Source organism: Apaloderma vittatum, unplaced genomic scaffold, assembly GCF_000703405.1.
Source record: "Apaloderma vittatum isolate BGI_N311 unplaced genomic scaffold, ASM70340v1 scaffold11868, whole genome shotgun sequence".
NCBI lineage: Eukaryota > Metazoa > Chordata > Aves > Trogoniformes > Trogonidae > Apaloderma > Apaloderma vittatum.
The window spans coordinates 1-52,204 of NW_009731248.1; the positions used below are offsets into that span (position 1 = coordinate 1).

The following is a 52,204-nucleotide window of genomic DNA, read 5'->3' on the forward strand; positions in this document are numbered from 1 at the left end:
ATAATATATATATAAATAAAATCACCTTAAGCAGAGCCAAGCCAGGATGCTTACCTATAGCATCTTGTACTATGACTGTAACTTCATAGATTATTCTGTTGCATTCAAATTTAAGAATCTGAGGTGAAGACATGACTTAGACCCATGCACCCCATGTAAACCTGGCATTTGTATAGAAGTTCTTTTGAAGAGCAGCAGCATATCGCACAGAAGAACAACATGTAATGTTAATTTCCTAGATCAACATTAATGCAAGACTTCTCAGAAGTGGGAATATCTTACCAGATGCTAGTCTTACTTTGTTACAAACCTTTCCAAGAATCTATATGGTAATCTACACATTTATACACGAAACAGATGCTTGTTTATATGTATTTTAAACAACATATGGGACTGTAAGCCAAGCAAAAAGCAAGCACTACAAAATGTGCATTAGTTAAAGATTGATGTCATTGTGTGAAAGGTGAGCTCAAAGTTCAGATATTTAGACAAAACTTCACTGATTTGGGATATTTCATTTCTTTTTTTAATTAAATCAAATCTATCAGAATTTGATATGATAGAGGAAGGTTTTTCTACTTTCACTGCAAGTGCATATTCAATATGTAATTTTGGAAAAGACACTTCTACTAAAAATCAGTTCTCCGTGTTTTAAGAGCTGTCAAACTGGGTGGGTATCCATTTTCATCTTACCATGTGGAGTGATTGTCTGGAATGGTTTGGTAGGAGATTTTACATTCCATATGGTCAAGGTACCGTCCGAGTGACTACAAATAAATTGTTTTCCTTCATGATGCCAAGCCACAGAGTGGATAGCCTATGCAAGAAAACACAGAACAGTATAAGCTGAGCATCTTAGTATCATTTTATCCTTACTCCTTCCTCAGTGACATTAGACAGCAAAAGAAAATTAGAGAAAGTACTAATTAGTGCTCTTGGCTTTCCATTAAAAAAGTATTTTTCAGATGTATTTTGTAGATCAAAAATATCATCACCATCCCTGGAGGTGTTTAAGGAAAGGCTGGATGTGGCACTTAGTGCCATGGTCTGGCTGTTGTGATGCTGTTGAGCCATAGGCTGGACTTGATGATCTCAGAGGTCTTTTCCAGCCTCAACAATTCTGTGATTCTGTGATTATAAGACAAGCTTTCGTAAATGTTGAAAATTTGTTTTTCTTTACCAATGCAAGGCTGCATTTCAAAAAGCTCTTTTTACTAATAAATTCTCTATGCTATAGAATCACAGAATGATTTGGGTTGGAAGGGATCTCAAAGATCATCTAGTGCCAACCGCCCTGCCATGGCAAGGACATCTCCCACTAGATCAGGTTGCTCAAGGCTCCATCCAGCCTGGCCTTGAACACTTCCAGGGATGGAGCATCCACAACCTCTCTGGGCAACGTCTTCCAGTGCCTTACCAAACTCAGAGTAAAGAACTTCTTTATATCTAGTCTAAATCTTTCTGCTTCCACCCATTACTCCTTGTCCTGTCGCCACAGGCCCCTGTAAAAAGCCCCTCCCCAGCCTTCTTGTAGGCCCCCTTCAGGTACTGGAAGGCCACTATAAAGGTCTCCCTGAAGTCTACTCTTGTCCAGGCTGAACAACTCCAATTTCCTCAGCGTGTCCTTGTAGGAGAGGCGCTCCAGCCCTCTGACCATCTTGGTAGACCTCGTCTGGACTCACTCCAACAGCCCCACGTCTTTCTTGTGTTGGGGGTTCTAGAGCTGGATGCAGTATTCCAGGTGGGGTCTCACAAGGGCAGAGCAGAGGGACAGAATCATAAGGATATTTTAAATACTCTCCCATGTGGAAGCTGGAAGCTAACCCTAACAACAGTAGGCAGCCCATAACCTAAATGGAGCAGGTTTTGCATTTATTACATTTATGCAGAAATACGTCTTAAGAACCAGTAAGAAAGTAAGCTTTATACAGAAAGATAAAAATGAGAAATGAACACTTTTTCCTTTTTACTCAAACAACATCAAGAGGAAGTGAACACAACAACTCATTACTGTTGAAACTCATTACTGTTGAAATGGCATTAATGCTTAAGAACATGAAAAGATCTGATAAACACAGCACCAAGAAGAAGACTGCTATGCACGACTGCAAGGAACCCGATGGGATGGAAAAAACATTGAAAGAGAATAATGAGGTATTTGGCTGTACGACTATTTATTGTCTAGTATTTTAGAGCGTCTGCGTACATTATTTTCCATGGTTAATACTAGTGCTGGCACTTGAAGGAAAGCATAGCATTAAAGATAGAAAAAGCAGGCAGAAACCACTGAGGCTTCAAATCTATACAGAGTTTCTTAAACACTAAAAAGCTCCCAAGACTAACATTTTTTTTCCAGTATTTTCATCGTAATTCTCACTTTGATTTAAAGCCTCACCTGATATCCTCCTGGTACCATAACACAGCAGTATGCTTAAATTAGCTATTGCTGATTCAACTGTCTCATATTTTTGTGGAATTTCTCTCTGCTCATATGGATCCCAAACACAGAGTAATTTATGACAAAATCATCACTAGTACTACATGGGTCTATTGCTATATTTAAGAGGCTGTCTGCAGAAGTTGCCCAAGTCCTGACCTCACTAACATTCTGAATCCTTCAATTTACAAACATCCACTGAATTCAAGAAGTCTTTACAGAAACTTACACAGGGAATGCTCTCTCCTAAAAAAGAAAAAAACCAACAAAACAGAAATGATGTTTAAAGTTTACTTAATTATTACTTAAGGTTTCATATTACAAGCTTTCCTACTACCCCCTTCCTTTTGATTTAAAGTTAATGTAGCTGTTCTGGATTATATGGAACATTTGTTTCAAAATTTGAGACAGTTACGAGTTTTCTAGAGGGAAAAATAATAATTAAATCTTACTTCGTTTTGAACAACAAACCTAGCATGACTGACCATGCTGTCCTATACAGGCCATAATTTAACCTGAAATGCAGAAACTAGCTATCCTAAAGTATTAAGGGGGACATGTTGGGCATAAAGCAAACCTCACTTTCAACAACTGTTGCAGAAGGATTCTCCCACGGGGAAAAATGACTCCTATGTTGCCTGCAAAGAAGGTAAACCTGTCTGTGATTTTCAGAAGGAAACATTCTGCAAGAGTCAACTGACATGTATTCTATGCTCCTGCACTACAAGATATATGACAAAATTGATTGACACTTTGAGGTGAAGACAAATATAAACAGTTTCTCTGTTTCCAAGAGGTTTAAAATCCTTTTTTTTTTTTTTAATACAGAAATATCACGGTTAAACTACCACAAATCCAGGTGCTACAACTCAGGGGGAAAAAAAAGTAGGTAAACAGGCTCAGTTTAATTTTTTTCTAGAAAACAACCAAAAACCATGCACCTCCTTCCTTGCTTTTCAAGTATAACACAATCTTTGGCAAAATGTTTCTGCATACTTTCCCACAGAAACACACCAGAATCACAGAGAATTCTTTGGATTTGTCCATGATCCTTTACTCTTTTGTGCCATTAACTGAGCTTGAAATACACTGTGTGTGACTGGTAAGGTCCATGACGAGTTAGTTTTACAGTAATCCTCCACTTTCGTGGACAATATTTTCTGGCAAACTTCAACAGATGATAACACTGACTCCTTTTCTACAGGTTTACCAGAATATTCAAAACAAACAGAATAATTAAAGGACTACCTACGCTACTTCTCTCGTCAGTAGCCTAAAAAAGGAAATGAGAATGTAGCTACTGAGACTTAAATGGCAATACATCATGAAGATTGTTTCGATGCAATGAAATGTGCAAGGACCTAATGACTGCATTGACGCGCTTTGGTTTCTGGCAAGTCACGTATCGGAGTCATTTTTTTTTCCCCCCTCCTCTTAATATCACAAGCTACTCTGACATGTTTTTAATGCTGTAAAATAATCTCTTACACTCAGCCATGTATCAGAATATTGAGCCTAAAATATTATCTATAATACATTTGCCAAGTTAATACTATCAAAGCTTACTTTCAGTCAGAACAAACAAAATGCTACTTGAAAAACAGATGTTACTGAAAATCTAGTTTTAATTTTCCTGAGTTGCACTTCAATTTTTCTAGAAACAAAACTAATAGTTGAAAAATTTGTTTTATTTCTTTCATGGCTGGAAATACAATATGGGAAATGTTTGCAGTATAAACTACATTCTGCATAAGAAATGTGTAACTTTATCCTTTTTGAAACTCAAATATCTGAATGCAAAAAGCTTAAGAATGATGCAAAAAGCATTTACAGTCTTATTTTTCCATTGAGTCTGCCCAAGACAAAAAAAAAATGTTTCAAAAAAATGGGTTTCAAAGAAGCTTTTTATAAAGAAAATTTCATTCACAACTGCAGTTCCATTATGTCAAAACATAATCTTCCACAAATTCTCTGAAAAAGAATGTCACATTATGGGTAAGATGTTGTGCTGAGGGACATGGTTTAGTGGTGTTGACAGGGCTAGGACAAAGGTTGGACTTGAGCTTGAAAGTCTCTTCCAACCCAAACTGTTCTATGATTCTATGATTTGTGCACACTTCTAACAAATTCTAAAGGTGGATGTGGTGGTGTTGCCCACCCTACAAGCACTAGTGGTAGTGGGATGAGCACTCCTAGTGTTCTCGTGCTGCAACTACCAGAACAGGGTGCTGGGCAGGAACTAAGCACAGATGGTGTTCCACTGACCTACCTTGCAGGCAAAAAATGAGACTGCTCCATCACAACACAGCAGCTTGCATCAAGAAAAGTAAGTAAGAAAGAAAGCAAGCGGGAAGCTGCAAGAGGATCTAACAGGATTCAGCTGCTTCCCCAAGGGAATCGCACAAGTACCTTCCCATAAACCTCTGATCACACAGGAAGATTCACCCTCATTGCTCCTTAGCAGAGGAAGATCATTAAAGGATGACCTTTGTATCCCCCCTTCACAGAGTTGAAGTTTTGAGTCAAAAAGAGCTGCATCAAGTGATGGTGGAACACTGCACAGCCCCTCAAGTTACATGTTTCTTAGACCAACATCAACCACAAAATTAAGAGAGAGGAGGAGACTAATGTAATGATAAAGTTTCTAGCATGGTGTCAATTTGCCTGGCCATCCTGTTGACGATGCTAGATGAGGCCTAGTCACAGAACCACAGAATTGTTGAGGCTGGAAAAGACCTCTGAGATCATCAAGTCCAGCCTATGGCCCAACACCATCACATCAGCCAGACCAGGGCACTAAGTGCCACATCCACCCTCTCCTTAAACACCTCCAGGTACGGTAACTCCATCACTGCCCTGGGCAGTGCATCCCAGTGCCTGAGCACCCTCTCTGTGATGCAGCCACAACTAATTATGTAAAGATCTTGCTGAGGTGGTCAGGGTAGGACTGCCTTTTTAGGCAGCAACAATGTTAGATTAGACTAAGCTAGTCAAAGGACTTGGCAAGACATTACAATACTTGAATAATTATGATACACTACGCTAATTATTCATTATTGAGGGTTGAGGGGAGAAGGAGATAAATAAGGAATTAATATGGTCACCATTTTTTTAGGTTTGTTTATTATAATGGGAGCAGATGTCTTAGTGCTCCAGTCAAGGAGGAAAGATATTCCAGAAAATCATCCAGGAGTAACCTTAACCCTTGAAATTGTGAATCGTGTCATATCCCAGCTACAATATCCTTGTAAGAATACTTTGGTTACTTCTATTACATATCTTCGAAATCAGCATCTTCTTGACCAAAGATTTTCAACTCTGAAGTCAGTATTGCAAGTTAAGAGAACAAAACTATTAACAGTCTTAAACTTGGCAATGGGAGGGAATCAAGGTATATTAGTCAAATTTAGAACAGACACACAATAAATTATTTCTGCCTAGAACTGTCTATTAGATACTCTTCTGTTCCGCAAAAACTTTGGTTAGCTGTACCCTCTCTGTGTCCTGCTCAATCCAGTCAATTTGCCTGGCTTCTGATTTTACATTCTATTTTAAAATTTACACAATTCTACTAGCCTGCCACTGAAAAGAATTATTTACTTACTAGACATATATGGACATTTCCTTTTTGGCTAGGCATTTGAATTGCTAAGTTATTAAATTAGAATGAATACGTTACCTTATTACTAGAATTCCAACAATGTCAGTTCACATTTTTCACAGTACTGGTTATGGTGTTACCATTTTTCCACAGTAAACTCTTTCAGCATTAAGCAAGTGAGAATGCTTTTCTTTTTTTTTTTCTACTAAGGAAGATGGTCATAAAAACTAACAAAGTTTTTATTATTCAGCAATACTATTTTATTTGTGCAAAATGTAATAAAGTCTTTTCTTCTACTTCTCTCAATGTTTACATTCACTTACTTGAAATCGTGCTAGCTGAAAATCAGCAAGAACAGTGTATTTATATAGGACACTAGTTACTCAGCAATGACCATCCTATGATTAGAAAGATAACATTAGGGAGTTGAATATTCCTTTCACTGACAAATCAAGCAGCTAAACACAAAATAGAGAGGCACTGAAACATGAAGTGAAAGAAAGATACAGGAGAAGTCCCATCTCACCTGACTCGCACTAGAAAAAGGACAGATATATACACACACACATACACACACATATATATCTATATCTCAAACATAAAATCATTCACTTTCTGCTCATTATCTTTCCTGTATCTGAACACATCTTCTCTCAAGGCCATCAGTTCAGAAACAACTGCACTCTCTCCACTGGCACCCTTCAAGAAACATATTAAATTTCAATTCTGTTAAAATGAATAATTTTATTTGTATGCTATTCAGGCCACAATCCAGAAGAACTTAAAACTGCCTAGCTGTATCAAATCCAAATTCAAAAAATGGACATTATTTTATTCTGCCTACCTCCTTAGAGGATTAGACGTAAATAACTTGTCCACTGAAGGAGCAGCTCCTTGTCATACAAGTTTAAATGGATGAGAACCAACAAATTATTACTGCATGTAGTAATTCTTTTTCTAGAGAGATATTTTTCTTAAAGGGTAAACTGAACTCACAGAAAAACAATACTTCAACTTTTAAGACTTGAATGGCCAAGTTTTTATTAAGCAGCCTTACGTATGTTGATTCTTGCTTAGAGAACAGTGTAATTTATCAAGTTCACTCCCTAGATCTTCATTTTTTCCTTTACCCTTCCTATCCATTCCCAACTTACAATAATGCACGTTTCTTAACCAAAGGATCTGACCCGAGGTACTTCATTATGTCTTCTGCTATCGACAATAACCAGATGCATCCACTTATAAACCCTAGAAGGAACCAAAGATGAAACAACCAAACTGTTCACTGCTGTCTGTGATCTCTCAAATCAGGTCTGGTTCACAAAAATGACAAGTATGGAATCAATCTCTCAACAAATGGGCCAAAAAAATCCAAAGAAAAAACAAAATAAGCAGCATAGTGAGTACCCTGCGTGAGCTTCAAGAAGCTGTAGCAAAATATGGACAAGTATAATATACCAGGTAAGAGAAGTCAACATGCTTTTTCTAAAAGGAAATCATATCCAACAAAACTCAAAAAATGTTATCAAGCACATGGCTAATGGAAACACCAATTAAACTGCCTACACAATTTTGAAAGTCTTTCAACATCTCTCAAAGGAAACTAAAAACAGACTGGAGATCCTTAAACAGATGAATAATTGGTTAAGGTATCAGGAAGTAAAGCAAGCTAGAATAAAGACAGGGTGGCAGTAATTGATTAGTTCATGATTGAAGGTAAATGGCAGAGATCCTGAGGGATCTGTGCTGCTGAGTTTATTCATAAATAACTCAGAAAATTAGAACAACCATATTAAGGTGTTAAGTCTGCTGATAGTACCAAAGCGCATTCAAGGCAGAAATCGGGATTCCAGTGAAGAACTGCAGAAAGACTTCAAAATTGTTATTGCGCAACTATGTAAATGTGAAGCTATGCATAAACGCAATGGACTGTGAGCTGACAATTAGCACTGAAAAATGAGACTCTAGTTTTATAGCCGGTTGCTTCAAGGAAGTATTTGCTTAATACCTGCAGCATCAAAAGGCTAATCATCCAGTATCAAGATCACAAGAGAATGCAAACAAAACCAAACAGTTATTCCACATCATAAATCCAGAATTCTCATATCTTGAATACCCTATGTTGTTGTTCCTCTTTTGTGAAAGAGTAAGAAAAAAAATGGTGAAAAAAAGTTAGAGAAAAACCCATAAGAGGTATAGGAAAACCTTGATTAAGACCAGAAAAATATGATGGAGATGGAAATAAGTTTACAAAACAAAGGGACAGAGACAATTAATTAGGTGCACGCAATGAAACTAGAAGGTAGAAAATTGTTCTTCACATTATATAATTTGAGGCTTATACAGACATTTCTGAACACACAAAGAAACCTCATTCAGCTCTGACATTTTAGTACAATTCTGATGATCTAAGGCTTAGAGCACTTCAGAGACTCACCTTTCAAAGAAACTCTTAATTGGCAGAACACACGCAAGCACAAGTACTGAGCTAAAACTACCATAAAAAAACAACAAATCCTGTCTTGTGAGAAAATCCAGCACAGAGCTAAGGAAATACACCTGCTGTGATACAAGAAAAAAAGCTTAGCTACTACTCAACAATTATACATTTTACTATCACTGAAATGTAATTGAGACTAATTATATGTTATTTTAAGTAAAATACATCAACTGGTATATCACAATGAGTGGTTTTCCTTCACAGAATCACAGAATTTGCAATTTCAGAGAGACCTATTTATTGATCCACTAGTTGACAGAAGCAGAAGTGAAAATAAAAATCACTATTAGAATAGCAAATCATATCAAAGTAAGCAATGAACATGTTACCTCATCATGTGTGTATCTGTAATCTGCCTTCTTTGACTTCAGATCCCATAATACCACTGTTCCAGACTCAAAGCCAATCAGAAGCTGCAATAATAAGTAGATGTATTAAATCTTTGTAAGTATAAAGAAAAATATCATTTGTGACATCTGTAGTTCTTGTCCCAGAGATGCAGCATAATACTGCAAGAAGTTATAAAGGCAAAAATTAGTGAGAAGCAGTGAAGACCTCAATGTTAGAAAGGTTTACTTTGTACTTCTTTTCATTCTCTTAAACTCCCAGCTAACACAACTGACATTCGTACAAAATTAGGAAAAAAAATAAAAATAAAAGCGCATTCTCCTGAGGAGTCCTTGGAAATCCCTTTGAGTTTCAGAAAGATCAGCATTAAACTTTCCTAAACGCATTCCTTCCCGAGTGAAAATGAGGGGGGTGGAAGGTGGAAATGAACTTTTTATTGTGTATCTTCCTCACTAGAATTTCTTCTGCTTAGATGCGCTGGAAGAACACACTATCCCTTCTGAAGTTCCACGTAACAGGTCATTGCCTATAAAGAAACTGTGCAATATACAAGCTTTCTCCAAGTGTTAATCACAATTGAGATAACTAGCTAAAGGAACTCCAAAAATATGAGTGGTAAATAAGAAAGGAAATTAAACAAAATAATTTTCTAAATAATCTTTCAGCTAGAAGCAAGATTAAATTATTTCTGCAGGTAGTAAAGATTCAAATTGCTCATAATTATTGGTTTAACACATTGAGTTTTGCTCTCCAATCTTCAGTGACACTTCTCTTAACAAGAAAACAAGGCCAACATAAGGCAGTAGTAACAGTCTTGGCACTTGTTACATAGGGGAAGGCAAAGCAACTTCATCTTTCATAGTTGCTGGATTTACTGTGAGATCTTTCGTTCGAGCAATGTTGCTACAGAAGGAGCAGCTCCTAACAAAGTAGCACACCTTCACTTCCAATTCTTTTTCCCAGCACGGCCATAGGAAAAAATAAAAAATAAAAAAAGAAGATGACTAGAGCTAGGATTTACTCACTGCTGAAACTCTATTTCCTGTGAGCAAACAGAAGTGCCCTGAGGAGTGTCCTTTGCTTTATAAGTTAGAAAACACTGCCTTCACACATATGCTGTTGTATCTCTCGAGAAATGTCGGAAACAATATGGTCTGTTGCCATACCCAGAGGTTTTGACTGGACAGTCTCTTCAGCATGTTAAAATTTTCAAGGCCTACAGTTATTTCTAGTATGAACAACAGAGGACCGCCTACCAGCTTACAGATAAAATACTTGAAAAATTTCAGTGCTTTACAGCACTGAAATACTCTAAAAATATTAGACACATTTGACACATTTTCCTTACAACAGTGTCATATATACTACTGTTCTAAAGCCATATATCATAAGTCACTATCATAAGCCATATTTTGTATTTATTCTATTTAAACTTTAAATACTAGAAAAAAATCACAGTGATCAGAAAACTTAACAGTGTGAAAAAAATTTCAAAGTGAGTACATGGCAGGTTCTTGCAACTGCACAGGCTTTTTTCAGCAATACATTTCTTATGGTAGAGGACTAAGTTCTGATTCTAAAACACTAATTGATAGTCTAATTGATAAAAACAGTAATTCTTAAACTTTAATTGACAATATTTAAGTGTGGGGTGGAATACACCAGAGCAGATAGGTTTTTTTCCCCTTTTCTTTGCCTCCATTGCATTCATATTGTAGGGTCCATGATTCTGGAATATGATTCAAAATAATTCTACAGATAAACCCTTTAGTTGTGCACCTACTGCAGTGAGCTTCATCCCAACAAAAAAAACCCTCTACTCATGAAATTCTCCTTGTTGGACTGAAACCTCAGTTGTCTAGAAATACAGGCTTATAACTAGCATGATATTAAAACATTCAAAACATTGCCGAGACAACAGCATCATTCCCTCTCTCCAGTTTTATCCACTACATGTGACATGAAAAGTAGGCAAAGAAAAAAATAAGATTGGTCCTTTCTTTTTGTGTAACACATCTCTCCTTGAAGATTCTTCATAAATGGGAGTTCAAAATGCTAGAATATTTCTGAGACATTACACTGGTAATAATAATAATGAAGAATAATTCATCAGTCTAATAATTAATCAGTCCCTTAGAACTGATTAGTCTAGAGTGGAGTCATTAATGAAAATCTGTTTATAGTGGCCTCAAGGTGTCTCTGGCTAAGTTATAAACATACTTTTTTGAGGGGTCTACACACTTTGGAAAAGACACATGTAAGACTGCTGTTTTCAAACCCTTCTCTCATATTTTGGGGCACACAAGCAAAAAAGGCTGAAGATCCCTCATGGTGAGTCATGATCCCATCCCAAGTCTCGTGGAACAGGCCTGTTACCTGAAGCACGTAAGTCCTGGATGCAAGACCAAGTAACTGGGGAATGTACGATTTGGTACAGTAGTAACTGCTGTCACCTAGAGTGACCACTACACCCAGAGCAATTGCAATTAACAGTTTAACTCCTTGCTTTCTCTTTTAATTCACAGTCATCACTGTGAACTGAAGCCATGCATTCTACAGTTTTTGCAGGAGCCTCATAACAGATGTCCCAAACCAAAGGGTAATACCTGTAGAATTACTTCAATGATACAGAAGAAAAACATGACCATTGAGATCATAGTTCAAGTTCTTCACGGCTGCTATGTTACAAGGCAAAAGTTGTCATGCAATGGCATCAAGAATGCATACTGTAGAACTTTTTGCCAAGATAAAGACAATTATGTTAGTACTAACTCAAAAGCAAGAAAAGACAAATCTAATAGATAGCTTTCATACGTTTTAGTTGAGTTGACTTTCCTGAAGTATCAAGTTGTACTACAGGCCAGTAAGGTTTTAAGCAATTTAATATAATTGCTCGATGCTGTCTGTTAAATGAGAGTACGCCAGTTAGACCTCAAATCCCCAAAACACTTCTACCTTGGTTTAGTTAAAGACAAAATACACAGTATTCTACATAAACATGCACTATAAATAAGCATTTTTAAGTTGTGAAACAGCAACACCCAAGAGCATTAAAAAGTTTCTTTCATTTCCTTCCTACTATTTCTGCTCTCTGGTTTTGACCAAGTTCTTTTGGTAGCATCTTGATTATTACAACCAGAAGTAAAGTTCTCTGTGTTTGTTCTCAAGAATTTGTGCAGTTAAGCACTTTCATTTGTGTCTTCAATGATTACAAGATGCATTCCATTCAGTAACATGTCCTATAGTCACGTCTGTACCTTGCTATATACTGTTTTCAGAGCCCTAAAGCCTTAATTCAGCCTTCTTTTATGCTTTCAACACTGTCCTTATTTAATTAATCCTTCCTTAAAAAGCAGTGGTATCTATATCTTAAAAAAAAAAAAAGTGTTGCTTGAAAAATAACACACTGAGACATCTTTAAACATGTCCTACCTTTCCTTCATCCATTGGATTGTCACTAATGTGGACAATAGGTCCTGGGTGAGATTTGGATGACCTAAACAAGAAATACCTCCATTTAATTACAAAACCACATCTCAAAAAGATTGCAAGTAATACAGATTCTTCAGATATAGACTCTACATAAGCAAACTCTCGACATTTCAGCATGGAGAAATTTCTACTTTTATCTTCAAGTCCATAAATACTTTGTGGGTTTTTAAGAACTTAGTTTTTGTGTTTTTATAAGAAGGAAAGATTTATATACTGCTTATTCACAAAACAAACAAAAAATTGCCATTAGATCTACCTTTTTATTTTAACATTTGTTGTTACGAAATTGACACAGTTGCATAGAATGTTTATTTTTATGCCGCAAAACAAGACTTGCCACAATAGTGAGTTAAGACTTTATGTTGACTTCTTGCTCTTTAATATGAATTAATAAAGAGCTGTGTTTGCTCCAACAGCCTTTGAAAAGCAATGGAATTCAGTGTTTTGAAGACAGACATAATATTCTGGGAACAAAACACCAGCACAGGACAGCAAGTATAAATTTTCACCCACAAAACATCATATATGCATACAGAAATTTATTATTAAAAAATGAGAAGCCATGTCAATAGCATTAAAAAAATACTTCGCTCTTGGAACAGGCTTACTTCAACTTTCAGTCAGGAATTTTACACTCAACATGCATCAGCTGTCTTACAATGATTATCTTTTATGCTTTTGAGCTTTAACCCCAAAAAACTAGAAGTAACATGACTGCCCAAGTACCAGCCACATCATATTTTAACATCTTTATCACCACAGATAACTATTTTTATGTCCATCTTACTTCTTCTATTTTGTCTATTTTTATGTCTAATCTAAGCACCATGATAAAACAGTATCATAGGCAGAAACATACATTAATACTTCACATTGATGAGAATAAAATGTATTTACATGACTATTTATGTACTTTGATTGTGTATTTGGTGTATTGAGACTAATATAGACATCGTTCTACGTAACAATGACATTTCTGATGCTTCTGTTCCTTCCTCTCAACAGACAATACTTGGTTAAACTCACAGTTCAATGGCTTTATTCCACATGATGACATAGCCTGAGAGAGTAAATGATTCCACATTGACAATGTGAATGTTTCCTCTTTCGGTGCCCACATATAGCCATTTACTTTGGAAAGGGAGATGACAAAAAGTTATCCTGGAAAAGAAAGCCACCAAAAAGATGAATTAGAGTCTTTTAGATAACCTACACCTCAAGGTAGTTGTTTCCAACAGGCAGAAGAAAGGCAATAGCAAACAAGAAATAAGGCAAGTTACAGGTAGAGAAAAGAAGTAGAGCCAGTACATGACAGAAGAGATGCACACACAATTTAAGAACTTAAACAAAAATAAAAACTGAGGTATTCCAAAACTATTTAATAATTCAGACAAAAAAAAATAATCACAAATCTACCTTTGAAAATTATATTGAATGTTTTTGCTCAAGATTGCTGTAATTTTAAACTTGAAATACAATACTCAATGTTATAACCCGCAAGTCTCCCTTTGAAATCTAATTTCAAGTATCCAAAACCAAAATATTTTTTTAAGTAGTCTTATGAATCTTAATGTTTCAAGGAGACCATGGCAGAAAATAAAGTTTACATATAACCCAAAAAATCCCCTAAAGAGTAAACCTAAAACCAATCCTCAACATTTATAAGAAAGGAGTTTAAGTTTTGGGCTATTATTTTACTTAAACCACCTTTTAGTTTTCTGCCGTATAGTTTCCTCTCCTGCTAGAAGAAAGTATCTGAACAAGACACCCAGAAGTTAATGACTACACCAGCAGAGAACTATTCCTTGATTGTGGCGCTCCAGTGCAAATACCAGTGTTTGAAAACTTACTTCTGTCCTCTTGGGTCCTGACTGTTGTTTATCATTTCTTTAAAATCAGTAAAGAAATAACGTCTGTAGGAACTGAAGCTTCTAAAGTATCTAATTTTTCTATACAACAGAAAAACTAATTTGAAATCAGAGTTTAGAAACTTTCTGGAAACTGTAAATGCTGAAGCATTTTATCTGACAGGGTCTAATACTGAAAGAAACTGCCTCACTAGTTGGACTATCAACCTTGGGCTTTCAGAAACATTTCTGTGATAAGGTAAAATAATTACTCAATGGAAATTTGTTCTGTCAGTACTAATTCTAGCTTTACAGATTTTTGTTCTTGTTTTCTCCCAGTTGGGCTCCCTTCTTGCCAAATCCATGTGTCACTTCACAAGCCTGTTAATTATTTATGCAAAACCAGATTTAGATCCTTTGCGTTAGATGCTGTACATACACACTTAAACTTCAAAGGCTAAGAGCAGCAATGAAAAACCACCACCTGCTAACAGTAGAAGAGATGTTAACAAGTTTCAAAAGTTAAGGCTTCTGTAGTAATACTACTTGGATCAGAAGTATACCACTTTTTGTACCACCAATTTCACTCTAGTTAGAGAATGCAGTTTGCTCAATTTAACTTATCCATCTTCTAACCTGCCATTGACTTTCTGCAGAAAAAGACCTACATACAAGATTTAAAACACTCTTCCAACTTGCTGAGCTTAGAGAGCTTGTAACATTTTTACTGAGCACAATAATCTGTAGAGAGCAGAGTCTAAAGATTTGAGTTTCCCCAATGCCCTTGAAAAAAAGGTATTTTATTGGAAGCTAAACCACTTATATCTGTACACACACTCCCTAAGCAGGACCCAAAAGCTTACTGCCCAGTAACAGAACTCTCCCACTACAAGCAGGTCACAGAGAAGGGTAAAACATGAAAATGTTTATGAAAACAAGCTCTCAGCACTCTGCAACACCACAGCTTTTTGTGCCAGAAGCAGCTGGCAGCAGCTCAGCTGGATCTAAACACATGGCCTAGCAGCCAGAAATAATAAAGGAATGTGGGCCTATCTGTCCTGATCTGTGAGTTAATATTGTCAATTATAGTTGTCCAACACTTTCATTACTAAAAATATTTTCATGTCACTTAAAGGTGAGCAAAAATACAAGCTGGGGCTCCAGCTCTGACTCCTGTAGCACATGGGCAACACTTAAGTGTCCAGCTTCTCGAAACTCTTGACACTCTTCTTGAATATTCAGCCATATTCAATTTACTGTCTCCTCTGTGAAGTGAAATCGTGTTAAGAGTTAGCAAGCAGTGAAATTATTCCACACCAAGTAAATTTGAGTCAGAAGTAACTGCACCAAATATTTACAAACTATCAAATACAGGAGATTGAAAAGACTCCAGAATTGTTACATACAGGCACATAAAGAGCAGAGGTTTCATTATTCAAAATGTGCTTTTGACAACCTTCTACAACCAAAAAAACCCGCTCCTCTTGTATGATTTTTATATTACCTTAAAAATACTACAGATTTTTTGTTTCACTGATGACTAGTTAAATCAAAAAGGTATTTTGTCATGCTGATCCTGCTATAATGAAAGAAACACCATTTCACCTTGAATGTGGCAAACGTTCCTCCATTTGCAAGTAAAATTTTATTTGCTATTTCTTTATTTTCTTAATAGAAAAGGTATTTCATATCTTTCAACTTCCAGGAATCCAGGTACCACTTTGTTTAAAAGTGCTACATTTTAGAAAATGGCATTTACTTCAGTAATGCACAGAGTAACATTTCCAATATTGAAGTCCAAGGACTGAGCTTCTCTCTCGGCAGTGACTAAGGCTTCACTTTAAACTATGTTACAGCCCTCTTAAAAACTGAAATTCAGTGAAGCTACAACCATCTAAAGGACCAGTGATGACATATTACCTTGTCAACATGCAGGCTACATTTGGTGGCCTCATTTGCTCCATTGAAAATTGGACTGAGGATTAAAAGGACTCAAACTTGCTTTGTAGGATGGAGACAAAGGGTCACGGTCATCTTAGCAGTGAGTCAACACTTGCTTATCTAACACTTGGTCAATGACAATTTATATTTTTTTTTCTGGAAAATACAGATTTTTTTTCAGAAACTTGTCTTTCTGTCAACACAAGACTAGAATAATATACTCGAAGTGTAACATTTTAAGATCAAGAGAAGTGGAAGTTGCCATATAATGCTCTGGCCATTTCTACATTTCAAGCATTCTTACCCTTCTCTCCCTATCCACAAATGGATCTGTACATAAACCCAGAAAATACAATCAATTGTTGGGAACAGATTGAAAAGGCTACAGACAGATAAGTTTTTTCATTTGGGTTGAGTGTAAGTCTTCTTTGCATACAAACCCCCAGCTGCCTGAGAACAATGTATCAGTCAAAAGTGGAGTACCATACTCTGCTCCTGCATAAAGCCATTCCGGCCAAAAATGCTGGAACAGAAGCATCTATGAAACACACTTCTGTGCATCTAAAGCAACAGCCTAGGACTGTCTGAGTTAGTGATCACAGAAAGCAGAATTTTGCAGGCAGCTCTTTCACAGTGTTACAGATTGCTCACACTATCACCAAGGAAATTTCAGCTACCTCAGTGCATCTTGTGAAGCTGATTAAGCTTTTAGCACAATACAGGTATTGTGCACAGCACTCTAGTCCAAATATTTCACTTCCCCACACCTGTAGAAAGAAAAAAATCCCTTTATAGAAAAAAAGCAATGCTTTAAAGGGATTTTTTTTTTTTAAATCTGAAATCTACAGTATGATTTTAATACATGCCAACGTCACTGCTTAAATGAGGAACTGTTATGCAATCCCAAAACATTCAGGGTAATTCTAAACTCTACTGTAGCTGTACTTTTCCCTAAGCACAAAATCTTCCTTCTCATTGCATACATATTTACAAAGCTACTCCTTCCTCTGTTGTTCCCTTAAAAAAAAAAAAATAAATGAAGAACCCCCCCTCAAAACAACGAAACAACCAAAAAAAACCCACCACAATAGATTTCACTTTCCCATGAAATCAATTTACAGGAATTAATCAACAGTTTAAGAAAACAAAATTATATATAGAAAACCTAGTGGTACACCAGCAGTGAATAACATTGATAAAAAGCCCTCAGAAAATATTTCTTGTTGGTACTGTACTTAAAATATATTTTTGCTTATAGGAGAGTATTAGCAGTGACAGGAGAGTCTTTAAGAAGCCATTTGTGAAACTACTGAAAGGATTTCTTTTCTTAACTGCAGGCCATGTGTCTTTTCTGATGATCTGCCAAAGTTAGTTAAGAAAAATCTTAATTGTGGTTGTTTCACAACATGTATTAAAACAGTTGGAGTAATAGTATTCCCTAGAGCAATTTAATTACAGAAATATATACTAATTTAATAAATTGTATTCTTTGAGAATTAGGCTTTTAAGGGAAATACTAAGTAAAAGTGACACACTTATATTGAGCATATTATTATGACAACAGAAATCCTTCTAAATTAATCTTTAGCTTTTCTTAGTCTACTGCATTATGAAGTATTATATGTTCTTCAGAATTTTCCACTGCTTTAACAAAGCACACTGACAAATACTTTGACGAATGACAAACACTGATAACAGGTTTTATTTTTAAGCCATTAAAACTATTCCTAGAACGTCAGGCTATCCTTACAGGTCTGCAGTTACTGTAATTACGCAAGCTGCTCAGATCATTATTGTATATGCAAAATAAAAAATTTCTACGAGGAAAAGTGTTCAGCTACCACAGTTGTATTATGCAAACCTCTACCTTCAATCTTTCATGCATGAGATGGGCACCATGTAAAATTCAGAAGCTGAGAAGTTTTATTTTTATGTTAGCCTAGACATCGTGTCCATAGTCTCAAGTTTTCAACAGGCATAAAAAGTCAGTGGCAGAACAACAAACTGATGGAAGCAAGCAGTGGCTGGGATTTTGCCAGATATCTGTGACTGCAATAGGCTTAAAATACTTACCTGTAATGAAGTTAGGCCTGAATCACAGAGTTGTTAAAGCTGAAAAATACCTCTAAGATCAAGTCCAACCATCAACCCACACTACTATGACTTCTAAGCCGTGTCCTGAAGTGCCACATCTAGACATTTTTTGAATGTCTCCAGGGATGGTGACTCCACCACTTCCCTGGGCAGCCTGTTCCAATGCTTCAGCACTTTCAATAAAGAATTTTTTCCTAATATCCAACTTAAACCTCCCCTGGTGCAACTTGAGCCCATTTCCTCTCATCCTATTGGTTGGTACACAGGAGAAGAGATTGACCCCCCACCTCTCTACAACTGCCTTTCAGGTAGCTGTAGAGAGCAATGAGGTCTGTTCTCCACCTCCTCTTCTCCAGACTAAACAACCCAGTTCCTTCAACTGCTCCTCATAACACTTGTGCTCAAGACACTTCACCAGCTTTGTTGACCTCTGGACCCTCTCCAGCACCTAAATGTCTTGCTTATACTGTGGTGCCCCGAAGTCTGAACAAGCAGAAGGCACATGGAGAAAAAGAATTCCTCTTTAATGCATTCCAAAACTCCCCAACCCCTCAAAAGACCATGTGGACAAACGCAGTATATCATGGAAACTGGACCAGGTATTTCAACTCCGTAACAGCTCTCTAAATAATGCTTCTCCTGATATGGTCACTTGAAGGGCTGTCTCTAAAGGCAGCTGAGAAGTACCTATGTTCAGTATCCAAGTTGTGGTTTACACTAGTGGTGTCAAGATGGAGTAATGAGGAAACAAAAGCCAAGAACAAAATTTTCAACACTAATGGGATCAGTACTAGGGCCATTTAAATAATTTTCCAGAAGAAGGCTAAATTTTAGAGGTTTTTTAGGTTGCAGCAGGTATTACTATTTTTAGGACATAGTGTTCCTAATACATTTCATGGCTAACATGTTCTTTCCTCTACGGAGTCAAATTTTACCTCTGCTTTAAGATGGCTTTTCAAGCTTCAATTGTATTTCATGCAGAAACAGTCTCCTTGGTTTTACTTGTACATAAAAATAAAAAATGCTGGTTCACTGCTTGTAATGCTTACAGGATAACAATGCACACCTGCCTTTCGAAGCAACTGGTTTGAAAACTTAGAAAATTTGTCAATATTGAAGGAATTCACACCGAATACCCTAAAGATGTGAGGATCTCTTACCTTTCTGCACTACACATTTATCAGCTATCTGACATGACTCAAAGTAACCGGATCTTTGGCATCAGAAGGCACTTGGGTAGCTTGCTCTAACACACATGGTTCAGGCTGAGCGTTTAATCTCAGAAGGCACACGTTACCACTTAAAAAAATGACCATGTCAGAGATGTAGCTTTTCCATAGGAGACAGAAGAATTATGCCTGTCACTGATGGAGAGAAGTCTGTCGCAGGCAGGGCTTCAAGACTAAAGGTCTGCCCAACATCATGGCAGGTGTATCATGTGAAAGTCAGTGTGCACAGAAAATGGCTAACAGGACAATGAAGACTGTGTGGGCTTTTTTTAAAAAAACAAACCAAAAACTACTTGTTAGAAACCCGAAATCTGAGTAATAGGACTCAGCATTTTAGCTCTGTCTCAGTACAAAAGGCAGCAGAAAGCAACTGATGCAACTGCAGTTCCATCAACCTCACTTACACGTGGGAGTCCGCATGGCCTCAAGAAAACATTTTTCAAAGGACTGTAATCTTGCATGAAAGAGACATTCACATCTGCAGCAAATCCAGATAACCAAGAAGCTCATTTTCTCCTGCTAACTTCTTGTTTCAAGATAAAACTTAATTACATCACATAGTGGATCATCATTAATATTTTTTAGCCTACAAGGTACAAAAAGGCTTTTTATGACATCATGAAGGTAGACCCAGTGATCATTTCCTTTCTTCTCCAGCAGAAAGACAGTTTAAAAAGCATAAAAACTTAGTTATGCATGAAAAACTTAGTTGTGTCATATATTGAACTTGTCCCTGGGATATCACTAACTCTGCAAAGACACCAAATACTTAAATTTAACTTCTCAGAAGTATTGTTTGGGTATATATCACAGAATGGTAAGGGTTGGAAGGGACCTTAAATCTAGCCACATCCCCTCCTCCTTTTCTACTATCATCCTGCCACAAAACACATATAGGGCAAAGGAGAAAAAAGCCAGTCCTCAAGCAACATCTGGAAGTGAAACAGTGATACTGATAGACATAAAGAGGAAGAAAACAAACACAACTAAAAACCTACAAAAAATGTCTATTATCACTTATTCTCATAGGCAAGAAAACTCGTATGTCCTTCTGCCATCCACAAAGTGGCAGAATCGGTCCATTCGTAAATTCAGTGAAATGGAAGGAAAAATTCCCACATAATGAAAGTTCAAAGTCACAATAAAGTTAAATCTTGTTTATTAATAAACAGTAAATACAAGTGGGATTTTTCACTCACTCACTGTAAATAGAGTTTGTTTTTTAAAGGTAATGCTAAAGTTGCTGTTTACAGCAAGATACAAAACCAGCAATATATAAAGCATAATTTTGTAATCCAATTGTGCAGTTTCATGCTGAGGAAAATTATTTAAATACCACCACACAAAAGCTGACATTAAAAAATAAACTGCTATTAATGCATTCAGGGATCGATATGCAAAGCACTCACACACTAAGCACTCAGTTCTATTTTTATGCTACAATTCTGGTTCATGTCCCTATGCTAAGTCACAAAGCAAATAAACTATTTCTTTTGGCATTAGAACAGGGAATCTCAGCTCAGGAAGGATGTAAGTCCTAGTTAACTCAACAAATTTTTCATACTTGCAGGTAAAGCTGATTAGTTTGGAGCAAAGGAGACTGAAGTTTGTCACAGGACTTTTCCCTATTATTTTTTTAATCAAGTTAGTCTATCACTTCATCCTTTCTTAAACTGATTCTTTGCAATGCCCTGGCTCATTAGTGGTGTGTGTTTGACCTTTCACACCTTAAATCAGTCCAGCATTTAATTGTTCCTGCATGGCAAGACCAAAGCCAGACTGGATACCTCTCTCACAATATGCTTTCAATACTTACACTAATAAAAAGTGTTATTATGCTTATTTCAGAGCTAATCTAGCCTATTACTAAAAATTGCTATCAAAACAATTTTGCTGTGAAACTTGTATGACACGGGAACACACAACAATTTTACTATGTGTGGGGTATTCATACAGGTATGCGGATGACCCACTACCTCATGATTAAACCTTAGAGAAGTACAAGACCCAGGATATTTAATAAGTTCACACACCAAATTCCGAATTTTGCAAAGAGGTACTACTTACACGTTTAAGTCCATGGCAAGTCATGCAAGCAACCCCCCACATAAGCATCATTATGCATTTTCTTCCTCACTCCTACACACCGCTTCCCACAGCCAAGGAAGAGCGAACAAGCTTAGTATGACAATGGTTTAATATTTTCTAACTTGTGTTCGGTAGCTAGAACACAAAGCAGCTGCAAGCTCCACACAAATGCAGCAGGAACAAAAGCCTAGAAAACTTGCAAAACTGGCTAGTTTTGCACTGTGCTTCGGACACCTGCCAGGAATTTCAGCTAATGTACTTCTTATACATCAACATCAAACATCAGTTCAGAAGACTTTCTTCAAATTCCTAACCATCGCTAGTACAAAAGGCAGCCAACAGCTATGAATTTATTAAATGGCCAGTTTCTTACCTACATATACTCAACTTCAAGATTCAAATCTAAAAAGCTGCAAGTTACTCAACAAAGACCTTTTCCACAGCTCAGAAGGAAGTCTGTAACTAGTGCAGAATGATTTTAGAAGAAAAAGCAACTCTTTCAACACTCCCTGTTTTTAAAATTCATCAGTAGAAAAGCAAGATTTCACAACACATTCCAGTCATATACCAGAGTCTGCATTCTGACTTAATTTACAGGTAGTTTAATACTCCAATTTTAAGTATATGAAATATTTAACACAACAAGCATTTATAAGCAATTTATTCCTTATTTGAAAGATTTTCAAAACAGGCCTGAAAGCAAGCTAGCCAAACTAGATTACCAACAGGAAAAACAAATATGAAATCTAGAAACTAAAAACACTGGGCAGTAAGTCTTCTGTATGGCTAAAAGCAGGGAAGTAGCCAGAGCTGGTAAAAGGCTGTGCCAGAAGAAGACAGAATTCACTAAAAAGTCATAGCTTTATTTTTTTTAAATTTCTTTTTTTAAAAAACATAGTCTGAGAATAGTTTTCAAGACCAGAATATCCTTTAATCTGTGTAGCTAACTCCCACAACTAGCTTTCTATGCTACAAACAACCTTGTAGTTCACATCTAATCCCAACACATTAAACTCTGATTTGGAAAGAAAAATCTCAAGAATTGGCCTGTGACATGCTGAGCTCAACTTGCAACATTTAATAGTACTTTGTCCTGTTTAGGACACAAATACTGCTCTTCCACAATGTCAATACACCCAATCAGGTATATTATTTGAAACCTTAGCATCTACAGAGTCCTACAGGAAATACTAATATAATTAGAGTAGTCATGTAGTATGATTTCGCTGTTTTCCCTCCAAAGACATTTTTTCTAGTTTAAGTTATTCTTTTATCCAAACTAATTTCCAAGATAGTTTCCTTCACAAGCTAGGAAAAAAGTATTATTAAAGAGGAAATTGCTAAAAGGCTTTGTTGTAGTATTTAATATTTGAAATAGTTCCTGTTTGAGAAGTTATCCCACATCAAATTTTTATTTTACTAATGAAGTATCTAACAACTTAGTGTTTGTGAATTGAGAGGCATCAGTTTTACTTACGAAGACTCTTCTCAATAAACTTAGTTGTTAACACATATCATAAAACTGAACTAAGCAAAGCCCAATTACTTCAACTTCACATAACATGAATGATTTATATGTAACAGGTTTAATAAGAGCTCTTAGTGTTAGAGACACCTATTTAGCATTATTCAGTGGTGAATCTGTGCAATTCTCTGAAGTCCAAAAATCAAAATTATTCCTTAGTCATGAGACTACAGTATTTTATGAAGCTTTATTTTATAAACTATTCAAAAGAAAACAGAATATCTGAAAACAGTTAACAGCCATCTAGCATGACTTAAGTGCCTGTGACGATGTATTCTTGCAGAATCTTAAGTGTTCTGGTTAATCTTGTATGCCATTATAATGGATACTTTCCCTTGTCTCAAACTACACCTTCATCATTCTTGGTAACTATGGGACCCTGGGATATCGCATTATCAATTTTAGCAAGGAGCAGGTTTTCCTGAAAAAAATCAGTACTCTTTCCAAAATTATAACAAATACAACCAGTGAAGTGATATCAGTGGCTCCTTTCCACCCCTGCCGCTCTTTCAGGTACACACAGCTCAGCTCCCTGTAACAGGCTTTGCCAGTGAGAACACCACATGTGAAAGAAAATGATGTTTTAAAACTTCCACTCTGTTTAACCAAAGATATCCATATATCTACGAGTCTAAGCCAGCTTCCAACAGATTGACACACAATGTCTTAGGCTGGAAGAGACTTCAAAGATCATCTGGTACACACAGCTCAGCTCCCTGTAACAGGCTTTGCCAGTGAGAACACCACATGTGAAAGAAAATGATGTTTTAAAACTTCCACTCTGTTTAACCAAAGATATCCATATATCTACGAGTCTAAGCCAGCTTCCAACAGATTGACACACAATGTCTTAGGCTGGAAGAGACTTCAAAGATCATCTTGTTCCAAGCCCCCTGCCATGGGCACTGATGCCTCCCACTACAGCGGGTTGATCAAAGCCCCATCCAGCCTGGCCTTGGACACTTCCAGGGAAGGGGCATCCACAGCTGCTCTGGGCAACCTGTTCCAGTGCCTCACCACCCTCACAGAAAACAATTTCTTCCTTCCAGCTAATTGAAATCTACCCACTTTCAGTTTGAAACCATTATTCCTTGTCCTATCCCTACAGGCCCTAGTAAAAAGTGTAAGCACACTGATCATAGAAACAACCTCAAAAGGGACTTAGAATCACTTAATCCTTTAACCCCAAAACCCCTCAGTAATCTGCATTTGTTATTCCTGAGAGATTTGTCTTTAAAACCACAAGGTTACTCCATAACCCACCCAACAGCCTGTTTAGCACTTTTCATGACATAAATATTTATGTAAAACATTCTAATGTAAGCTTAGCTCTTTTTATTGCTACCTATTATTTATGGTTATTCCTTCCTGCCCTATTCAACAGAAATTCAAGTCACATATTGTCTTTGTTCTTGCTAGTATCCTCTAAGCCCACCCAGCAGCCTCTCTCTGAAGCACACTGCTCAGTAGACACAGCATTCCAGTTAAGACTTTACCCAAACTGGAAAAGGAGGGCTACTTCACAACAGGGAAGGACTACTCATTATTAAAAAAATGACACACTTTTTGCAATCAACTGACTTTTCTAGAAATTTCAATTAAAATGCTTACAACATTGTTACTTTAGTCTCAAAATTCTTAATCAAAATGTTGTTCTCATCTTCTGCAATACATATGTGGAGCTCTAAGACTCCAAAACTCTGATCTGTCATCAAGGGGAAAAAAAGCTTCTAAATAAAAAAAACTGATTTAGTTTTCCTTATGGTGTACACATACACATTTTCTTTTTCTCCAAAATTTCTTTGGGAGACATACATTTTCAAGATGGGAAAAGTCATGTTCAGTAATTCAATATGCAAAGTGCTAGAAGTCATCTCAGTTTAGGTCACAAGTACTTTGGTCCCAACAGTCGACAATTCAAATCCAAAGTTAACTTGTAAATCCAGTTTCAGTTGTTTAAGTATTGGACTGCGCTAATAAATCTGAACTCAAAATAGCACACAGTGAGATGGTAAGGGGCAAAGCAACAGTAATCCAATCCCTACCGTTCTCGGTTAAATTTGAGTGAATGAAGTATAGCAGGTCTCTTCTGACGTAAATTCCACAGATGTAAAGTATCATCAGCCAAGGCACTCACAAGAGCTCCCTATGAGAAATAAAAAGTTTTAGTCAACTTATTTTCAGAACCCTAGAATCAGTATATAATCATCATAGTGGAAATAAATTGCGTATCTGCTACCAGGATGAAAAAAAAAAAGATCAACTTACAAGCATGTGCATCAACACCATAGCACAGGTAAGTTCTAAGACAATTAATGTGATCATATGTCATTCAGCCTACTCACATTTATCTACTGAGGGGTAAATGGGGAAGGAGAACCTTTTTGCCCCATGTGTGCACCTTAGTTCTCTCACATCCACCTCTGTAGAAAATTTAAGCAACGAACTCAACTACTAAAATTTATGTGCTGACAAAGCTAGTGAGGTTTGACTTCACCATTACCCTGAGCTGAAAGCCCCTCCACAAATCTGGCCCAAGCTAGGTCAAGAACAGCACTGCTGTCAGATCTCAGCTGCTACACACCACTGAAACAAATACATGAAATTTCTCAGGCAATCGGATTAAGGATCACTGCACAGTTCATGTCTAAAACTCTATCAAAGTAAAATTAGCTACCTACTGAAACTGCCAGTACTATTGAAAACAAGGTCCTGCATCTGGATTGGGCAATTCCAAGAACAAGTACAGGCTGAATGACGAGTGCATTGAGGGTAACTACGCATAGGTGAAATTGCAGATATTCACGTATGAAAAACTGAGCACAAGCCAGCAATGTGCGCTCACAGCCCAGAGAGACAAACCACATCCTGGGCTGCATCAAAATAAGCATGGCCAGCAAATCAGGAGGTGATTCTGGCCCTCTGCTCTGGTGAGACCTCACCTGCAGTACTGGGACCCCCAAAATAAAAAGAACATGAACCTGATGGAGCAGGTCCAGAACAGCCACAAAAATAATCAGAAGCCTGGAATACCTCTCCTAAAAAGATAGGCTGAGAGAGTTGCAGTTGTTCAGCCTAGAGAACAGAAAGCTTATAGCAGCCTTCCAGTACCTGAAGGGGGCTACAGGAAAGAATAGAGTGACTATTTATCCAGGAGTGCAGCAATAGGACAAGGGGTAACAGTTCTACACTCAATGTAGAGCGAGGTGACCCTGCCCACTGCAGGGGGGATTGGGAAATAGGTGATATTTAAGGTTCCTTCCAAACTCAAACGTTCTGATTCTATACTTACTCCTTCAAAAGATAAACTTCCAATGTTCAATTACATGAACAAATATTCCTAGGAAAAAAGCTCTTGTTTATAGCAGAAAGTACTCTAGAGACAAAAATATTTTCAGCAGTTAGTCAAGCACTTTCTAAAATTGAAACAGTTAATTTATTTATAATTGTTATTACTGTTTGCCACTCATGCTAAGAGTCACTTGTGTTAGCTGATTTTGATGCTCGCTTAATGAGAAATTGAAGAAAATTTGCTCTGTATTATCTCCAAATTATGGAATATGTACATCATTTTACTAACCTCATTAATCAGGAACTGAAGCTGGATTACTGCAGCTCCACTCTCATGTTGGCAGTAGCATTCAACTCCTGGCCGACCAAAGCTGGAATTCGTACCGTTAAGGAATAATTTTTGTATGTAACAGGAAAAAAAATAAACATTGTGATCAACATTGTCACTGTCACTAATACCATCTTCAAACAGGTTAATATCCTGCTTCTAGCTAGTGCACTCAACATTTAAACATGTAGATCTGAGCAACTGAAAAAAAATATATCATTTATAAACAACACAAAGAAAAGTTAAATTTATCTCCATAGGATATAAAAATTATGTATAACTGCGTAACTTTGTTATCAAAGGGATTCTTCGTCAATGAAAGCATAATGGAGAATAATGAAGCAGTTATTTCGGCAGTGTTAAATATCAAGACTAGTATACAAAGAAGTTAATCTAAATAAGCACAATAATCAAATGATTGTATTTTCCAAATGCTAAAGGAGCTTCATCTCTTTTTTAAACACTACTTACCGATGAAAGAAGAGCTGAATAATGTGAGGCATGTTTAAAAAAAAAAAAAATGCTGTGACAGAGGTAAAAAAATACATAGCGAAAAAAGAAGGAGCCAAAAATGAAGGAGTCAACGGGAAATCATGTGTAATGGAAATTTTCAGGATCTCGGTATCAAAATTCCCCAGACTCACACCGGCTATGAGATAATAAAAGCTTGTTCTTTTTCCCCTCTCACATATAAATCTCTTCTATACTTCCATACTGAATATCAAACAGAAGCAGCAGCAACACAAATACTTTCTCTTCTACATATTTGTCTCATTTATTGGTTGCAAAAATTCTGTTTCAAATGTGGTTATCCCCTTCTGATATTGAAATTATGGAAATTCTTCAACTTCTAGCAGAGCAGAAATAGGAGATGAATTATGCAAAGCAGTCAATATTTCATCATCATGGTATTTCAGGGTTTCTGGGCTATTATTTATCGAAGAGCTGAATCCCTTCCTTTTTTTTTTTAAATAAGCACATATGCTTGCAGAAGAAAGGAAATAATTCTGAAGACGCATGCAAAACATGGAACATAATATACAATTTGTTCTATCAGCATACACCAAAAATTAAGAAAAGTACAATTTCATCCATTCTGCAAGTCTTCAATTTCCTGAGAAATTGTTGATCAAAACCAAAGTAGATACAAATATTCTTAAAAATATTTGCACTGACACTAGAGACCGCTGAAAAGCTGAAGAGACTATTAAGCTGGATGCAAGTCATAAACTCACACACATCCATTCAACCTCTAAGCTGGTAAGACAAAATTAAGTAGAACTAGAACAGGAATAAGTCTGCTTCAGCACACCTCGATATTTTTACTTAACTTCAATCACATTCTTCTGCTAGACTAATAAATCTGCATAACATCAAGCTAAACAACGAGAGATATACTAAACAGATGTTGAATAATCCAGCACACTTAATACCAGTTTCCTTCCCCAAACAGAATTAGCAACTTAATTTTGTTCTGGCATGGAAGGGCTTAAAGAATCAGCTTGCCTCACCTGTTTTTTCCTTTGTATTTTAAATTCTTATCAATACGAATCCTGTACAAAGAAGTCATCTGTATTCCACTGACAGTGTACTGCTCTTAAAAAAAAAGACAAGAGCTTACAGCTTGGGAGGTCCCATAAGCGACACCTTCCTACACAAACTCCAAATACTTTTAATTTAAAACCATTGGTTTTGCATTAACTATGAACTGACTACATGAATTGCCTTGCTCATGCTGTTGCACTCACTTGAATTAATAATTATTTACAGAAATATACAAAAAAGTAAGTTCTGAAAGCAAAATTTAGATGTTTACAGGAACTAAATTTTAAAATTTAGTTATTTCTGCACTAACACAGGTAGTTTTATAACAAAACATTTCCCCATCCTCTCCCCTGAACATCAGCTTCTAACATGATTAAATAACCCTTGTTTGTTCACCCACCTAGAGTTTAGCTGGCATTGAGGCTTTACAGCCACCTTGCCTCAAAACAAGTGGAGCATGACCCAGAGAGAAGAGAACACAAAAAAAAAATTTTTAAAAAAAGCAGAAGCCCATGGATTCCTCCTTACTACAACTTTTGAATTTTATGCCTCTAATGTTTTCTTTGGGCACTTCTGCTGCAAACATTTCTAGAAACACTGTTAAAACTAGTAAGTAAAAATTTCACTATAAGAAATACTTGAACATTTCTTCACAGAGAATCCTTCTGAGTGTTCCAGGACACCTGCAGCCATTTGCTCTCCAGAAATCGGTAAATATGCAGCACTCAGAGTAAGTTTACACAAGCTTTAAACACTCAGAGCAAGTTTCTTCTCTGTGACAATTAGTGGAAGCCTCATATGCAGATCTGAAAATAGAGTTTGGCCTCTTTCATAGTGCTTGCAGTTATAAGAAAAAAAATAAATTATTCCTTGCAGCTAGTCCTATTTAGTTACTTTACCCAAGGATTATGTCATCTTCACTTTTTCACCTAGTAGCTAAAATTATTCTTCTCATCTCAAATTAATATCATCCTCCTAACCAGCATTAATCTTCTTTTCTAAAGCAATGCAAAGCCTTTCAGTTTTGCAGGGTATGCTGAGTTGAAAAAGCACGTCACTTAAATACTGACTATAGCAGGATAATAATACATGCGCATTTCAGAGTATGTTAAGCATTTCTCAAACATACAAACCAGAGGCAGCATCCCAGGGAAGGCAGTTTGTCCAAACCCTTTATCCTTCTGTACGTGGCGCTTAAGGCAAGAAAGCTCACTGTACCAAGTAGCGACCATCTACCACATAGGAGTTCTCAAACAGGCAAAAACTGTAACAACTAATGACAAGATGGGCAAAGCATTTTAATTTCGCAGACAGAAAAAACTTTCTGCCCAAAAGCAGGGGTAGCTCTAGAGGAAATAATGTGCTCTGAGCAGTTTTCTGATCAAAAGACGCATCCTTCCTCCTTCACTTGCAAGCATTATGTTCTACTACTCTTCATTCCCTGTCTCAAATCTAAAAAGATAAGATAATTAATAGCTTCTCAGAGATATCTTTGAATATTGCACTGCCACTAGGAGATTAATCCTGGAGAACACTAGCATTTCATTGTCTTCACTGCATGTTTTTTGAAAAAGCAAGTAAGAGGAAAGAAATGCTGTGGCTGACAGAGGGAAGAGATAATGCACTCACATTCTAACACCACTGTCAATTTTTATAACTGCTAGAAGCACATGTTGTAAATAAAAGCACAGTATCACACTAATTAATATCACATGACACTGATTTTACTTTGATCTGTCAGAAAAGACAATGGTTCCAAAAGATAGTATTTTCTAAACAAGCTTCAAACATAAGCTTATGATTTTCTTTTTTCTGGCAAAATTAAAGCATTTCAATTAGCGATACATGAGTTCTCTCTTAAAAATATTGTTTTTAAATATTATTACTATTATTTACAGCTTATCTACATAAGAGCATCTTCGTGCACATCTGCCCTCAGAAGTCACATGTTGAAAGAGAAAACTAATTCTAGAATATTTATGAAAGCCTCAGAAGAGGTGTTTTTTTTTTTTTAAATTCTTTAAGTTACTCTAAGCAGAGCTAGGGACTATTGGGCGGATCTACATCTATGGCTGACCCATCTGATATGGGAGACAGTTCCAAAAATTGTAACTGCCAATTCAATCCCTACCATAAATCAGTTATTTATACAGACACACATCTATAATAAAAATTACATTCCAAATTACTGCCAAATATATTTGCACCTTCATTCCATTACAGTGCTATAAGAAGTTTTGATAGTACAGCATATGATACGGACCATAGTCCTGTATCAGATTTGCCAGTTCTATGACAGCTTGAGATTAAGGCAAATTTAAAACTATAGCAACATTTAAAATTAATTTCTAGGTAATTCTCAAACCTGTAACTGTAACATCTTACAGCATTTAAACACTTGACAATTTTGATGCAGAAAAATAGATCTCCAACTAAGAGGAAAACATGTATCACTTACCTGAATTATGTACAAAACATTATTGACAGTAAAGTACTACTAGAGAATAAAGAACTACAACTTTCAAGCGATAAAATAAACATATTTTTTAAAAAATAATTCTGCATTCAGCTTCATTCTGTTAGTCATATGGATGAAAATAAAGTAAGGCACCTCAGAGATGAAGAGGCTAGGACCTCAGTCCTGGAAAATTGCCAAAAGGTTTTTCCCAAAGGTCTCCCTTCGAGAAGCAAGAGAAGACAGGAAGAAAATTGGAAGAGATCATTTACACGCTAAAATATCGGAAAATACATTATTTTTCTCATCTTCTAGGAATCTTGACATTATATACAGTTCCCAAATATTTTTGAGTATGCAACAATATTGCCTGTTCAGTGTTTTATTTTAAGTAACAATGACGGCTGAGAAGCTGCGTTCAGATACTTTACGTTTGTCCAAAAAAGCATGAGATGCATTATCATGAAATCATCTAATACCATCTGAGTTCAGTAGTTTTTACATCTCCTAACTCTCATAAGAGCTCATGCTTTCCTAGGAAGGAGTAGGTGGAACATATTTATCCTTTTTCTGCTGAGGGGATGGGGATTACAAGTATGGTATTTAAACAGGTGATGTTAGATCTTATTACAAATATCTTGAATAGGTTACAGTAAACTACGTCTGCTGTTTGCTACCGCTGCTTTAGAAATTACGGTAAAGTGGTGACTATACAACTGCCTCAAAGATGAATTTCTCAACTTCAAAACTAACTACCAACAACACTAGTTACTGCAGATCAACTTCCCTAAGTATTCACTTTGTTTATAAAACAGCACTTAGCTCCTTTAAACACCAGAAGTCAATAGATTCAATGTTAACTTAAAAGGTAGACAAAAAAAAAGTTAGACTGATGGGGTAAAAAAAGAGCTGTTTTCAAAAATGTCAAAGAATATAGATATCAATTGAAGTTCATTAACTAGTTTCTGCATACAGGAAGTTAGAGCAATTTTAAAGCACAAAAGTATTTTTTTTTAAATTAGCAGGAGATACAGTTTAAAACTAAACAGTTATTAAGCTGGTTTGCTCAGAAACTAATAGGGAATGTATAGTGAGCAGTTATTTATCCCCAATCTTTTTCTAACAATGGTAATAGCTAGGGGTCAAAGTATATCTTAAAACTTCAAAGTTGCTTAGAGAAATATGCACAAGTACATTATTCCCAAATAACTATGAAAAATGCCAGTAAATTTTCTGTAAAGGCTGTATTTGCTCATACTTTCCAGTGAGATGCAATCATTCAATAGAAAAAGATTTAATTTAATACAAATGCAAACAGGTTTTAAAATCTGTGATTTAAAAATCAAACAAGAAACCAAATTTTTTTAATGATAGATTTCTACATGCACAATTCACAGATAGCAGAGCATGCTGTTAACTGAACAGGTAAAAAGCATCAAGTTAGACTAAACAGAGTATTTTCAAAAACCAAGGTGAATAGATTTTAGTCCTTTTGTTTTCTGATCCAGGTTCTGCTACTAAGAAGTTCTACTACTTTAGTCTAAAAGCTGTATTTTCAGCACTAATAATGCAAAAAGTGATTAATCTGGTACTTTTTGAATGGGATGGAAGGGAAGAAGAATGGTAGAAGACAAGTGGAAAGAGCAGGAAATTGCTACAAACACATCTGCATAGTGGTTCCTCTGACTAGAAAAGATGCAAACTCAGAAAAAGCTCATACCAGGACACAGTTAAAAGGGCAGTAACTACTAACTCACTAAAGTTTTTCCAAAGACTATATACAGAAGAGTAAACCAAGAAAATAATTACACATTTTAGAAGACATCCATCAAAATTCAGAGACAAAATCTTCACGTTCTGTTGCATGCTTCCAAGTCCTGCTCATCTGTCACCCATTTAAACCAGTTTAAATTTAATGTCAATTTTTAACACGTTATTACAGATATCCTACCTCATTCGCCCTTTTAGTAGCACATACTATATCACATTATTAATTAACCAGGCTTTTCCTCTTACATCCATAGCTTCTTGGCCAAGACTTGAGAGAGGACCATTCTATATACCTAGGACTGAGGAATACTTGAAGTAAGAATTATGTCTCTTCACAGCATCCAAGTATTTTGTACAGACACTGCCAACAGCAGCATTAACAAGTGTAATGTTCTGATCTAGAGGTTAAGTGAATTTATATACCTATTTAGCTGAACTTATCGAAGTATAAACAACCATAGATATTATCTATTAAAGATGGACTATTTCATATTTTCAAATAACACAGGCAATCTTTTCCTAATCAATTATTGTCTGTCAACACCAATTTCTGACAGCAAGGCAATTCGTCTTTTGGTTTTGAAGTCTGTCTTCCTGCAGATCACAATCTAAAATACTTCCCTTAACTCTTGCCTGCCCAACAAATCCTCTTCAGATATTTTCAAGTCACTGACTACTGGATATTCACTATAGAATATACTAAAAACATCACTAGTCATTCCATAAACTTAATTCAAAAATACTATTGACAGAGTGCTAATAGAGCTGGATGAGGAAAAGGTCTTAAAGTCCACCTTAAGTTGGTTACATGTATGAATTTCTCTCCCAGATTTTGCTGTGGTCTCAGTACTGATTTGGCTCCTCCCTTTGGACATAATCCTTCAATACCCAACTTGTGGATGAAGCTTACACCCACAGTTCTGCTTTGTACCAATGATGGAAATAGCTTTCTCTTCCAAATATCCTTTTGGAGAAAGTGTACCTCATCACTGGGAATTTTTAATCAATACAGTGATGGAGGTATAGCATGGTTTTTGCCCATGTAGCCTTTTGAAGTATTGACCAGCAAAGTTACCTGCTGAAATGCTAAGAGGATCAGAGATCAGAAGTACCAAAACTTTCATTAGAGAGACACAAAGCAGAAACTCAGACCCAAATCAAGGTGGTAGATACAAGCTGACCTCTGTGTCTATACCAGCTTAACGTGTCAGTGTGTCCCCAGACTGCTAGTGGTAGTGGTCATAAACTGAAAATCTTCAAATACCCAAAGTGATGTTCACAAGTGGTAATGCTGCTAAGGCTTTTTAAATATTTCAGCTAGCAGTGCCTAAATCCTAATTCAAACATAATGCAATAAATGGGTCTCAGGAGAGGTTTCTCTGAAGTGTTCTCAAAGGCACAAGTAGAGACACATCTTAAATCTTCTCCATATGAAGTGACACTTGAGATTTTTTTAAACTGCCTCAAACATATAAGCTACCAGTAACTATCCTCTCATTGCTACTCTAAGTATTTGGCAATACAGGCTTTCCAAGAAGAGTGCTTTCAACCTCATTTTAAGCCTCCTCAGGTTCCACTATAGAATAATTTTTAGCTTTGCAAATCACCAAACGAACTCAGAAATTTACTATTTCACTGCTGTCAAGAGTACTAGTGACAAAGTTGCTCAAAATCACCACCAGAAATGAAAAAAAAACAACTAAGGTACAATTCAAGCAGTTCAGTAGATGGCACTCTTTCACCAAAATCAAAAGAGAAAGCTATGTCCTCACATGAACAAGAGGTACCTTGGAGCTGGAATCTTTATTCTTAATATGAAAAAACAGTTCCTACTCATTAGAGCATTTCTTAAAATGTTTTGTGCTTTTCACACAACTTGGAAAAAATAGTTTATTATATCCCAAAATATTAAGAGGGATTACTATGCTTTGTTGAAATACCTGTAATTTTACTTAGCTATTTTGTTCTGACATTTGTGCTATTACACATAGCTCCATTTCACACTACAGAAATAACTACATATCAGTGTTGCATGAAGCGGTATTTTTATGGCTTGTGTTTACCAGAAATTCAACTTGAGATTGACTATTAAAAGCTTGACATTGTCCCTAGGAGTTGCTTATGCAGCCCTAATTAGTATATCTTCAAATGTATTATGGTCATTTATTTTTAAAAGTTTAAGCACTCAACATCACTAATAAACTTTTTGCACTACTTATCTTAAATTTCATTTTAAAATAGTGCCAAAATGAGATAAATTTTCATTAGAAAAGCCTAAATTATGTTGCCAGATTCAATAAAAAAATAAACCCCAACAAACTGGCATTAAAACATGCAGTTCTTCAATATTACTTAAATGTGAAGCATAGCATTAAAAACACTGCGTTTTCCATCTTCACACTCTTTTAAAGTTACTGCAGATGCCACCTTAGATCCAGTAGTTTTCTCCACCTCAGTGTACCTGAGGACAGATGGGTCCTTACTTTGGCCCCAAGAAATGCACCAGTTGGCAGTGCTATCAAGTTCCCATAAGAGCACAAACCCAGAGCTGCTGTTTTGTACAGGCTGCGCACGTCCAAATCAAATACTATAGCACTAGGAAGGGGATAATTCAGACAGTGTTATGGTGTTTCCACGTACCCACAGACCAGTTTAAGACCGCAAAAGGATGGAAAACAGATCATCAATAGAAAAACACAGTCCAAGGTACTCCTCCTACCCATCTTTCCTGCAGTTTTTCTAGCAGGCCCTGTAACTATTAGAGGAAATGAAGTTATTACCTTGCAAATCTAGCTTCAATGAGATTTTTTGATACTTTAGAGAATCTGCCCATCTTTTAAGCCTTGTGTACTTCCAGTTCTTGCCACATTCCAAGTAATGTCTGATACTTAAGGCAGTGTTCATCTGCCCTGCTATTGCAAGAATGTTTGTCATCTGTTAGTAATTTTTGAGGCTGAGGAGCTATTTTGATCAACTTTGACAGAAGGTAAGAAGTCTTGCATATAATACATTGCTCTACATTTTATGAAACTAGAAAGATGAGAAGGAAGAAACCCAGATTAGGCCCATATCCCATCAAGAGGAGAAAGGTAGCAGCATTACCTCAACAGCCTAAAATAGAGTCTCTGTATAAAATGTTGCAATCACAGGAAGCATTTAAAAAGTTACAATACACAGTTAATTATACTGCAAGTCAGAGCCACATGACAGTAGGTTTCACAGATAAAATGCCCATCTTTCCTCTAGATAAAAGTATCCAAAATAATATCCATATATTAACTCACTTCCTATAATTTAACCTGTCATAGTTTCGAGGGGTAGGGAAACCTCATTCTCTTCATATTATGGCTTGAGGGAGGCATTATATACAAATCACAGTGACAAGACCTTCAAAGGTACAGACCTACACCTGTTTATGCTGCTCAGCACTTCCAGCATTCCTCAACAATCCAGTAGCTTAACTAGAATACCCAGCAATAATTCTGCAAGAATTAATTGTCTTTAAAAAAGCCATGCCAATTTAACCTCTGATTTATCAGGAGCAACAAAAGGGTTGGAGTGGTTAAAAAAAAGCTGAGTAGTTGTCTACACTGGCTGGTAAGTCAAGAAAAGACTGCAGAAACAGAGTAGAGGTTTCTTTTTCCACAGTGCTGTTGCCTCCTTCATATTACCTTGCCCTCCAAATGCCAAGACGAGACATTCACATCTCTCCCATTTTTCTCCCTTTGTTTAAATGGTAATTAAAAAAAAAAAAAGGCAACTCTGGAAAAAGATGTGCATGAAGAAATACAGCCAGATTCCTCAGAAAATTACCACCTTCAAAATGACAGTTGTTAAAGTATTAAAGTAAGAAAGGAGTTTTTTTAAGCAATTTGGTTCCCACTGAAATCCTCAGCAACTTATTGACACAAGAACCACTCCAAGAGAGCAAAATGCTTGCTGCTTAGTTAAGCAAAAGCAGTTAAAAAACATTGCAATCTTAGATCTTCCCCCCCAAAAAGTAACCTCCATCATCATAACTAGTCACAGTACTACCTCCATAAACAAAATTTAAAAAATAATCAAGCACTCAGTGTTTCAGGCAGACTCTCAATGCAGGCCAGAGCTTTACAGAGGTTTTAATGTCAAAGCTTAAAGTTAAAAACGTCAAACAAGACAGGGTCTCCCACCTACTCTAGGGAAACCTTCAGCTGTGCAAAACAGTGCATCAGAAGTGCCATAACATGAAAACATCCAAGCGCTCAAACAAAAGAAAAGTACTGCCTGGACTCTTCACAAGATCCTTTCTAAGCAGCAAATTCAATTCATTAAAATTCCTGTGGCGTTGTAGCTTAGTCAGTTCAGACCTGCCTTGAGTCTGGAGAACTTGCACAGATACAGTGTAATTCACCGCCTAAAATGTTTTGATCAGAAGAGTTGCTTTAATGTTTTGAGCATCAGACAGCTTCTTCTACTCAGCAATAGAGAAAAATTAAACTGATTATTTTGAAAGTTCACTTCTGCAACACCTTCCATCAGAAAACCCAGGAGGAAATCACCAGTGTAACTCTCAGCCAGCAACTCACTAGAAGTTGCAACATGTAGAAGTTACATACATGCTCTGCATGATGAGGAGTAAAACCACAGGAGGCTCAGATATAAGCTGGAGCAGTAAGCATTTAAGTTGATACCTGTCAGACTAAATTACCTGTGATGACAGTCCTAAACATTTACTAGAAAGAAAAAAACAAAAAACAAACTAACAAAAACACAGGGGAAAACTTGTTTCCAAGATTTGGCTATAAATTCTTGAAGGGAATAAATGCCTGAAGCGAATAAATGCCATCCTTACAAGGTACCATTCAAAGTTTATTTCCCCTTTCAAATGTTAGCATAGCAGAATAGCAATCTTAAACAGGAACAAAAAATCCTGTTGAATATTTATAGTGGTCAGTAACTGCGCAAACTGAAAACAAACAAATGAACCAGCCCCACCAAAACCCAATATTTCAAGAAAGTGTTAGATGTTCTGATAGCAAAGAATTGCACTGGAGCTAAATTCAAGTCACCTAAGTATTAAGAGAAAAAGCTAAGTGTGTTTTCTTTGCCATAAAAAAAAAAAAAAAAGGAAAGGAAAAAAAAGAAAAAAGAGAATCTCTGCTGGCCAACCGCAAACTGATTCACTTGAACTCTTTGAAGCATTACAAGTCTGGAAGTGTTTTGCTTTCAAAATATCCCAACTTCATTTGCAACAAAGGACTATAAAAAAACCCCCCACAACTGATACCCTAGCATTGCAACCTTAAGTCTGATTACTACTCATTTTCCCCCATGAATGCCCAGGTTTCCAACTTCAGCTTCCAGGAAAGCCTGAAAAAAGTCAGATGTTTAAACAAGAACCACCTAAAATCTGCACACACATTCAGAGTATACAGAAAACAGGTATTCTTCAAATTCACTGTGCAGTGAACAAGGCTACATAGCAGGACAAAGAAATATTTCAACAGAATCAAGCCTTATCCCTCCTCACAGGCTGCATACAACCACAAACTTGATCTGCTTGAAGCAGAGAAGAAAGAGGAACAAGTTAACTAATTTCCCCCACCTGAGGTGCTCTCTTCCAGGATGGATACGTTCATTGGAAACCAGTCATGGAACAAGATCCACAATGAACTCTACCAGAAGCAGTACTGTACTAAAAGCATATTCAAAAACTGTAAAATACTATTTTTGAAGAATCATTTAGTGAGAAATAAATCATTCATGCAAAGACACTGAAAACTGCCCATGTTTAAAACAGACTTATGTTTCAAGACAAGGAATAATTCAATAATTTCCAATAATACAAAATATTAACTATAAAAGGAAAAATCTCCTCATATAATCTCTTCAAATACAAGTGAAAAAAGGAACATTAAATAGTGGTCTGTTTTACAAAACCAGGATGAAGTCTGTTTTACTGAAAACCACCACAATATACTGATACACACACTCAAGTCAAACATCAAAATCAGCATGCCGAATGGCATGTATTAGTAGTCTGTTTAAAAAAAACCCAACCAAACAAAAAACAAACGACAACAACACAGCCAGAAGTAACATACCAAATAATAGCTGTGACCAGCACCAAGTTACTAAGATACTTTAGGCTACCAAATTTCTTAAGAAGTTCTTATTAGGGGCTGATAATTATGTATTTATAATGATTCAGTATCACTCATACAGAATGAATTTACGCTGATCTTTAAATATTGTCCAGTAATATCCTAAGACCACACTAATGACAAGTATCCCAACTGAGTTTAGTTTCATCAGAAGTAAACTTCCTCCACGTTAAGTACATTTGTATAATTTATAATTACGTGCTTTTAATGCACTACAGCATATAACAAGAACTTTCAGAATACAGATTCTGTTGTTTGTTTGCAGTGGGGGTTTTTTCTTTGTTTGTTTTAGTAAGATAAACTGTGTGGACAAAATTTTCAGACTATGCTTAAGTATTTTACCTGTTTTGTAACTGAAATCTGCTAACCTTACATTCAACACTGAAGTTCAAGAGCATATTGCAATAATGGTCTCTGAATGAGCTTTCCTACGTCAAATGAGATTATATTCCTAAAAATGCCGATCCATTACTCTGTAGGTTAGAACAAGTCTCAGTAGCATCTTTGCCAAATTGGATACAACCCCTGCAAACCATGACATTTGAAGAATGGCATGAAGTAGTTTTTTCCCTTTAAAATTTACTCAAGGCCCTTGTTTTCTAAACTTGCCCAGCACTGTTCTAACAGCAACCTCCACTACAGGCAAAAAAGTGAAGGCATAAAACATTATCAAATCACAGTGCGATTACCACTCTTGAGTTTCCATGTCAGCTTCCTTGACGTGAAAATTCACCCCTACACCACACCAACACTCTTGACATTTTATGTTTCACCTTATCACAGAAAGTATTTCATCAACTGCTCAGGCATCTGATAAATTTTGCTTAGGCAACAAAGATTATTTCCTTACTAACAAACCACAGAAGCTGAGAAAATTTTGTGGTTTTATAAACAATTACAATCTCAAGTACTGAGCTGAAGCAAAGCTCATGCAGCCGTATCGTTGAACAACTTCACAGCTAAGGAACTCCACCCTCTGACAGGAGTCAGCTTTTTATCTCTTTTAAATCAGTCTAATAATACTTTTGTGAATGCTCCTTAGTTTTAACACTGCAAAAATCCATGCGAAGCTGTCATTTAGCAGATTAACTGTTGTCCTCTTGATCTAACAACGCTTCATCATATTTACCCTTTCTCCTCCTCCCAAAACTGAGGAAACCAAGCATTGTTCAGCATTGGTCTTGTAAGGCAGCCACTCTAGTCTCAAAAACTCTCGTTTCTCTCTTCTAAATCCATGCCACTTAAAATGCAGAAACCAGGAAAACATAGGACTCAATGTGGACACACCAACAAATAATGCTTTTTTGTTCACCATGGTCTTCCAAGTTTGTTGGGCAGATTCAGTAACAACAAATCAAAGTGCAAAGTTTCAGTAGTTGGTTCAGAAAAAATACATATCCACTTATCCACTGATTTGAAGCCTTGTACTTTTGACTGCTATGATCTTTACATCTCATAGACCTAGATAAAGCTAATCTTATTTTTTTCTCTAACATAAATTAAATATAATATAGTACATTAAATACATTTCTAAATATATAATACACTAGGGGTGTGTGTATATGTATAGATAGATAGATAAATATGTGTCAAGCAAACATCAGCTTGAATTACTATGAAAATATACTCAAAACTTACAAATTAAACATTTAAGTAGCATTCTTGGAATGGCAGTAGTGCCTCCCAAGCTGCTGCAATCTGACTAGGAACTGACTTTTTTCCTCCCCAGCTCAATCTCAAAAACAGACAACTACATTTTTAAAGGACAACCCAACTTTCAGTTATCAAAGCCTGTAGGTAGGCAACAACCAAACACTTCCCTCCTCCCGGTTTTAGAAACTTCTTTAAAAGGTAAGATAATAGCTAAAGTCTGCAAGTGTTCTGCCCAGTCTATTGTGCAGTAGACACAGGTAAGTTAAGGTCACTTTTGAGCATTTAAGGGAGAAGAGCCTGTCCATAACCTTACAAACCAAACTTTACTGTTAGCACCATCTGACATGCTGCCTCTCCCACTGGGAATTATCAGCAAAAAGAATAGAGCATCAAACATCAGTAAAGTTTGTTCAGGAAATGAATGCCACGTCCTCCCCATTTTCTTCTTTTCAGTCAGAACATCATTTATTTGATCTGCAAATTACTGGCAGAGTGTTCATGTGGGGGGAAAAAAAAAACACAAAATAAAACCTAACAAAACTACTATTCTTTTAAACTGTTGTACTTCAAATGTAGTTTTTGTCCTTTGCTACTCAGGTAAGAAAAGCAATATTCTAATATTAAACTCCTGCTGCCTCCTCCTTACAGCATCCTCTAAAGCATGCATAACTTTTTTCTTTCCCTCACTAGCCTTTTGACTACTAACCTAACTGGGACTATATTCACAGTACTTACATGAGCAATGTCTGAAAGAAAACCACAAGCAATGGCTGTCAAGTCCTAGGTAGCCACATATACTGTGGAAAATTGAAAAATTTTTGAGCCTATGTTTTTTAGTTTTGGGGTTTTTTAATTGGAATACGGAGAGGTAAGCAGGAAATGAGTTTAAGAAAATGGTAGTAGCATTATCTGTGAGTGGCTGTTATTGAATACTCTTTCCTTCAGTCAGCAGCCCTTGTGAAAAAAATAGGTGCATTATTAATAAGACTGTGGGTTTTACAAAGTTAGGCTACTCAATCTTTTTTCCAGGCTGGTAACTCATCAGGATTTCTTTCTTAAGTGTTATGCTTCCCATCCAATTATTTTAAATAATGGGGGGATATTCACCATGCCATCAAGAAATTTCGTTATATTTAGTTACTTAAATAGAAGTTTACCTGGGGCTTTTTCTGGTGATTTTCCTTTTAATCTGACATTTACGGGTGGCTGTGAAGCTAATTTCACTGCATAAGTTTGGAACGCATAAGTGAATGCCAGGTAAGTTATTTCTCTGCAGCTCCTTGTGGATATTAATAAGCCACACTAAAGCTTAGTAACTGTACTCCTAATATCAACACTGTAAAGTTCAGTCAAGAATGTGTTTCAACTGTGAAGATGAACATCTGCTCTGTTTAACGAGGTAGTAAGACTGGATAGAGCATATGCTTAAAAGAAAATAGTCATGCTAATCCTACCAATTTAACATTAAGTGATTACAAAAATTTAGCATTCTATTTTTTTCCCTAATAAGCAAGTACAAAAATGCAAATTGCTTTTGTCCATCTGCCACTGCCAACTATGAGTTGGTGTCACTGGTTGGGAAAGAGGCAGGATCTTTAACGTAAAAAAACGTTATCAAAAACATTGCATACTAGTTGGATTACCTTTAGCTGGCTACTCTTGAAGGGTTCAATATATCATCTTAACATGAACCAAAGATCTAATAATTGTAATCAAACACAGCCAGAGTACAAGTCTGGCAGCAGCTTCAAGAGGCTGTGCAATGCAATCACCTGCTTGAAATGGCATGAGTCACACAAAATAAAACAGTACCTTGCTAAGCAGAAGTACAAAGGCTTTGTTGCTTTTGGATCTTCATCCTTTCTTTAAGGCCCTGCTTCCCCAAGTTAAAACTGCTCCTGTGAAGACTTTTCATAAGAATAAAGGTACAGAAGGAGCAGTTAGTTCTTGTACCTCCCATGGATTCTCCCTCAAAAAAAGGGTGAGGTTTGGTCTATAGCCTTCCTACTGGAGAATCCAACCTCCTCTCTCCACCAGGACCGCTCTTATGAACACTGGTTTGAGTGGGACAGGCTTAGACTTACTCTGCATGTGGAAGCAGTGGTCACTGCAATTACATTACCTCGACATTAGCAGGAAATTAAGCTTCAAGTTGCCCAAACTGAAACCAGATTTTGTTACTACCTTTTTAAAGGTAGTAACAAAGATTACTACCTTTGGTCTACAAAACAAAATCCCACGACATTCAGTAAAATTAATAAAGTAGTCTTTAGTTACTTCTATCAAGATATGAACTTCTCTGTAGAATATTGATCAAGTAGTTGATTTTACGAACTGCAACACGTTAAACTCACTTTTTCAATTATTACAAGATTAGCATCATTATTATAAAGAATTTCAGTTTCACATTTTCAATACTGCAATTAGCATAACCTATCATTCCTCAAAGTATTTAATCTTGCATTTTTTTTTCTATAGTAGCAGATACAAATTTCAGGTTTCACCTACTTTCACTATGTTTGACATGATAAAATTCAAGGCAAATAAAGAAATCCCTAAGTACAGAATCACTGATATAGATTAGAATCACTGTGGACAAACAACCAGGTGAAATCTATCTCTGAACTTCAGTGAAAAATTTTTCCTAGAACAATATTCACATCAATCTTTACTAAGCAATTGATATAGCTGCCTCAATACAAGCACTACCAAGAACTAGAATTTTTTAACTTTTATTTGGTTTTTTAGGTAGGCTTATGGTTCCAAAATCAAATAAGTCTTTGCTGGAAATTGTTAGAAGAAACAGAACACAGATAAAGGCTGTCACCAAGATGTACAGATCTTAGATGGAAAAAAAAGCAACAAGTTTTGGATTCTCTTACCTAGGAGAGATTTTAAGTGTAAGACAGAATGGTTCTCATTTGGGGCAGTCTTAAACCAAACATCAACAAGTCAAATCAGCCTAAATGAACGCTACAGAAAAAAAGTAATCTCATGAAAGCATTGCAAAAATCAAGATGAATCAGGATGTAGTATGAGTCCTCAGAGGCTAAGAAAATTGCTACATATTTTAGAAATCTACTACATAAGGAATTATAACACTGTACCACCATCCTCACAAGGGAAATATTTCAGTTTTAGCTATTTCCAAGCCCTTCATTACATTAAATAGTGCCTAAATTCAGCAACACAAATATCACTGCCAGAGATTTAAATTATATCATTAGACCTTCACCTGTATTTGCACTGGAAGTCAACAGAAGTAGTAACTTGGTGCTCCTTTTAATAAACATGTAAGGTGTATTATCATCAAGTGCCTACAACAGAAGCATTAACACAAAAAAGGTCACTCGAGTTATCACCAACTGAATATTAAGAGGCTATATGCCTGACTAGCATTCAAGTAACAACTACAACACCACAATTTAAATTTATAGCTTAGCAAAATAAGGTAACTTCAAAAGCCTCTGACACAGCATACCGGTAGCAGGTAAGCAATGTGTTCTCATAAGCTGTTCTGGTTCACGAGTGCCACAAATTTTTTCTCAGGCTGGCAAACAAATAAATGCATTTCATGTCAAAGAATTAAAATCTCTGGAAAAGTAGAGTCTTGTCTACTTAACCCAATGTACTTTGCAGAATTAAGAATCTGCATTTTTCAAAAAAATTATAATTATCAGTTTGTTGGTACGTTCTAGGATCAGCCATATCAAGAGATTAAAGATAAAGACCTATTGCAGTATTAACTCTTTCAAAACCATTAAGGAGTCCATTTGTCAAAATGTGAAACCATTACCAGTTAGCTAAGATTAACAACAAAATGAACTGTTCCCAAAATCCGCATCCTCCAAATTCATTTAACTTTACACAGAATTCAGTATTTCACAAGTTGTATTTTGTTTTTCCGTGAGCTTCTACATAGATTACCCTGTAAAACCAGATGTGCTATGGGAACCCTGATAAATAATGCAGTTTTTTACTGTTCGATTGAACCAACAACAACAAAAAAGTTTTAGAAGAGCAATAGGAAATATATAAAAATAATAACTAAGGGCGTTTCTAGTCATCTTAAAGATAATATAAAAGAATTCTTATCTTTGTCATGTAGAACCTTTGTAAACACAGAGGCCTGGGCACTTAGAAGAAGTCTAGTGCAATTAGAGAATTTCTGCCCAACAGGAAGCTTTGTTAGGAAGGGGTTGCAATCTTGCTTTGTGCTTTCAAACTTCCACCACATCTCAAATCATAAGGTGCTTCTACTTTTTCAGACATGACTTTACTGAAACTGATCGTTTCTCTTCCTGCAATAATGCAAGAGCAGCAATAATGCTACTTCAGTTTTAAATGTCATTCCACAGCGACTGAAAAAGAACAAATCCAGTAAAATGTCAAACTAAGAGCCTAGGGAATTAGGCTTTCAGATTTACAGTACGGCGTTCAAGGTGGGTCCCAGCTGCCCAATTCCCTGTTAATATTTTACCCTGACATGATCAAATCACACAATCCATATCACCTCAGTGTTTCACAAAGTTGCCAGGAGGTATCAAGAAAGGAGGCTATGCTAGCACTGCAGTAACACCTGCAGCCTTGCAAACTTCCTTCCCCAAGCACACCATGACCCAGCAAGTTTGAAGCTGCACAGCTATATCCACTAGGCTTCTAATCTGTCAGTAAAATACCTACAGAGAAGAAAAAATTTCATTCTAAAGTTCACTATTGTAAATTACAGTATGAGATTTAATACAGTTATACATCAGTTATTTTTGAACAAAAGCAATTATTACTAAAAGCTGGTTAGTAGAATTACAGTATATCAATAATAGTTCAAATCAAAGACCTGCTGTGGTATAAGCCTATCCACAGCCACAGTTGCTTTGAGGTGCTCCTGCTTCAGCATGGCCTTATCCGCAGGCTACAATCCCGCCAGCAATATACCTGCTCCAGTACAGCTTTACCCACAGGCACAGCCCCTTCAGAAGCAAACCCACTCCAACATGGCTTTACCCACGGCTGCAGTGTCTCCATAGCATTACCTGCTCTGTCATGGGCTTATTCATGGCCACGCATTTTGAGGTGCTCCAGCATGACCTCATGCATAGCCACTGATGCTTCGAGGGGTACCTTATCCAGCATGAACTTATTCCCGGGCCATAATCCCTTCAGAAGTAACCGCAGCCACAGATGCTTCAAGATGTACCTGTTCTGGCATGGGCTTATCCACAGCCACAAACACTTTGGGGTGTCCTACTGCCACATGGACTCATCCACAGACCGCAGTCCCTTCAACTTGAGTTCACACCTGCCCAGCGCAGCAGCGATGCCCTGACCATCTGCCAGCCCAGGCACATTGCCACTGCTGTTATCAAAATGTTCCCAGGCACAGCAGAGTAAGACGATAAGCAGTACAGCAAGCAGCGAAAGCAAAATGCAGCCACTAATGAGCACGAGGCTCTAATATACAGTAAGACAAGTAAGCCCTGTGGCAAGCACAGAAGCCTGCCGATTAATAGCTGAACAGCAATAACCGCTATAAATCCAGTCTAGCACATTCCAATCACATCGGTTGTTATCTCAAACCCTTTGAGCTCCATGACGGGTGCCAAGAAGGACTGTCGTGATTTAACCCCAGACAGCAACTAAGCCCCACAAAGCCGCTCACTTACTCCCATCACAGTGGGATGGGGGAGAGAATTGGAAGGTTAATACTGAGAAAACTGGTGGGTTGAGATAAAGACAGTTTAATAGGAAAGCAAAAGCTGCACACGCAAACAAAGAAAAACACGGAATTCATTCACCGCTCTCCATCAGCAGGCAGGGGTTCAGCCATCTCCAGCAGCAAAAGGCTCCATCATGTGTAACAGTTACAGGGAGAGACAAACACCATCACTCCAAAAATCCCTCCTTCCTTCCTCTTCCCCCAGATTCTATGCTGAGCGTGACATCATATGGTATGGAATATCCTTTCGATCAGTTGGGGTCCTCTGTCCCAGCTATGTCCCCCACTTTTTGTGGACCCCCAGCCTGGTTACCATGAAAAGCAGAAAAGGCCTTGACTGTGTAAGCACTGCTCAGCAGTAACATCCCTCTGTTATCAACACTGTTCTTAGCACAAATCCAAAATACAGCTCCATACTAGCTACTGTGAAAAAAATTAACTCTATCTCTGCCAAAACTAGCACACCAAGTCTGCCAACAAGTGCAGCCATGGATTTAAAAAGTACACCACCCTGTTTATTACAAAGAATTTAATCCCAGCTCTCTCTGTATAGGACAAATTTGCTGTAATTCCATATATTTAAGAATTACATGTCTTACTATGGCATTTTGGCCTCATTTCATTTTAGAACACCCAAAGGTAATTGATTTTCTTCATTGAAGGGATGGGGATTTTTCAATGGAAGAACGACATAAGAGAGGTAATGAAATCCACAGGAACTAAATGCTGGAAGGTACGATAAAGAACGCAGTAGTGTTAAAAAACGGAAATGTGATAAGATTAACGTATGTGTTAAGCAAAGCAGTTTTTTGTTTAAACTACTCTATGTGAGTTGAGTGGTAAAGTAGCCAATAAAGATTTTCTTATTAACAGATAATCACAGAGTCTCTCCGGCATGACACTACTGCAATATTTTTAATGTGCTCTTCCCAAAACAAAATTATTTGTTTCAAGTCCAGAAGTACATTGGCAAAGGTTGAAACTATTCTCTTCAGTGTACAAACGGCAATAACAACTTTGCAATCCACTAAACAGTAGTTTACTTTGACATATTCACAGAGTACACAGAATCACAGAATAATTTCAGCCGGAAAGGACCTCCGAAGTTCATCTGGTTTAATCTCCTGCTTGAAACTGCATCAACTTAACAATAAGATGCTTGGTTTGAAAAACTGAAATCTTTGCCCTTCGTACCATAAGCACAACTCCAACCATTGCACTACTGCTCTTTTTCTGGAAGGGAGAAAGTGCAGGTGCAGAGCTCCTTAAAAACAAAACAAAACAAAAAACCACATATCTCAAGTTGATGTTTCTATGAGAGGGGGGAAAAAAAAAACCCAAACCCAAACAGTGAGACTGACAGACTGCCTTGCAGAGTCTGAATGATCCAAAGGAAAAGTACTTTAAATGGATATAATCACATCACAAGTTCAAAATGCAATTTTGTCAGAGCTTCAGAGAATTCACTAAATTGCTTGAAATTTTTAGTATACAGCTGCAGCAAAACTATCCAGATGCCGCAACATAAACTTTTCATCAGAAACCAACTGCATGGAAACACACATCCAGATTTTGAGCTGTTTTGATCAAAGAAAAACAGAGGCCAGAGAATGGAAGTCACAGAAAGACAGTTCTATATACTTCATACACATGAAAACTTCAGCCATTTGCTTACATAAGTAATCTTTAACTACTGAAGAGAATGGAGGGAAATGAACAGATGCTGACGTTCAGAATAACTGTGATTTTCAGATATTTAATGACAATGAGCTACTTATCTTCCTCTTTCCTGTGAACTGGGTTCGCAACATAAAAAAAGGTCCTAAACTTTACTAAGAAAAGAACCTCTTCTACTTGAGAATAAAGAGTTCCAGGCACGACTTCATCTTTGTTGAAGGCACAACACTTATTCTACAGGTATTCCCCTTTATTCTCAAGAACTAGTGGAAATGGTTTTCCTTTTTTGAATTCCTCCCATCAAGCCAAAGACTGAGCTTCAAGCTGCAAATGAGTATTTTTAAGGCATGAAGCACCAATAAAGATATTACATTATTGTTGGCAGACAACCAAAACACGTCTCATTTGATATACTGTCCTAGTTTTGCTATTGAAAAACTAAAGCACAGAAAACTGAAGACACCTGTTTAAGATGGAGCAGTTAAACAGCAGGAGCAGGAGAATTCCTTCATGTATACCTGCTTTAGCTACAAAGCTTATTCTACCTCATACAAGCAAACAAAAAAGTTCAGACAACTATTAAGTTCAGAGCCCTATAAAACTAGTAATTTAAAGTTCTGAGGAAACAACATCCTAAAGAGGAAGTCCATTTCATCTTTCTCAAACCTCTCCACAGTTTAAACACTACTCTGTCAAGATGATTTTGTACTTCTGGAGGGACTTTTAAAGCTGAAGAGTGAAAACAACAGACAGCATGGCAGTAGGGCTGCAACATGCAACACTGTCGGGATGTCACGGGTGAAGTCTACTCATTTACAACATTCAGGTAAGTTAAACCTTGAGTATTTAACTCTAATTCAGTAAAAGGTTTTTGATATCTGCTGGGGAAACAGAGTACAGGCAATTATGCACAAAACTTCCTAAAGACCATGGACTATGTGTCCTCCTGTAATGGCTCAGGTACACACAAGAAAGAAGCAAAGCACAGACAGACTTTTAACTACCTGATATCTAACACAGGTGGGAAAGGAGATGAGAAGGTGAAAGCCACCCTGGTAACAACAGCTAAATCCCTTTAAGCATGGAAAAAGTCAAAGATATTGCAGTGACAAATAAGGCCATCATTAGCTTCTACTGACCACTGCAGTTTGAAATCAATGGCGAGTACAATCGCTCCTTGAGGGGAACACATCCACAAGCACGGAGCACTGCGCAGAAGGGTGAGCTTGAGGCAGAGCTGTCACATAAGAGCCAGGCCACCAGCCAAGGCTCAAACACCTCAAGCAGCTGGAATGAGTGTCCTCTGATCAGCACCACAAACTCAGTGAACAACTGGATCAGTGTAAGCAGATGAGTGTGAGTGTACACAAGGAAGAAATTCAAGATTTTATGTCACTCGGTGATGTGCTTCTGCTCTTGTGCCTACCTCCTCACTCAGTTTCCCTTGCAACACAGAAAACAAACACCTTTATTTTCAGCAAATCCTAATGTTAGTGAGAGGGTCACATCAGCTGAATGATCTATAGCCAAGAGCAGCAGGTCTAGCACCTGACCTCTCTCCAAGGTTTGTATTCTAAGTCATACACTTTGTCACTTTTCCTCATATACAATAAAGGAACCAACCTGTTGTCCATAGCTGAAAACAGAACAGAACAGTTTTGGGTTGATTTTTTTTTTTTTAAAGACTACACTACTCAAGTTACATTAGTGAATAATCCCAAACTGTAACTTCGGTAGCTCAAAGTTTAGGTTCTACACTAAAAGTAGTCTCCTAGTATTCTCAGGGACTCTTCTCCCTCTTAAAACTGCAAGACCAAGAATGAACTGCTACTTCTGGGCACAGAACGGCAAAGTCCTGTCCCCAGCACAAAGTTACCAATTTCCTGCAATTTTTACCTGTCTGGCCTAGGATTAGATATAAAGAATATTACCAAAGTAGTAATTCTAATCCAGTTAGTGAAACATGTCACAAATAGTTTAAGTACTTCCATTTTCAGAAATAATTTGTAGATTCAGAGAATCCAATACAGTGTTGATGTTATTTTGTCTTTATCTCTAACTGATAAATACACTAAGTCAGTGAACTCCCCATATATTTGTATCCTCAAATTTTGGTTCTTCAGAAAAAGCTTTAGCTCTGTTTTTACATGTCACTGCATCAATACTAGAGGCAAAATTTAGTATTTCACAGAATTCTCTCTGTTTATCCACTAGTGGCTAGAGTCATCAGAAAGAAGAATGTGACGGGAATGTGGTTAAAATTCCTGCTTACCTTAACCTGTTCTAATCAATACTGGTTTTGAGGTTAAAATACTCAAACTGCAAACTATTCAAATACACAGAACACATTCTATAAAGGGGTTAGCTGACAAATGGCCTAAAGTCAATCAGGACTGTAATATTAATTTCTTCACATATTAATGAAATCTAAAACAGGTTAGCCTATTCCTTGATGTAAGAATATTTTAATATCCTTTCCAAAAAAAACCTTACTTCACAATTCCCAAGATCACTTACTTGCAAACAGGAAGGAAGGAAAAGTTTGACAAGATGCACCTATACTTGAAGATGCAAGAACAATACTAATACCCAGCTCCCACCCACTGGTAGGCACCAAGAGCAGAATTATCATTCCTTTACTTCTATACTCTCACAACATGAGCATAGAAGAAAATTACAATTTACTTTTCCCCCACTTTTAGACTTTACTTCTCCATGAATACCGCTTTACTGACTCAGACTTTCTAGTCCACACCTCGCTTCGATTAAAAACATTTTTGCAGCTCTAAAGAATAATTGGCTCCCATTTTAATGAATCTTTGCACATCATTTATTATCTGTCCCTCAACGAGCATTTTTGGGCTGTGTTTTAATCTCTGAGCCATAGAATGAAATAAATATTTCTTGCAAGTGTTACTCCTTCCCAAAGAGTGCTTTTCAAACCAGTATCACCAGGCAGAAACCAAGAGGCTGGTTTTACATTGGGAAAGTGTTAGATTCTATCCTTTCTGCCTGTGCTCCTCGATCCCAAAGAGCAAGTAATCAGTAACAGAAGATGCAATTTCTGAAGTGTTATTGGGTTACAGGGCTATCAGCACAGGTGGATTCCAGGAATCAAGATCTGTATCAAGGTGCCAAGAAGCATCTTCATCAAGCTACGGGGAACACCAACCAAGTCTCTGCATGAAACTTCTTCCCTTCAGAAAGACACTTTCTGACAATGTTACTGCTTCGTGTCACAGTAACTGTTTCTTTCCTTTCAATCTTACAACACTTCTCTCAGTTACTTAGAGAGCAATTCACACTCTGAGAATTACAGGTGTAGTCATGGCCAAGTGCCAGTAAACAGGTTTTATCAAGTTGCCATTACCCAAACTGCAACATCATGTTGCCCAAAATTCTGGTAAGCCCTAAACAGGTGCATTCTGATCTCTCCTCTTCCTCCAACCCAAATCCTTATTTTTAGGTCTCCTTTTTTTCCCCTCATCTCTTCCACCAATGTGAGAACAATTAATAGCAGCACCCACATTTCATTCTTCAATCAATTTTACCACCTTTTAAAAAACAAAATGTATGGAGTTAAGGGTAATTGCAAATATGGCATTAAGAGCCCTACATGGTCATTACTTTTACTCATACTTAAGTTATCTTGGTAGTTCATAACAGGTATCATAGATACCACACAAGCTGCTTTGCTTCAGCCTCTGCTTAAAGCCTCAGATTTGATACTGAAGTTCTTATTTTTCAACTTGTAAAAGACTACCCTCTTAAGGCAATTAACCTTACAGAGTAGCAATGTTACAGAAAGGAACAAAAAAGGTCTACTTGCAGACAAATACTAGCAGCAAAGGAAAAGATGAGATTTACCTACAGTTTAAAGAGGATTAAGGTAATTTTAGCAAGATGGCCTAAGCCTTCCCCAAAAAGGTCAGAGTTCAGTCAATTTCAGGACAACAGCGAATTTAATTCATTCTGTTCTGCTGCAAAGAAAGGTTTCAACAATGGCAGTGTGGATTAAAGATTCTATAGGGCATCTTCTTTTAAAAATAAAAGTTTAAACACATATGTTGTTGCATGGCTTGGATAGTACCATATGGCTATGGTACCATATGGCTATGAACATATGGGTAGTTCACTTTTTAGTGAACAAAAAGAAGCAAAGTTACTGGTGCTTTACTCCACAGATTCATTCTGCTCAACTCAGTCACTTGAAAACTATTAGTGAGATACAATTCCTATATACTTTAGTGTCCCCATTTGAAACCATCTTTTCGCAACACAGAAGCAGTAGCAGGTAACTACAAAACTTCTCAGGAATAAGACCAGAAATAAAAAAAAAAACCCCACAGCCAAAAAAAAACCAAAACGAAACACCAAGCAGCACAGAATTTGCACTTCAATCTTGGAGGATAGAGTAGAACAAGAAAACGAAGCTCAGTCCAGGTCTGGCTTTAGATTTGCAGTCAGCTGCTGGAACCTGTCAGCACACTAGTAACCCTCTCAAAACATTATATATATATATAT

At 36.8% G+C, this 52,204-nt stretch overlaps 1 protein-coding gene across 1 annotated transcript; it reads right to left on the minus strand.

Annotated features, from left to right (window-relative positions):
* Nucleotides 1-693: 693 nt before the first annotated feature.
* Nucleotides 694-27,224, minus strand: LOC104278214 (syntaxin-binding protein 5-like; the record flags this gene model as incomplete). Its single annotated transcript, XM_009875120.1, has 7 exons — nucleotides 27,193-27,224; nucleotides 26,683-26,764; nucleotides 25,148-25,248; nucleotides 13,405-13,539; nucleotides 12,319-12,382; nucleotides 8,868-8,951; nucleotides 694-817 (listed from the first exon to the last, which is right to left on the minus strand). Coding segments are annotated over exons 1-7 (622 nt in total), but the record flags the coding sequence as incomplete, so codon positions are not given.
* Between the last annotated feature and the right edge of the window lie 24,980 nt (nucleotides 27,225-52,204).